Genomic DNA, 72,089 nt, shown 5'->3' on the forward strand with positions numbered 1-72,089 from the left:
TTAACTGCTTTAGTTAATAGTTCATGTAAGTGCTCCTTACTCTGGTGGGAGTTTCATCATACTTTTCTATAGTTTTATCATTAAACTAGACAATGGCTCTAGCTTTAAATAAATAGAAATAGAAAAATGATTGAAACACAAAATAGGTATTTCACAGAAGGAGAAACAAAAATGACTCAGGAATAGATGAAAAGATATTCAACCTTATCTAGAGCATTAGCCTGCCCTTTAAATGCTAAAATCCAGGTTTTGTCCCTGGTCCACCATTTTTCTCACCAGCTGCTCTTTGGGCCACTGCCCCATTGCCCAGCAAAGACTGACGGCCCCTCAGTCTAGGGTTCTAGGACTGACCTTTCCCCAGGGCGTCCAATTTGTATCTTCAGCAGGCTCCTAGACATCTTCATTGTCTGAAAGCACCTCAAGCTCAGCATGTTCAACACTAAACCAACATCTCAACCACCAAACCTCTACCTTATTTAGTGAGTTGCCTGGTCATCTGCCCATTCCTCCAGGTAAAGCCTCCTCATCCTGTGTGCTCAATGAATCAAGTCTTGCCATATATTTACCCTCTAAATATTTGCCTTAATTTGCTTTCTCCAACCCTCCAACCCTCCACCCTTTGTCTTGGTTCAGACCACCATATCCTCCCCTACATGGATTGCTGCAATGGCCTCCTAAATTGATTTTCCTTTTCCATTGCTGACCCATTTAGAATCAGCTTCCAGAATGATTGCTATCAAGGTGTATTTCTTTTTTTTTTTTTTTTTTTTGAGACGGAGTCTCGCTCTGTCGCCCAGGCTGGAGTGCAGTGGCCAGATCTCAACTCACTGCAAGCTCCGCCTCCCGGGTTTAGGCCATTCTCCTGCCTCAGCCTCCGGAGTAGCTGGGACTACAGGCGCCCGCCACCTCGCCCGGCTAGTTTTTTGTATTTTTTAGTAGAGACGGGGTTTCACAGTGTTAGCCAGGATGGTCTCGATCTCCTGACCTCGTGATCCGCCCGCCTCGGCCTCCCAAAGTGCTGGGATTACAGCAAGGTGTATTTCTAAAACCCAAATTCAATCACATCACTTTCCTTCTGAAAACCCCTAAGTGGCTCCTCACTGCCACAGGGATGGAGTCCAAGTCTCTGCCAGAGTCTACATAGCTCCTGTGACCTGGTCCCACCAGCCTTCCTTGTTTCCTGGGCAGCCCATCTTGGATATCATGCTCCAGGGATACTAAAGCCAGGTAGTAATACCACACTGGTCATGTTAACCACCAGCCAGCCTCTTGGTCCAGGCTGCCTGCATCTTCCCTCAATGCATGCTGCTTGTCATTTACCACATTTGCCTTTCTTTAAATTAAATTAAATTAAATTAAATTAAATTAAATTTTTGAGACAGAGTCTCACTCTGTCACCCAGGCTGGAGTGCAATGGCGCAATCTTGGCTCACTGCAACCTCTGCCTCACAGGTTCAAGTGATTCTCCTGCCTCAGCCTCCCAGTAGCTGTGATTATAGGCATCCACCATCATACCCATCTAATTTCTGTATTTTTAGTAGAGACAGGGTTTCACCATGTTAGTCAGGCTGGTCTTGAACTCCTGACCTCAGGTAATTCACCCACCTCGGCCTCCCAAAGTGCTGGGATTACAGGTGTGAGCCACTGCACCTGGACCGCTTTCTAATTTAATATAGAGTTGAGGTCTTACTATGTTGCCCAGGCTGGTCAATAACTCCTGAGCTCAAGCAATCCTTCTGCCTTGGTCTCCCAAAGCACTAGGATTACAGGTATGAGCCACCACACCTGACCACTTAGCACATTTTGATTTGAGGTTTTTATATGTTTTATGCACATGGTTAAAAAAAGTCAAACTATCAAAAGATTGATAATGGATAAAATCCAACCCAGGTCCCTCTCTCCCATCCCAGGTCCACTCCCTAGAGGCAACCACTTTTGACTCTTCAGCTGTTTCTTTGGTATTTATTTTCATATCTCTAAATAATATATTTATACAGTTATTTCCTGATTGATCAAATGTGTATGTCATTTTTACATCTTACATAAGAGAGGAGGACTTAGTTCTGTCACGTTGCCTGTCCTATTCTATCACTATCTTTGCTTAAATCATGTTTCCATTATTGTGACTATATTAACCTTGTTGCTGCAGAATCAATTAAAGTACAAGGTTACATTTTATTTTTGTATGTAGATTTTGATTTTTTGGTTTTCCAGGGATTTCTAGTTGTTTTTATTTTACTTTTTTTCATGAGCTCCTTTAAACACTCCTCTATGCTTTCTTGAGAAGCTCTGGCACCTAGGAACTTTATCAAGCCTCTGCCTTTTCAGGGCACTCCTTGCCATGAGCCCTCTGTCCTCAGCTCCCTGTGCTCCCTGCACGGCTATCAGCCTGGGACTTCTCCCAACTGCACTGCAGAATGGAGCCATCGTCTCTAGACTTTTCAGTCTGGCTTTCTTGGCTTACTTTTTTATTTTGCTGGAACACATGATTAATAACTTCCATAAATAGGGTGCTGAGTCCTGACATATCTGAAAAGTATCTTTATTCTACCCTCATGCTTGATGATACTTTATCTGAGTGCTGAATTCTGGATTGAAATTACTTTCTCTCTGAGTTTTGAAGGCCAGGTTGCCCTGCATTCTAGGGCCTAATGTTGCCATTAAGAATTCTCTGGCAGGGGATGGTGGTACATGCCTGTAGTCTCAGCTACTTGGGAGGCTGAGGTGGAAGGATTGCTTGAGCCCAGAGTTCAAGTCTGCAGCAAGCTATAATCTCGCCACTGCACTCCAGCCTGGGCAACAGAGTGAGACCCGATCTTAAAAACAAAACAAAACAGAATTCTCATGCCACTGTAACATTTATTGGGGATTTTATATTTTCTTTGTGGAAGTTTCTTGGTTATTCTCTTTGTCTCTGATACTCTGAAATTTTAGGTTGACATGCATTGCTGTGGATCTATTTTCATTCTTTCTGCTGGGTGGACTCAGTGGACCCTTTAAGGCTTCTAAACTTCAGGGTTGAGAATTTTCCAGTATTATGTATTTGATAACTTCCTCCCTTCAATTTTCTGTTCTTCCTGGAACTCCTATAGGCCAGTATAAACTTATCAATTTGATTCTTTTTTTCATTTTTATGATCTTTTCCTTTTGTCTTGTTACTCTGCTTTCTGGGAGATTTCTTCAACTGCATTTTCCAATTCTGCTGAAATTTTATCTTCTACTTCCTGGGGGGTTTCCTTAACTTTATCGCTAATTCTACTGGATATTTTATTTGGGCAGCAGTCATTTTTAAAGTATCTTAATTTCCAAGAGCACTTTCTTGTCCTCTGAGGTTTCCTTTTCAGTATTGCGGACATTAATTCAAGGTTTGCTTTGTTTTGTTTTCAGTTATTTTCTGTTTCTTATGTTATTTCCATTTCCTCATGGGTTTTCTCTTTGTTTTCCTCGGTCTCAATCACAATGGACTTTCCTTGGGGGTGGATTAGCTTTGGTTATATATTTATACATTTAAGAATAAGACATTGATCATGTGGGAGCTGTGTGTTTGGGAGTGGGGTTTTCTTAGGAGCTGAGTGTGGCTTTTGGGTTTTCAGTGGGAGCTGGCTCAGTGTCATCCTCACATGCCTGTTCTCTGAGACAACTCAGTCATCCTGAGAAGAGACTTCCAATGTTCTGGCTGAGGGGTAGGGCTCTACCTGTAAATACTGCATTTGGTGTAGGGGCTGAGATAGGGCTTTGCCTGTAAATACTGCATTTGGTGTAGGGGCTGGCTGCTTTATAAGTGGACTTTCAAATAATCCCCTTATTCTGGTACCAGCTCTCTCTCTCTTGCTTTCTGCCATACCTGGCCCTTAGGGAACCCCCTCCTAGGAGTTCTCCAGGGGCAAATAAGCTCCTTCTTTCCCAAACCCCCTTCTCTGAGTGCTCTAAGCTAATGCTTCCTCCTCTCTATTACACTGCTATCCCACACCTCTGCTCCACCTGCTCTTCTAGAACTTGGTAGAATCTTCATCTGCTGATGGCCTCTCTTCCTCATTGCGTGTTAATGATTTCTTTTAAATCTCCTTCCTATAAGTCTAGAGGATGTCTTTGGAGAAAAGGGAGATGAATATGTGTTTAATTCTCCATTTTATGGGACTGTTTCACTGCTGGCTCAGCTCCCAGGGACAACAGCTGCTTCTAAATCATCTTTGTGTCCACAGAGCTGAGCACAGTGAATGGCATAGGTCAGTCAACAGCCTGTAAAATAAACATTGAACGGAATTGAACCTACTGGTCTCACCATAGTAGAGTGCCTGGATTAGCCAGGATAACAAGGAGGCACAAGAATGTCACATACAGAATGGTGAATTCTGTCTGGAGAAGAGAAGACATTAGTGGGGAGGCACGGGGTAAAGGGTCACTGATATGGTTTGGATCTGTGTCCCCACCCAAATGTCACATTCAATTGTAATCCCCCATGTTGGAGGTAGGGCCTGGTGGAAGGTGATTGGATTGTGGGGGTGCATCCTTCACGAATGGTTTAGCACCATCCCTTTGGTGCTATTCTCATGATAGAGTTCTCAGGAGATCTGGTTGTTTAAAAGTGTGTGGCACCTCCCCTCTCTCTCTCCTCATGCTACAGCCACATAAGATGTGCCTGCTGCCCACTTCACTTTCCTCCATGTAAGTTTCCTGAGGCATCCCTAGAAGCTGAGCAGATGCTGCCACGCTTCTCGTACAGTCTGCAGAACCATGAGCCGATTAAACCTCTTTTCTTTATAAATTACCCAGTCTCAGGTATTTTATAGTAATGAAAAAATGGACTAATACACTCATCTACAAGTATCAAGGATATCTCACGTAGAAGAGCTGACATGTTCTATGTAGCCTTGAAAGGTGTGACCAGGACCAGTCAGAGGTGGGAGATGCTCAATGACAGGTTCAGCTCCTTGTGTGCAATCACTTTCTAACAGCCAGCTCCCTATTGATGGGACAGATGACCTGGAGAGGTGATGAGTTCCCTGCCCTGAGGATGTTCAAGCAGAGCTGGACAACCAGTTATTAGAGCTGCTGTAGAGAGAATTCAACTCACTGAGTGAGAGATCGTAATGAGATCTTTTTTTAACCGCCAGAATAAAAACATCCTCTTTTATAGGAAATATTTGATAATATCCTCTTATTATCCTGAAATAAAATAACAGAGTAAAACCCCACTTTTAAAAAACTGACATTTTTTTTATGGCCGGGCGCGGTGGCTCAAGCCTGTAATCCCAGCACTTTGGGAGGCCGAGACGGGCGGATCACGAGGTCAGGAGATCGAGACCATCCTGGCTAACACTGTGAAACCCCGTCTCTACTAAAAAATACAAAAAACTAGCTGGGCGAGGTGGCGGGCGCCTGTAGTCCCAGCTACTCAGGAGGCTGAGGCAGGAGAATGGCGTAAACCCGGGAGGCGGAGCTTGCAGTGAGCTGAGATCCGGCCACTGCACTCCAGCCCCGGCGACAGAGCGAGACTCAGTCTCAAAAAAAAAAAAAAAAAAAACGGACATATTTTAAAAAATCAATACAATTCCCTGATATATAAAACTAAAATGACATAATTTACAAGAATATGCTTTTCAACATGTAAATGTTCAGACATGATTATGCATAACAGAATGAAATAATGACATGCTTGCGCCTATATGTAGACTCATCATGAATGCATGTGGTGCAAATGTAGACTGATACAGGGGTGTTGTTTTAATCACTCAATTACTGTTGGGAGCTTTGCCTTCAGAGATGTGATTTTCCAAAATGACACACAACTCTTAGTAAAGTTTTGACATACAATCTCTACACTTTTCTGGGACCAACATTATGACAATTTTTTTTTTGTTGTTAGAGATGGGGTCTTGCTATGTTCCCCAGGCTGGATTCAAATTCCTGGGCTCAAGCAAATCCTCTCACCTCAGCCTTGAAAGTAGCTGGGACTACAGGCACACCACCATGCTCAGTACTCCTTTATTTATATACAGAAACATTCCCAGGAAATTAAACTGTTTTTCTGTTAACCATAGTTCATAGAGAGTCTGAACAAGTTTTTACTGCTTGGCAAGGCATTCAGAAGCCATGGGAGGATAGGCACAGTAGCTCACGCCTGTAATCCCAGCGCTTTGGGAGGCAGAGGTGGGGAGACTGCTTGAGGCCAGGAGTTTGAGACCAGCCTGGGCAGCATAGAAAGACCTCATCTCTATTAAAAAAAAAAATTAGCTGGGTATGGTGGCACCTGCCTATAGTTCCAGCTACCCAGGAGGTTGAGACAGGAAGATGGCTTGAGCCTAGGATTTTGAGGTTATAGTGAGCTATGATGGTGCCACTGCACTTCAGCCTGAGTGACAGAGCCAGACCCTGTCTCTCAATAAATAAATAATGAAGTAAATAAAGCCATGGGAGTAAGGGACAGAATTTACTGTGCAGGATTGAATTGTGCATTGCACAAGGCCAGGCGTACCTGGCCTATACCTACTAAATATGGATAGCATTCTTCTAACTGTTGTGCCATTTTAGACATATCCCCACATATGTCCAAAATGCCTGTAGGGGTCACCACTGCCTGAGAACCACTGGACTAGTTGATTGCTAAGGTCCTTTCCAACCCCGGGATCCCCAGATTCCTTCAGGAGCTGGAGAGTCAACCCTGGGGCAGATGAGCCTGCTGGTCTCCATTCTCTACAGCCATCTGGGCTGGAGGACACAGAGCAGAAGCTGCCTCTGGGGACATCTGTGGGGCTTCCTCCTTCCAAACAGAACCAGCCCAGCTAAGGGACCAGCAGCCCATTAGCCATCATCCCCCAGGAAGAAGGTTCATTGAGTTGGGGTGACTGCCCCTGCATTTGACCTTCCTGAGACAAAGGGCAGGGAAATTTGACCCTGAAGATGGTGGCACCAATGGTGCTCTCACAGCACCCTTGTCCTTCCTTTCTTGCCCTTCAGCTTGCCTAATCCCCAGACTTGAGGGAAACCACCCACCTTCATTCTGCTCACCTCCTGAGTCTCTGGCTGGAAAAAATACAATGCCATGCAGGCTGCTGGGGCCACTGCAGACAGGGGCCCCGCCTCCCACCTCTGTCTTACTCCCCAGAGGCCCAGCCACTGACTCAGGCCACCCAGCCCAGCATTTCCTCCCAGCTGTCAGCAGATGCCTTTGTGCCTTGTCAGAGAACACTGATGGGAACAATGTCCATCTCTGCTTTCCAAGATTCATTCCTCTCTCTGTGCTCTGAATCCCATCTTCTTCTAGCATCTGGAGAGGCAGCTCTGTAGTTACTTTCTCTCCCTCTGCATCTTTAACCACTTAACTTTTCCTCTCAGCTCAGAAACTGGCTAATGGCCTCATTATTAAACCCTATTGCTAGTCCCCATCTCCTGCTTACATTCTCTGCAGCACTTTACTCCACAGTCATGCTCTTTCTCCTGAATGTGTTTTTGTTTTCAGGAGTTCTGTTTCATCTTCTGATCCATCCTTTCAAGTTTGTCTTCGTTGGCTCCTTCCCACTCTCCAACCTCCCTCCCCGCTTCTCCTTTTCCTCTTCCTCCGATCCCCCTTTGAATAATGCGGTCCCAGTGCCCGTTCTCCTCTCCCTTTCCTGCCCTAAGTTACCCCACTCACTCCTATGGCTTCAGCAGCCCCCTGGATGCTGCTGACACCCTGATCTACTTCCAATCTCAGCTTCTCAGCTCCAGTCCTGAATTCATAATTTCCTGCTCCACCTGTCCAGGCTCACTCTGCCTCCAGAGTTCTTTTTTTTTTTTTTTAGATGGAGTCTCGCTCTGTTGCCTAGGCTGGAGTGCAGTGGCGTGATCTCAGCTCACTGCAACCTCTGCCTCCCGGGTTCAAGCGATTCTCCTGCCTCAGCCTCCTGAGTTACTGGGATTACAGGCATGCACCACCACACCCAGCTAATTTTTGTATTTTTAGTAGAGACAGGGTTTCACCATGTTGGCCAGGCTGGTCTTGAACTCCTAACCTCGTGATCCGCTCACCTTGGCCTCCCAAAGTGCTGGGATTATAAGCATGAGCCATCGTGCCCAGCGCTCCAGGGTTCTTTACTTCACTGAATGGTGCCACCTCCATGAAGTTGCCTGAACTGCACATCTGGGAGTCATGGTCATCCTCACTCCTTCTCACCCTGTATGCAATCTGCCTAAATCCTGTGGGCCTACATCCTCTCTCAGAACCATCTCCTGAACCTGGCCCTCCTCTCCACCCCCTCTGCCATCCTCCTTATCAAGAGGCCTCTGGATTTTTTTTTTTGTTTCATTTATTTTTAATTTTTTTTTTTTTTTTTTTTTGGAGAAATGGAGTCACACTGTGTTTCTCAGGCTGGTCTTGAACTCTTTCCCTCAAGCAATCCTCCCTGCTAGGCCTCCCAAAGCACTGAGATTACAGGTGTGAGCCACCACACCCAACCAGCCTCTGGATTCTTTCTGAGTCCCAACTACTGGTGTCGATGACAACCAGGTTCTCTCTTTTCCAGTTCTTCTACTTTCTCTTCTAGAGTTCTCTAGCACAAAGGCCAGTCTGACTCATAACATTCTTCTCTTTCTTACCTAAAGCCACCGGAGGCGCCTCAATGTCCACAGCAAATGCCAAGGCTCCTCTGAAGGACATGGGCACCCTTCATCATCCTGCACTGCCCACCTCCCCTGCAGCTGTCCTGAGCATCTGTTACCCCTGAACATCCCAGGCCCTGCGAGACCATTCCTTTGCTCCCCACGCAGCAAAGGGCACATTCCTGTGCTCTCTCACACAGTGTGCTCTGCAAGCTTCCATAGGTGCTGGTATTACCCTTGTGTTATAACCAAGAGCTGTATGCCTGCCTCACCCCCGGTTTTGCTCCTCTTTGAATACGCAGCACCCGGTGCGTGCTAGCACAGAGCATGTACTCAGTGATTATCAGTAAAATGACTGCATAAATGAATGAGCAGAGGGATTGACTTGAAAATTACACCCTTATCTGCCTCATCATCATATCATTCCCTAGGCCACATTTTAATAGGTATACAAATCACCTGGGAATCTTGTTAAAATGCAGATTCTAGACCAGCCTGGCCAACACGGTGAAACCCCGTCTCTATTAAAAATATAAAAATTAGCTGGGCATGGTGGTGCATGTCTGTAATCCCAGCTACTTGGGAGGCTGAGGCAGGAGAATCTCTTGAACCTGGGAGGTGGTGTTGTAGTGAGCTGAGATCATGCCATTGCACTCCAGCCTGGGTGACAAGAACGAAACTCCATCTCGGAAAAAAAAAAAAGAAAGAAAGAAAGAAAGAGAGAGGGAGGGAGGGAGGGAGGGAGGGAGGGAGGGAGGAAGGAAGGAAGGAGGAAGGAAGGAAGGAAGGAAGGAAGGAAGGAAAGAAAGAAAGGAAGGAAGGAAGGAAGGAAGGAAGGAAGGAAGGAAGGAAGGAAGGAAGGATAGATAGATGCAGGTTCTGATTCAGTGGGTCCAGGGTGCAGCCTGAGATTCTGCATTTCTAAAAAGCTCTCAGGGGACACTGATGCTGCTGGTCTGCTGACGATACTCAGAGGAGCAAGGCCCTATCCTATGCCAGTGGTTTTCAAATTTTGCTGAACATTAGAATCATCTGAAGAACTTTTAAAAAATCTTATTTATTTATTTGAGATGGAGTCTCACTCTGTCACCCAGGCTGGAATGTAGAGGTGTGATCTTGACTCACTGCAACCTCCACCTCCCGGGTTCAAATGATTTTCCTGCCTCAGCCTCCCAAGTAGCCGGGATTACAAGTACCGGCCACCACGTTCAGCTACTTTTTGTATTTTTAGTATAGATGGGGTTTCACCATGTTGGCCAGGCTGGTCTCAACCTCCTGATCTCAAGTGATCTGCCTACCTCGGCCTCCCACAGTCCTGGGATTACAGGCATGAGCCACTGTGCCCGGCCTTAATTTTTTTTTTTTTAGAGACAGTTTCACTCTATCGCCCAGACTGGATGTGGAATGCAGTGCAGTCGTGCCATCATAGCTCACTGCATCCTAGAACTCTCGGGTTCAAGAGATCCTCCTTCCTTAGTCTCCCCAGTAGCTAAGAATACAGGTGCATGCCACCATGCCTGGCTAATTTTTAATTTTTTAAAAATAGAGATGGGGATGCAGGGGATGTTACCCTGGCTGGTCTCGAACTCCTGGCCTCAAGTGATCCTCCCACCTCAGCCTTCCAAAGTGCTGGGAGCTCTTTGGAAACGTGGGGCTCGAGCCACCACGTCCAGCCAAAAGCCTGATTTTTATACTAATCAAATCAGAATGTCTGGGGGAGGGAGACAGCTGTCAGTATTTTTAAAGATCCCCCATGATTCCAGTGTGCAGTAAGGTCTGGGAGCCCCTGGCCTATGCCATCTCTCACTTCCTCAGTGATGACCCTTAGCCCTGTGTGCTCCTTAGAATCACCTGGGAGCCTTCACTCCCCACTGGTGCCAGGTAGCACCCAGATGAACTAAATCAGAATCTCTGCAGGTTGAACCTGAGCGTTTGTAAACCTCCGTAAGTGATTCTCATATGCAGCCAGGGTGACAGCCTTTATTTTCAGACTCTACCTGTAAGGAATGGCCACAGATATGAGAGATCACTGACTCCAGAAGGAAGAGTAAGTGTGAAGTCAGGCCTGAGGCTCTTTAGCTATGCACTGTGTTGTTGGGAACAATTCCCCAAAATCCAGTCATAAACTGGCCCCAAGACTGGCCATAAAATCTCTGCAGCACTGTGGTGTGTCCATAATGGCCCTAACACCTAAGCTGGAAGGTTGTGGGTTTACAGGAATGAGGGCAAGGAATACCTGGCCCACCTAGGGTGGAAAACCGATTAAAGGCATTCTTAAGCCACAAACAAAAGCCTGAGTGATCTGTGTCTTTAAGGGTGTGTTCCTGCTGCAGTTAACTAGCCCAATCTATTCATCTAATTTGGCCCATCCCTTCATTTCCCATAAGGGATACTTTTTAGCTAATTTAATATCTATAGAAACAATGTTAATGACTGGTTTGCTGTTAATAAATATGTGGGTAAATCTCTGTTTGGGGCTCTCAGCTCTGATGGCTGTGCAATCCCTGATTTCCCACTTCACACCTCTATATTTCTGTGTCTGTGTGCGTCTTTAATTCCTCTAGTGCTGCTGGGTTAGGGTCTCCCCGACTGAGCTGGTCTTGGCACTGTGTCATCTCGGAGAAGTTAATTTAGCCTCATCTCCAAAATGAGATTTAAAATACACACTCCCACTTCCTGACCCCAATTTTAGTGGAGATGTCTGGAAGTCATCAAACCTCAAATGGAATTTGGACGAGTGCCCACACAGGAGCCTGTCTTCACCTCCCCAAAATATGGGGGACATCACTGCATTCCAACCCATCAGGTTGGCTTCAAACGCCAAACGCTGGCAGGAAAAGTTTCTATCATGCATGAACTCCCAGCTGCAAGCCCAGCTAGGGAGCAGATGGTTCAGTAACAGCCTGGGCCACCAAAGGGAAAGTCACAAGGACTTGCATTCATTGGCAGACTGAGAGGTGGAATCAAACACAACCCCTGCAAAGCAATCTGGCCTGCAGCCTGAATGCTGCATGGTGGGCTGGTTGGCCCTGCACAGGGACAGGGCCCACCCGCTACTCTCAGCACACACTGCAGTGCTGCCACCTGACCTATGGCAATGAGCCTGCAGGTTTGCACCAGATGCCTCTCTTGTGAGCTGACTCTGTAAATCTACCCTGGTGCTGAAGAACAAGCACAAAATGAACACAAATCTCAGGTTCAAATCTAGCCCACTCCTGGTGATATGAGCTTGGAGCTCAGCTTTCTTAGCTGCTGTTATTATTTTCTGTTTTATCAGCATCATACACACATATACCAAGTCACTGGGCCAAGCTGGCACACTCCTCTCCCTGGAGGCAGAAGAAACCCTGGGCCTCAAAGTGCAAGAGGGTGAGGATAGAGGAGACAGATTCCAGTATGGACAGGTTCTGGGTCCTAGGAATGGGGAATCTTGAGACATATTTATATTAAAACTTGTTTGACACTGGGTGCAGTGGCTCACACCTGTAATCCTAGCACATCCTAGCACTTTGGGAGACCAGCCTGGGCAACATGGCAAGACACTGTCTCTACATTTTTTTTTTTTAATTAGCTGGGCATGGTGGTGCACTTGTAGTCCCAGCTACTCAGGAGGCTGAGGCAGGAGGATCACTTGAGCCCAGGAGTTTGTGGCTGCAATGAGCTATGATTGCACCACTGCACTCCAGCCTGGGCAACAGAGCAAGACCTTGTATCTAAAAAATAATAATTGTATTTATCTGAAATTAAAATTTCACCGAGTATTTATTTGCTAAATCCAGCAACCCTACAGGAGGGGAAGGAAGAAATTAAAAGATGTAGCAAATGCCCACGCCCGAAGAGATGGGTCTGGAGGCAAGGGTCTGCCGGGCTGAGCTGGGTTTGGGCTGACAACTTCAGGACTCCAGGGCTCTAAAAACCAGATGGCAACATTTCACAGAATTTTCTGTCCTCAGAGCATTTTCTGGAAATAGGCCTTGGCCAGCAAAGTATAGTGAATTTCTTGAGGCAGGTGAGGCTGGGCTGGGCTGGGGGCTGGGGAAAGATTCAGACTTACACTCCTACCATCTTACCATCTATTCATCCCAAAAGACGAAGTCAACATGACTCTTCCCGACTCCACAGGAACAAAAATGTCCTCCCACCACTTGCCTTCTAATCCTCTGCCTGCATGGATAGGACCTTTTATTCCACAGGTAAAGACTCTGAGGATTCACCGCCCAGTGAAACTGAAAGGCTGCCTGGGCCTGATGGCTCACACCTGTAATCGCCACACTTTAGGAGGCTGAGGTGGGAAGATGCTTGAAGCCAGGAGTTCGAGGCTGCAGTGACCTATGTTCGCACTACTGCATTCTGGCCTAAGCAACAGAGCAAGATCCCATCTCAAAACAAAACTGAAGGCGCCTTCAAGCCCATCTAGTCCCCTCTGGTTACTGCTGAGAAGTCTGAGTCCAGTGGAGGGAAGGTTGCCTGAAGCCACACAGCGAGGGAGGGGCTGGGCTAGGCTGGAATCCAGGTCTCCCCACCTATCTGGTCAGCTCAAGTCCACACTCGTAAGCCTTGACTTTCAGAATAGAAATATCATTGATTTAATATGCAAATCCATTTACCAGTTCCACAATCTGCAATCAGTAGGCACCAAAGAGGGTCTGAGGTTCTGTTCAATTACATCCCAACTAGAAACAAAGCTGCAGAGAATCCTGTTCTGAAAAGGGCAGAGAACTTCCAGGGCATCTGGAGACAGTGCCACTCACTGTGCCTGCTTTGGGAAGTGGTTGCAGCTTACAGGTGTCTTCTCTTATGGACACAGACAGCATGTACTGTGGAGTCTGGAGACCTGGGCACAAAGCCTGACCTGGGTGGCCTTGGTTCATACCCTGCCTCAGTTTCCTCATCTGTGAAATGTAACTCACAGGGATGTTGCAAAGGTTAGTGAGATTGGGCACAGGGCCTGAAGCATTTTATTATAAGGCCTACAGTTCAAGGGCTGTCTTGACATCTTTGAGTCCCAAAGGCCCAACCACGAATTCCCCAGCTCTCTCCAGACATGCTCGTTCCCACCCAGGGAAAAAAGCTCCCCACCTGGCTAGTTTCCTGTTGGCCAGGATAGCCGCATTGCACCTGGTCTTCAGCCTAATGGGTTTCACTACCCAGCCAGCCCACGAATTTATTCAAACAAGCCAATCACAACCTCCTGCAGGAACCGGGGATACCATATCCTTTTTCACTATAAAGCTGCCTCCCACAGCCCCTGCTGTTGGCTCAGCTCCTGGTACCACTCCCAGCTGCAACCCTCATATGCCCTGCATGGCGTGCTGCATCCTCCTCCCCCAGGCTGTGAAGGCAGGTGGCGAATAAACTGCTGCCAATCTCATCTGCCATTGTCCAGTGTTGTATGTTCAGCCATCTCATACTATTTAGGGCAGGGAATCCCTTGTTTACCAACAGGGCGGATAGGAGGTGGCCAGAACTGGTCACTTAACAAAGCTGTGGACTCTGATGTTAACACACACCCTAAATCCCTCCCTCCTGGGGAGGGGACCTCCTTGTATTCTTGAATGGCAGTGCCTGGACTTCCATTCGCAGGGAGAGGCTGAGACCCTGGCAGCAGGAAAGCTTGCCAGCAAGGAATAGCATTTGGGGTCTTCTCAGGGCCAAAAGTACCTGCCCACTCCCTTGACACACTTGTCTTCACTGTATCTCATCAACTCTAACTATAGTCCCATGAAGGGCCATGGCCGGTGCTTCATATATGTTCATGCTGTGAGAAGAAATGTTGAATCCAAGGTCACACAGCCAGGAGAGACAGGGCTAGGTTAATCCCGCCCCCTCCCCACTGTCAGCACCGACCCTGCACCTTGCAGCCTCTGGGGAAGCAGAGCCACTGCCCACGGGGTGCTCTTCTATGCTGAGGGGATGCCCTCCCAGTCTCACGGACGTCACCCTCAATAAAATGGCTCAAGGGCACTCACACTGAGTATTCCTGTGACGGGCTGCACAATCCAAACAGCGGCCTTGGGCATGAGATCTAGGTATCCTGGCAAGCTCCACTTGGGGACAAGCACACAGTTAGTTACCTATGCCAGCTCTCTCAGACCTTGGCTCAGCCCCCACTGTGCCCAGGGCTCCAGCTGCCAGACAGTGAGGTGATCAGGAGGCCTCCACATGATTTCTTGTAGGAGGGAAGACCCTGAGCTTCTTGTCCCCGAGAGTAAACTTTAGAACTCTTTCCATTTTGCCATAGATCCTCCTGTCTTTGTTTCGGGGCATAGGAGCTGCCAGCTGGAGTCCTGATTGGGGGTCAGGGTGGGGTGATTTTGGCCAGCCTGGAGCTGTTCTCCATACATGCTTCCCCTGGGCACAGTGGGTCCCCAGTTTCTGAACAGTGGGACGTGGGCTTCCATCTACAGGGAGAGGCCGAGACCCTGGCAGGAAGAGAACTTGGCCAGGAGGTGATAAAGTTACCACTGAACCTGAATCAGCCTTTCCCATACCCGAAGGCACCCTGAGCCTCTCAGGAACCCAGACATTTTAGTGAACAAAGGAGCCAGCTCTCCTGACAAGCTCTGACTTCAGATGCTAATAAAATGTTGTTCAGACACACTCAGGACAAGCCTGTGGGTACCTTCTCTGCTTCAGCTAATCCCCATTATGCAGATGGAGAAACTGAGCTCATCATAAGGACTTACTTAAGCAAACAGCATGGGGCTGAAGGGAGAATTTGGCCCTCTCTGTTGGGCATGGTGCTGCATCAGTCCAGCTCCCTGCTGAGCACCTGAGTCAGGGCACTTAAGAGACCAGAAGCTCCTCTGGCCCATGATATCTGCAATTAGACAAGGACAACTGCAGAGGCTCGGGCTCTCTCCCCGATGCCCAGTGCTGGCTTCCTGCAGGGTGGGGCCCTGCACCTTCCCTGGCTTTTGTTTCCAAGGTCCCTGCTGTGCAAAACCAGAGAAACCATGCTCATATCCACAAGCAAACTTCCCTGTACCTGCCCGACCTTGGCCAGCCTTCCCCTGAGGCTGCAGCCAGATGTTACCCAGCTGAGCACAGAGGAAGGTCATGGAGCCAGGGCAGCCTGGAAAGTGGCCAGGCATGGGGCTAGGCAGACAGTGGCAGCTTTGCACTCCCAGGGGACTGAATTTGGGCTGAAAGACCCTGGGGAGGACACTGACCTTTCGTGGAAGGCTCATCCCCTTACTCTCTGTGTGTTTTGTCTACACTGCCATCTCCTTCACTGAGTCACACGCAGTTCTTTTTGTCTGAAAAGTAATTCACTTGAGAGAACAGCCATTTTCAGTCTTCCGTTGAGACCTGTGGACACTCCGAGAATGTCACAGGAGCTGGGCTTAGGCTTCTACCCTGTCAGAAGGAAGTGCCACTGGACTGGGGTGGCTGCCTCTCCTTCCCTTGTCCCCAGCCTGGGGGGATTTTTCTCTCCTCACTGTGGTAGCTCAGCAGCAGGCAGAACAATGGCTGCTTCAGAGAAAAGGCCATTTCCTGCTGACAGTGTGCATGCCTCACCCCAGGTCCCAGAGCTTCTGCAAAGAGGCACCCTCCTCCCCAAGTCCAGATCTCTCCTGCCCTTTGCCTCAGTAGAACAAAGACAACACATGGATCTGCCCTGGGCCAGATCCGACAAGGCTGGCCTAGTCTCTGCTGCCTGAGAGAGAAGAATGTGGAGATAGGAAGAGTTGCCTGATTCCCTAGTAGGAGAAGGGCTCCCCATCTCCAGCTTACCAAAGTTCTCAGAAGCAGGGTAGGGCAGGATGGGGAGGGGGGACTTCTCCTTGACTTTCTTCACCCATCCCTGAATCAGTTAAGGCATCACATCGACCCTTTCTGCTCTTCCTGGAGGGTTTGGGATGACACGAAGGAGATACCTTTCTCTCTCACTAAGGAGAAGCGTCTAGGACCATATTCCAGCAACATATCTGGTGTTTGCCAGCTAAAGGAGTGGGGAGAGCCACAGGTAGAGTTGCTGTATCCCCACCCCACTTGGGGTGGGAGCTACCTCAGAGGTCTCTGGGTGACCACATCCCAGTGAAAGCAGTCTGCACGGAGCCCTGGCCCCACAAAAGTCACCTCTAGAGGCATCTTGGGGTGCCCAGGGCACATCTCTGGTGAGGATCTGCACATACATCATCCCATCCAGTGCCCCCAAAGCCATGACATCATTTGAACCCTCTCTGCTGCTGGAAATGGAGAGATGGTTGGGGTTCATTCCATCCCCTTCCACAGGAGGAGGCCTGGATTTAGAAAAAGAAAGGAAGTTGGGACTGTGAGAATGTCTGGAAGGGGGTCCCAGGGGCCACCAGTTGCGTTTGTAGAATCCAGAAAATCCTAGATCCAGCAGTGCCTTCTGAAGTCTGGCTAGCCTTTTGGGGGAAGGAATCTGGCTTTATTCACTTATTTTAATGAACTGAGGTGGGAAAGGGGAGCCTGTGGCAGGGCTGTAGCAGTCTCTCTTCAGTCACTGCCCTTTGGAGAAAGACGGGCTGCGATGTGGTGACGCCTGCTAGTCAGTTTCAGAGATTTCCCAGGCAGGTTCTGGTCCTGGGAGCTCCTGCCCACCCGACAGAGGTACGGGATGGGAAGGCAGGTTGTGTGTTTGTGTTGGGGGCAGGGAGGAGGGTCTAGGATAGGGTTCTGGAGCTAGCTGGAAGCTATGAAGGCCAGGGCGGGGGCGTTCTAGGCCGGGGCAAGGAAAGAGGATCCTCAGGGCCGGGTGTGGAGCTGTCCGGACCCTGGTGCTGAAAACCGAGAGCGGCGATCAAGGGTGCGGAGAGCACCCAGCTGAGCTTGCGCTTCCGCCCTAGATGAGGGGGTCGCAGGGGATGGAAACGGATTCCTCCATCCCCTCTTCTCCTCACTCTCCAAGGAGGGAAGGGCACAACGAGTTGGGGATATAAGGCAGGTTGAGCACTAAGAAGTGTGCAGCCGCCAGAAGCTGCTGCTGTGGGGAAAGTGGGCCGCGATCCGGCTGAGTAGGGTGCAATCTGGGCCAGCTGCAGGGATGAGCAGCGAAGAGACCCTGGAGCAGGGCCGCTCCCTCGCTGGCCTCCTACTCTCCGGGCAAGTACCAAGGTGCACGAGGTGTTCCCACGCCTATGGCACAGACACGCATGCACAGAGGACTTCCGTGGGCGCATACACACCCCGTGGACACACAGGGTACGCTCCCAGAAGTGACACACACCAAGCACACGCAGGCAGCCCCGTACACGCACCCTGCAGTGGGCACCAGCTCCCACCAGGCTGCCGAGGCTCCCGCCCCAGCCTGAGTCCTCTGGCCTGGACGCCCCTCCAGCTTTGCTTCCGACCTCAGATGGCGCCGCTGAGGGAGGCGCAGCCGGTGGGAAGCCCCAGTTCTAGCCCAAGACGAGGAAGGTGCGGGAGAGAAGCAGCCAGCCCGCTCCTACGCCCAGAAAGAGCGGGGCGACACTGGCGGAGGGGTAGGTCTCAGACACCCATTCTTCTTTCCCAGACTCCCAGTCATGGAGCCAGGACACGAGAGGAGTGTGGACGGGAGCGACTGTGCGTGTCTCCCTCCCAAACTGGGGACACCCCGAGGACCAGCGCGTACCTGTGCGTGGGAGGCCCCGCGTGGAGCCCCCTCAGCGAGTCCCGACCTGCTGGCTCCTCTGGCTGCCCCTGGATAAAGGTGGGGTGGGAGTGGGGGTTACCCGTCCTGCCCTCCACAAGCCTCCCGGATGTCCGTGGGCTACGGAGAAACTCCTGCCACGGCGGCGGGAAGTTGCCTGGGTTCGGGCGCTAGGAGGGGGCGCCCTCCAGTCCCCGGGCTTGGCCGGGGCCCCCGCGCCCCCGCGCCCGCCGCCCTCGCCACCTCGCCGGCGCCCTCCCGCCCGCAGACTGCGCCGAGCCCGAAAGCCGGGAGCCCGCCCGCCCTCCCGGAGAGTCTGCTGCTGACCTGCATTGACGTCATTGCGTCATTAGGTTTCCCCTGGAAACACTGGCTCGCCCGAAATAGTAACACATTAATTCAGGCCGGGGGAGCAGGGAGAGACTGTTTGTAACCCTGCAGCTAACTCGGCTCGCGCGAGCGAGCGCGGGGCCCCCACCCCTCGCCAGGGCAGCGCCGGCCGCGCTCGCCTACTATTTTGAGAACAAAGAAAGGCAAAATATAGAACCCGGCAGAGAGGGTGCGGGGAACGCCAAGACCCTCTTGCCTCGCTCGCACGCACACCCACAGACACACGCGTGCGTGCACACCACGCCTAGGTCTGTCTACCCTCGGGCGGACTCTCGGGAACCTCTTGGGGGAGGGGGTACCCAGATCCCCGGCGCGCAAGGACAGGTCCGAGTCGGGGTTTCCTACCCAGCTGAGGTGGACAGACAAGGTCCCTCCCCCCACCCTCTTCCCAGCACGGAGGCGGACACGGCCCCTCCCCACCCACACCTGCGGGCCCGAGCGGGAGGAGCTGCTCTCCCGGACGGACGGCGCGCCCCTGCCCTTTCTCCCTCGGCCGCTCGGGCTCCCGAGAGTGGGGGAAGCCCTGCAGGGGTCCAGCCGGCCGCCTGCTGTCCCTACAAGCTCCTCGCCTGGGGTGGGCCTAGCCCGCCTGCCCCGCCCCCGCACCTCCTCAGGCGAGGAGGATTGGGAGACCAGTTGCTCTCGCGGGCTCCACAATCTTTTGGGCCGGGGAGTGACCGAATTTTCTGAGCGTCCTCTCTCTGCGGCTCTCCGCAGGCCAGGCGGGCAGAGGTCCTTTACTAGCTGTCGCTTCTTTCCAGCCTGGGCCCTTGACCCAGTCTCTCTGCGAAGGTGAGAAGAATGCGCCTCCAGATCGAAATAGTAAGCGCAGAGCCTCGGACTGTCGGCGGAGGCGGGGAGGCGGCGCGCGGAGCCGCGGAACTCCGAGGGCGGTCGAGGGCGCGCCGGCTGGGCAGAGCGGACTCCGCGGGCTCCCTCGCACACCTGAGTAGGTGCGGGAAGCAGGGAAGAGCATTTGAGAGGGCATTAGCCTTCCCCGTCCTCCCAGAAGCCGCTGCTGGGCATTGACCTTCCTCTTCCAGAGGAAGCGGGTGAAGGGCGCAGAGAGGTCCCTGTTGGTTCATTTCACCCTGGGCTTGTCTCGCCGCTTCTTTTTCTGGCGGGGGTGTGGCGGGGGATTAGAGGGTGTAAGGTTGTGCCTGGGATTTAGGGAAAGGTCCTCCAAGGTTTCTGTGCACGCACAGAGCCTACTGGTGTCTTGCACAGCACGCCGTTCCCCCAGCCCCCCGACCCCAGGTATTCTCCTGTTGGCCTTTGTTCCTTGCTGACCACAGAGATGATGGACAGGCAACCACATACTGACCTTCGTGGACAAACAAACCCAGCTGCCCCCTCAAGTAGGAGCCCACCAAAGAACAAGTTCTGCAGAGGACAGACCTGGCCTGGCCCTCTTGGGAGCTGCCTGGCCCTCCTTCTGCATGTGCCCTGCTGGTCTCGCTGGGAGCTGCAGGGCCCTCGACTGCAAAACTGGGTCATGGAGCCCACCCCACAGGCGGTTGTGAAGATGACGAGCAATAGTACCTAGAATGTGCTGAAGAAATGAGATGCCCTCTTCCTGCCCCCGCCCCGCCCTTGTGCACGGTTCTCTCGGCAATGAGTGAACCAACACTTGCCACCATATGCATATTCCCTGGCGACATATTTGGGGAAAACCTGAGCAAGGGACACTTGGGGAATAGTGACATTGAGAGGCTGGCCCCCAAAAAGATGGCATCTGTGGTCGTTCCCTCCGTATCATCAGCCTCTGCTCCAGACTTCAGAAAGCAGCTCTCCAGTGCCTTCAGATTCAGGTTCAATCAAGTGGAGATGGGGAGGGTCAGGTTATGGCTCCACCTCCCTCTCTCGGTGCTTGTTTCCCAGCAAGACATTCACCAAGGCTGCTTTGCTGGGCTGCACCGCTGCTGCCCTTCCCTCACCTGCAGATCCTGTCCCACTCTGAGCTGCAGCCATCATCTGCCTGTTTGGCCCTCTCTCATGGCAGGGATCACATGGCACTCACCTCTGTTCCCCCAGCTACTTCTGGCACAGTCCTGGGCACAACTGACATTAATGTTGTGTCAACAAAGATTGAAAGTCCCTTTTTTGGAAAGGGACTTTCCAAAAAAAGTCCCTTTCCCATCTACCACTGCTCCCATCTACCTCTGCATGTTGAAGTCCATGCAGCCGCCAAAACCCAGGTCAAATGCTGACTCCTCTGTGCAGGCCTCTGTGATCCCCAGAGCTATGAGTTCACCCACCATTAGTGTCTGGATCATGGGGAATGGCTCTCAAGGTTTTGATCACATTGCAGCCTGAATGTGGCATGATTAGTTCTCTAAGCTGCACATCTCCCTGCCAGGTTGTAACTTCTTAGAGCTGGATGTTGGTCTCACTCATCTCCATGTGCTCCATGTGGCTCAGCTGTGCCACTCAGGCACACAGTAGGTGCCTAGGAAGTGTAGGCATACAATAGGTGCCTAGGAAGCTCTGCAGGTCTGCTCACTGTCTCTCAGCCGAGGGCCTGTCCTGACATGCAGAGTGGTGCTGATGTTGATATCTCTGAAGACCTGGGCTAGGAGAGGCCTGGCTATTTCGGCAGGAGATGCTAGAGTCCACCCAGCTCCAAGGAGAGAGGCCCTGGATCTGCGCAATGAGCTGTTTGGCAGGAAAGCTAGTGCCTTACAATTGCAAGACAGACAGACCCCAGTCTCATCTGGGCCCACAGAAACTTCTGTTATTCAGTGAATAACAATAAACTGGAGACTCACAGTGACCAAAGGGCTCTGACCCAGCCAGCAAGGATGTGGCAACTGCCTGCCCAGCACATACATGCAGGCTTGTGACTTGTTCTCTGTGGCCCAGCCCTATCTTGGCCACAGTGCTGCCCCAGGTTGTCTCAGCCTTGCATCCCAGGCCTGTCAGCACATTGATGGCAGCCTGTGAGTCCCAGGGGCCTGCCGGGTCTCATGTAACACTCCCTATCCTCTAAGGTGGGAGTGAAGGAGTTCTCTGTGTGGGAGGGATAGCTGCACCCCACTTTGCCTCTGAGATGCGCTTCCCCAGTAGTGTCTGTGCTGCCACTGAGGGGACCTTTGGTAACAGGCTGCTTCAGGTAACCAGGCTCATTGTGAGGAGGCACAAGGGTAGGAGGGAATTAGGAGTCTAGGTATGTTCAGACTTGGCTGTCACTGGAACGCAGAGGGGTGGGGCCAGGGGAGAGGGGCTAGAGACTTGGAATGCTGTTTGGCATTGGGGGCTTTATTGACTCCCTGGGCTATCTTATAGCTCGGAGGCAGCAGGAGCTACAAGACGCCAGGTTGGAGTGCTGCACCGAAGGTTGCTCATGACTCATTTGTCCCTGCCTCCTTCTGGTTTTCTTGCCACATCTCCAGTTCAAATTACTGTGAAGGGGAGAATCAGAATGACTCAGGTGGGCACCAGGTTAATGAGAGCCTCTGATTCAGGCCACTTCTAGGCTCCTGGGATGTCCAGAGATCACAGCCCTTGGGTCAGACATTCCCCACAGGCCCAGTCACCTGGGCTGGAGTAGAATTGAGGGGCGAGCGTTGTTGCCTGAACTGAAGTTGTCATGGCTCCCCCATGGCAGACCTGCAGGAATGGCCCCATTCGTGGAAAGACTCCTTTGATGTGTTGAGCACTTTGGCTGTCCTGTCCAATCCAATCATGCTCTGGAATAGGTCTTAACCTCTCCCTCTACCCACAGCCTGCTGAGATCAGGATGTTGTTGATCACATGGGCCACAGGTTTCATTGCTGAGCTGATCTCTTCACACCAGGCCTCCCATGGGGCTTGGAGGCAGCTGATCTCACTATATGATGCTGATGGCAATGGGGCCAGAAGGGCCAATGGCCTAGGGAGGACCCACAAGACTGTCTCCCCAGAGGCTGCTCTATGTCCTACATCAGCCCCCACGTAGTCTGCAAAAATAGACTCAGCCAGAGAAGACCCGGGACCTCCTGTTGAACATGGGCCAGGAAGAGAGCCCCCCAGTCCCCAACCAGAGGCCTTGTTCTGAGCCCCACAGTGGCAAAGTGATTAACTTGGTCAGCAGAGTCAAGAAGAAAGAGCCTGGGCAGGGAATTAAGAGAGCTGGCTTCTGATCCCAGGACTGCCATTAGGTCATGGTGTAACTCAAGAGAAGTGATGCTCCCTCCCTGTGATTCCTTTCACCACCTCCTTCATACACTGGAGGAAAGGGATCATCAGACAGAGTTATCAGCACAGACATGGAGACCTGGCAACGACCTCGACTGCAGTGGAAATTGGCCCAACCAAGGAGCCAATGGCCCTCAAATCCAGGGGCTACAGGTGAGCAGGTGGCAGAGTGAGATGCCCTCTTGGGATTTGGCTTCTGGCTGACTGGGCCTCTGGTGACCACAGATCCTCTCCTTTCCAACAGACCCTCCATCCAACCCCTTCTTAGCCTCTCTTGTCTGGCAGTGAAGGTGCTGCAGCCCCCTAAATTCTTCCTAACAATACAACTGAAGAACCATTCATTCAGTCACTCAGCAACCTCAATTGGCCCAATGTCACTCATGCCAAAATTGTTCCTCTCTCAATTCCTCTTCCTTGACCAACAAATTCTAACCCAGGCCCTGCCCAGGCTTTTCTCTCAAAATTTCCCAGCACATGGGTACAAACAGTCCCTAGAGGCACCATCATTCCATCGTCATCCTGCCACTTTCCAAGCTTGCATCTGAGAGGCATGCAGGGCCCTCTCCACACTCCTCCACCATGCTGCTGCCCCTGCCCCTCAATCACAGTCTGTTTCCCCACATGTTTCTGGTTTCCAATCCCTAGGAAAGGAGCGCTGAGCCAAAAATACCACTTGGCAGAACCCTGAGTTCAAGTCTTGCTTTCAGACAGAGGCATGATTATGCTTGTCACTCTTTTTGGGGCAGAGGTGGAGGTAGCTGAGAAGCAAGTGACTAAATATGGAAAACCTACCAGGGATCCAGGGGCATAAAATCAAGAGCTAAATTCCAACCGAGGGGCAGAATAGGCGTCAGCTCAGCTAGGGTGGACAAGTTTTGCAACTGGCATTCAGAGAATGGAGCACTCTGGCAGGCTGGAGAAAGCAGGCCAGGTCCACACAGGAGATAACACAGACTGAATCCCAAAGGCCAATAGGATGTGGGGTGGAGAGAGGGAACTAGAGGAAGACAGATAGATAGGAGCAACTGGATAAAGAAGTGTTCTCAGCCCCAGCTACACGTTCGAATCACTTAGGGGCAAGGCTGGGCTGACCCTAAAGCTAATGCAAAGACACTCGGGCCCCACTCCTCAGAAATTCAGATGCCATTGGTTTGGGGTGAGACCTACATAGTTATATTTTTGAAATTTTCACTCGTATTTTGTGATTTATTGTCAATTATGTGGTATGCTATCAGAAATAATTATTTTTTAACTTGTAATATAGTTCAAGAGACTACACAGTAGTGGTTTAGAGGGAAATCTTGTCTCTTGAAATCCTGGCTTCCCACTCACTGGCCATCTGACCAGGAACCATGTCCTAAGCTTCCTAAGTTTCTTGTTTCCTCCTCTGTAGAATGGTGACAGTAATAGTACTACATCTCACAGGGTAGTTTTGTGGCTCACACGAGAGAATGCCTTCCAGCATTGAGTGCTAACACACAGGGCACCATCTTGAATGGCTCTGCAGCTCATTCTAATGTGCCGCCAGGGTGGAGACCCTCTAGCATGAAGCAAAGGCAAAGACATTGAACAAAATGGGCTGTGTTGGGGGCTCTCTTGGATGTTGGGGAAAGCGTGTATCAGAGGGAAGAGAAACAGAAAAGTTGGGTTAGGACTGTATTATGGAATGGTTTAATGATGTGGCAAGATGTTGGGACTCCATCCTATTAAGCGCGATAGCAACCCACATTTGAGGGGTTTAAGGTAATGCCTGAGGATGAATGGAATACCTCAGGAATCTAGGGGGTTGGCAGCCTTGACTGGACAGAGGGGGATGGAATCCAGAGAATATTGTGGGACCAGAAGGGCCATGGACATTGAAAAGCAGGGATGAGAGTGAGGTGAAGCATAAAGGAAGAATCAACAGGATTAGGGCCTTGGTGGACATAAGTGCTTAGAGAGATTGAAGGAAGACAAATAAATTTAAGTTTTCAAGTCTAGGGGGACTAAGGAAATAACCCTGTGTTGGTTAGGATTATATTTAACTGTGAGTGTCAGACAACTCACATCAACAGTGGATTAAACAAAATAGAAGTCTATATCCCTATCAGTTAAAATTTCAGAAGTGTGCAGTTCAAAGCTGGCAAGGCAGTTCTGTCCCACAAAGTCCCTGGAGACACAGGGCCCTGTCAGGTCGCTCATCTCCCATCCCTAGGGTGTGGTCTCTATTCTCATGGTACAAGATGGTGGCACTTGGGTTCTGGCATCCACATGGAGAAAGAAAAGAAGAACTGGCAAAAAGCAAAAGCCAGGATATCTTGAGTGAGTTTCCTCATATTTACTTATCACATTCACTTACATCCCATTGTCCAGAAATGAATCTGACAGCTACACCTGCTTGCAAGGGAAGCTAAGAGTGGCCTTGTACTCAGCCAAAAATTCTACAGCCTTCCCTATGGTAGAGTAGATGCTGTGTCTCAAAAAGAAGAGGAATTCAGATACTGAGGGATTGCTGTCTCTGCCATGGCCTCATTTCCTTAAACGGATGAACTTGAAACATGGAGTCAATTTGGGAACATTTTAAAAAAATATTTTGAGTTTGAAAAACGAGGCAATAGGGCATAGACTCATGGGCTCTATGGTAAGCAGAATTCTAAGATGGTCCCAAGAGTCCTGGCTCCTGGTGTGCACACCTGTATAACCCTTCCCCCTGGATGGGACTTGGAAATATGATGGGAACTTTCAAGGGAACATTTAGAGTGACCTGATGGGGATGCAAGTCAAATGTAGGGAGTTCCTGAGGAAGCGGCTAATGAGAAAGGAGGCAGTCACCACCATGGAGAAGCCTTAGCACAGTACACAAAATCCGTCCTGAGCTGGCTGCTGTCTCTCTCTCCCTGCTTTTCTTCTGCCAGCATCTTCCTTCCACATCGACCCAAATGCTCTGAAGCTGCAGGCCTCCCCACTGTGCTACCTGGAATGCCCTTTGCCTATTCTCTTTGGTGTGATTAACTCCTACACAACCTCTCAAACTCAGCTCAGACATTGCCTTATCGGGAAATCTTCCCTGACCCACAGGGCAGTTAGGTGTCTCCCCAGAGCACTCCCATCATGCCCCAATCCTTGCTTCACCCCTGAATTTATCACATTTTTAGAATTTTACAGTTGATTATGTATTTATCACCCTTCTGAGCTCCCGGAAGGCAAGCACAGAGCTGATTGTCTTTGTAGCCAGAAAATGTAGCACAACTCCTGGGGTGCAGTCAACTCTCAAATACGTGGGCAGCAGGTAAATAGAGAGCCCTCAAAAGCTGGGGTTAAAGGAACCTAGGACAAGGGACTTTCATTCCGGAACTGGTAGAATGAGAGGACAAATGTGGAGTGAGATGCTTTAAAGGAGGACTCTTTACAATCACATTCCACTATCACAAACTAGTAAGGATGTTTCTTGGCATTCTTAATCGTCAACCTCAACGAGGGTTAGTTTAGGGAGTTAGAAACGTGATCTTGCTAAGAAGGTGGGATGGGATGGTGCAGGTGAGGCAAGGAAATCTATATCCAAAGCAAAAAGAAAACCTGAACAAGATAAAAACAAAAACAAAGAGGCAATGATAAAGCCAACATTCAATTCATGAATTGACTACCAATCTCAACAGGAAGAAGGGGCTGTCAAATTCTGAGTAGAACCTCAGGGCTCTTTTTTCCTAGGCACCCCTTCCCCAACCCCAGTTCAATTCAATTCAGTGTAATTCAGCAACTATTACTTGATTACTTACTGTGTGCCTGAGTATTCTCTGCTGCCATAGGCCAGGCATCAGGATGTAGCTATGAAGAAAACAGACACAGACTCTATGCTCATGAATAAAGGAAGACAAGCATTAAGCAGGTCTAGTAATTGCAAGTGCAGTGAGATAGTTGTGGGAGTTGTTTCTTTGTTTCTTTGGCTCCTCGTCTTGGATTCCCTTGACCCACTTTTTTTTTTCTTTTTTCTTTTTCTTCTTTTTTTTTTTTTTTTTTTTGAGGCAGAGTCTTCCTGTCTCCCAGGCTGGAGTGCAGTGGCATGATCTCGGCTCACTACAACCTCTGCCTCCCATGTTCAAGTGATTCTCCTGCCTCAGCCTCCCGAGTAGCTGGGATTACAGGCATGCGCCACCGTGCCCAGCTAATTTTTGTATTTTTAGTAGAGACAGGGTGTCACCATCTTGGCCAGGCTGGTCTTGAACTCCTGGCCTCAAGTGATCCACTGCCTTGGCCTCCCAAAGTGCTGGGATTACAGGCAAAAGCCACCGTGCCCGGCCATTGACCCATCTCTGATTTCAGCCATGGCTGTGGTGGACAGTCCAGCATGAGCCCAAACTCATCCCTTGCCGTAAGTCGCCCTTGAAGCTTGTGCACTGACAGGTTTTCATTTTCTGCCCCAGGTTCTTTCCCAGCATTGTGTGAGTCTTCCTGGAAATGACAGGAGAGAGTCCTGGAGTAGTCATCAGCCTCCTTGTAAACCCAGCAACCTTAGTAACACCCCTTTCCCTTCCATGGGTTTCTCCTCCTCCATCTGTCCCCATTCTGTACTCTTGATTTCTGCGCTTGTATCTCCAATACACGACCTGTTCCCAAGTCTTTAACCCATACTTTGTTTTGGGGGGACCTAACTTTAGACAATAAAATTACATGGTGCTACAAGAGGGTATGACAAGGGAATTGAACCTGGTTGGACTTCCTAAGGCCTCCTTAGTAAGGTCTTCTTAAGAGGTGATCTAAACTGAAGAGACCTGAAGAATAGCTAGGAGTTCTCCAGAGGAGGAGATGGAGGATGGATGTGCACAGAGCCCGGATGTGCAAAGGCCCAGAGTCCACACTGGGCATAGCATCTTTGAGGGGCTAAACAAAGACCATGGGGGCTGGAACGATCCCTCAGGAGGAAGAGTGAAAGGAGGTGAGACCTGGGTACAGAGCAGGCCTATCCTGGGGAGCCTTGCACTGTTGAGAACTTTTGATCTCATCCTAAGACAATGGGTAGCAACTGGAGGGTTTTAAACAGGCATGAAACAGATTGATACATTTTTTAAAGATCACGTTGGCTGCAGTGTGCAGAGTGGATGGGAGCAGGGGAGAAATGAGACAATTTGAATAGTTCAAAAGCTGATCAAATAATCCAGGGACAAAAATCATGGTGGAGGGAATGGAGGGAGGGGCAGACTCAAGGAGGAAGAATTTGGAGCACTCAGTGTTGGGTTAGACGTGGCAGTGAGGGGGAGGGATGAGTCAAGGAGACTCTGGAGCTTTCAATTTGAGAAACTGGATGGCCACGGTGGAAAATACTGGCAAAAGCATGGATCTGAGAAAGAAGACAAACAGTTCTATTTTGATTTAGTTTGAGGTGTCCCTGAGAATACTAAGTGGAGAGAGCCCTGAAACAGTTGGAACACTCCGAGGGAATGGTAAGAGACAACTCCTGCTGGCCTCAGAGGATCACTTCCCCACTTCTTATAAATCAGCCGTTTGCTGTTCAGCCCAGTGCTGAGCTTGGAGATGCTGCTTTCTAGCACGGCCACTTCCTTGACCAGGGAGCTTCCACTGTCACAGGGCTGCACAGATGTTTCTGCCCACCCCACCCCCAGCTCTATAAATAGGTACAGTAAGAGAAGAGTCCCTCCCAACCAAATGGTTCCAAGTCTCATCTTTAGACGTCTCCATCAATATCTGTGAAACAGAGTCTAGGAAAAACACTAAAAAAGCTATCTTTATTTAGCCTGGAGAAGAGAAGGAGGGAGAGCTGTGATTCTGCTAGGAATAAACTGCTGCTCTTATCTTTTCCTCCTAAGGTGGCCCGAGGAGGTGGATTTGGGATACAGTTAGAGAACTGATTCTCAAGGGTGGAAGATTTTTGCTCCCATCCACTCCCACCCCGGGACATTGGACACCGTCTGGAGGCATTTTTTGGTTATCAGAACTGATGGTGGGTGGGTGTGGGATGCTACTGGGACCTGGTGGGTAGAGGCCAGGTATGTCTGGGCATCCCGCAATTAATAGGACTGTTCCCATGACAAATAATTATCTGGCCCCAAATGTCCATAGTGCCCAGGCTGAGATACCCTGAGTTGGAGGAATCTTAGTTCCTTAATTTCTTTTGAAACAAACAGCAAGCGGTCACTCCATCCACCTTAAGGGAAAGGGTATTTTATTTGCATGTTTGTTTAGGGTTACATGTGGTTGGGAGCTGGGATTAAGACACGACAGCCGTCAGGGACCCAGGTCCCTCAGCCATAATGTCCTTGTTTCTGTTCTGTCTTCTCACTGCTGGTTGACTAAACCTTTAAAAATTCTAAAGAATGCAACCTGATAGGCTCAGCCAAAATTCTAAAGAATGCAACCTGATAGGCTCAGCCAATCCTCACTGCTGCCTTCAGAGACACCACCATAGGCCACCTTCTTTCGCTCTGTCCAACCGGTGGATAGAAGAATGCCTTTTGGTCAGCAGTCCACCTCTCTATCCAATTAGAGGCCACTCTTCTGCAAGGAACAGTCTAGACACCTTCCCTGGATGGGAGACTGTGAGCAGGGCAGTGTAAGTCACAAGAAAATGTTGGAACCAAACACACCAGAGCAGGCGTTTACATTGGTCTTCCTGGCACACAGCTATCTTTTTCTTGCCATAGCAAAGATAGGGCTGAATACAAAGCTATGATTTTCCTTCTTACTCCAAAGCTGCAGTGTCCTATATGGTAGCCACTAGCCGCATGTGGCTATTTATCTTATTATTATTATTTTTTGAAACAGGATCTCACTCTGTTGCCCAGGATGGAGTGCAGTGGCATGACCATGGCTCGCTGCAGCCTTGACCTCCTGGGCTCAAGAGATCCTCCCCTCTCAGCCTGCCAAGTAACTGGGACTACAGGCATGCACCACTATACCTGGCTGATTGTCTTGACTTTTAGTAGAGACGAGGTCTCACTATGTTTCCCAGGCTGGTCTCAAACTCCTGAGTACAAACAATCCTATCACCTCAGCCTCCCAAAGTACTGGGATTACAGGCGTAAATCACCACGTCTGGCCACATGTGGCTATTTAAATTTTAATTATTTAAAATTAAATAAAATGGGCTGGGCACGGTGGCTCAAGCCTGTAATCCCAGCACTTTGGGAGGCCAAGACGGGCGGATCACGAGGTCAGGAGATCGAGACCATCCTGGCTAACACGGTGAAACCACGTCTCTACTAAAAATACAAAAAATTAGCTGGGCATGGTGATGGGTGCCTGTAGTCCCAGCTACTCGTGAGGCTGAGGCAGGAGAATGGCGTGACCCTGGGAGGTGGAGGTTGCAGTGAGCCAGGATCGCGCCACTGCACTCCAGCCTGAGTGACAGAGCGAGACTCCGTCTCAAAAAATAAGTAAATAAATAAAAATAAATAAATAAATAAATAAATAAAATGAAAAATGCAGTGCCTCAGTGGTATTAGCCACATTTCAAGTGTTCAGTAGTCCCATGTGACTAGGAGCTACCACATTAGGTGGTGCAGACAGAGAACATTGCAACTATTGCAGAAGTTTCTGTTAGACAGCACTGATGCAGACAAAGATACTGACCCAACTGGACATGAATTGAAAAGAGGTCTTAGGGTTAGCCCTGAAGAACATTGGAGTCATCTTTGACTCATTCACAGTCCTGAAAGCTACCTATGTGTGAAATGCTCTGTGCAACTGTGTTTGTTACAGAGTTCATGCCTCGGCTTGGTATGTCCCCAGCAATTATATGCCTCTGCTCACTGAAGCAAGAGCTTGGAGGATAATTTTACCTGAAGAGGACTGCGGTAACTTACCTATTTAGAAGGGAGCTATACATGTTTAAGAGCAAAGAGTAGTTGAAGAGCTGTGAATAGTGCATAATCAGCTTTTCAAATACCATGACAGTAGATGACACACAGGAATTTACAGCTCAACTGAACAAGAGCACATGACCAGATTGTTAGCCACAGTGACACAGGACTTGTGGTGGGTGGGTGTGGAAGCACCTACAAGATCTTACTTTCCCAGCTCCCATCTTTCTCGCCCTCTCCTCTCCTACCCTAGTCTTGTTTTGCCTCTAAAGGGAACGCATTTTCTTCCTCCTATGTAGTTGTCATTACTGCCTTTCAAATACTCCCAGCCCTCTGCTCCCTGCCTTCCAGGCACAAGACAGGATTGCATGGCCTGTCCCTTGTGATTGGGGCTGAGCCCACATCACTGGTTCGGCTGGTAAGTGGGAATGCCCCCTGCACTCCTCCAGCTGCTGATATGAGACCACCCAGAGGTCTCTTTCCAGCACGGCAACCAGCAACATTCAAGATGCAGCTGTTCCACCGTCCTAAATCCCTGAGTGACCACCGTATCCGATGCCCCTGTCAGCCCCTGATGGAGGTGTAATGACAGCATGAAACAAACCTGGGTTGTTTTCAGACACTGAGATTTGGCTATTGTTTTGTTTTGCAGCATAATCCAGCCAATCTGGCCTGTTGACTGAGCCTTTCACATAGTCACACCCCAGCCTTACCGTGTGTCTGTTGCTATCTGTTGTGTTTATTAGCTGAGGCTGTTTCCTGTTACTTAGAAAAATAGGTGAGTTGAAACTTTCTATATTTGTGACAATCACTAAACTTGGATGTTGACATGACTAGTCTTTTTTTTTAATATATAGATTGGGGCTTTTTATACTAGAACAAGGGGGCCCCCTCACCTGCTGAGAAGGGGAAACCTTTCTTCCTTACACTGGTTAAGTCACAGCTGTCTCCTTGGTTCCTTGCATAATGATCTTAAGGCTGACAACACCTTTGGAAAAGGAACTCCTGGTGGTTAATAACAGCAGTGGATGCAAGAGGAGAGTAAAACACTGAGGAGGAATTGATGGGAATTTTTTTTTTTTCTTTTTTTTGAGACAGAGTCCAGCTCTGTTGCCTAGGCTGGAGTGCAGTGGCATGATCACAGCTCACTGCAGACAACCTTGACTCCTGGGCACAAATGATCCTCTCACCTCAGCCTCCCAAGTAGCTGGGACCACAGGTGCATGCTACCATGCCCAGTTATTCTTTGTATATTTTGTAGAGACAAGGTTTCACCATGTTGCCCAAGCTGGTCTCGAACTCCTGGACTCAAGCAATCTGTACACCTCTGCCTCCCAAAGTATTGGGATTGCAGATGTGAACCACCATATCCAGGCAGAATTGATGGAAATTATGTCAATCTAAGATACAGAAGTCTCCCTTCTAGGGAAACAGATACACGACTCCTAGGCTAAGAAAGGCCCCATTCATTCATTCCTCAGCAAATATTCATTGAGCATTTAATAAATGTTCTGCCAAGATAGAGCTTATGTCCTGGTGAGGGTGTCAGGCAATAAGCACGAGGACAAAAGTGCAATGAAGGAAATAAACAGGGACTGAGACAGAATGGCTGAGGGGAGGAGTGGACAGGGAAGGCCCTTCTGAATAGGTGAGGACGATCCACTTAAACCAAAACCTGGAGAGAATGATGCCTTTCTTAGCCTGGGAGTTGTGTGTCTCTTTCCCTAGAAGGGAGACTTGTGTATCGTGGATGGACATAATTTCCCACAAGCACTCCAGCCAGAGAGGCAGAGGCTCAGAGGCCTGAGAGGGAAACGGCCTTCTATATAAAATCAGTAGCGAGAGAAGGTGACCCAAAGCACGAGTGTAGTGCAGTGATGCAGGGGAGAGGCGGGAGATGAGTCAGAGGGGCACAGGCCTTTAGGCCAAAGTAAGGACTTTGGGTTTCCCTGTAACAGGAACAGGAGGCCCCTGGAGGAGACTGAGAGGGGCATGCTGTCAGCAGACATTTTCTATAAAGGCCCTGACAGTAAACACTTTAGGTTTTGTAGGCCACAGCATCTCTGTTGCAACTGTTCCACTCTGTGGAAGCAGACACAGATGCTATACACATAAGTAAGCATGGCTGGCCAGGCATGGTAGCTCATATAAGCCTGTAATCCCAGCACTTTGGGAGGCCACGGCTGGAGGATGGCTTGAGCTCAGGAGTTCAAGACTAGCCTAGGCAAAGTAGGAAGACCCCATTTCTGCAAAAAAAAAAAAAAAAGCTGGGGTGTGGTGGTGCACCCCCATAGTCCCAGCTACTTGGGAGGCTGAGGTGGGAGGACTGCTTGAGCCTCGGAGGTTGAGGCTGCAGTGAGCTGTGATTGTGCCACTGCACTCCAGCCTGGGTGACAGAGCGAGATCCCACCTCAGAAAATAAAATAGAAAATAAGTGTGACTGTATTCCAATAAAACTTTACTTACAGAAAATAAAATTGGAATTTCATGCTTTCTGTGGCACAAAATATTATTATTCTGATTTTTTCAACCATTTAATAACATAAAAATAATTTTTAGCTCATGGACCATACAAAGCCAGCTGGCAGCCTGGATTTGGCCTGCAGGGTGTAGTTGGTGGAGCTCTGATTTGGATCACTCAGGCAGAATGACAGTTGGAGCAGAGAAACTGTTTAGGAGGCTTTTGCAAAAGAAACCATCAGAAGGGCATGAAGGCTTGACTTGGGTAGTTGTGGTGAAGGTGATGAGAGGATTTGAGATGTGCTTTGGGGCTAGGGCACAGGACACACTGATGTACAAGGCACGGGGGTGAGAGACAGCGGAGTCCAGGATAATTCAATGATGGTGCCATTTACTGCAAAGGACTGCTGCAAAGGAGTAGGAGTGAAGGAAGCAGGAGCTGCCACTGGACCATTTCGAGTTGGTTCCGGTTTGCATCTTGATGGACTTAACCAGGTTTGATTTGGAGTCCAGGGAGTGAGATGTCTCCACACCTGGATGTTTCCAGAGCCTGTTACTTACAAGCTGTGTGACCTCAGGCAAATCACTTCTGTTCAATCTTTTTTGTCCTCTCAATGATGGGGATTTTATTTCTTTCTCATCTCTTTCTAGATAGTGGTGAGGATCAAGTGAGATTTTACTTGAACCTGATCCGGAATTCCCACCAGACCTGGCACTTCAGCACCCACCCCCCGCTTACAATGAAATCCAACTCCAAATGGATTGATGGCTGAGTCTAGATTTTGTGGGGGAATTATGGAGGCACATCACTCATTGCACAGCAAAACTGGAAATCCTCTTTCAACTTCTCTGTTCTTTCTGGGAAGTCTCTTTCTCTGCTCCAGGTGCCTCAATGGTCTTGCCTCATTTTCCCCACCCTCTTCTTAGTCTTCATTGTGTTGTACTAAAATTATAGATTAAATTGAGAAGAGCTGACACCTTTATAATAGTATCTTAGTGACTAATAAGAGTCACTCACTCCAAAATCCCGATTGGGGTTGGAGGAGGGGGAAGGGGCGTATCCTGGTGATGGTAGAACTGTCCTGTATCTTAACTGTGGTGGTGGATACAAGAACCTACACATGTGACAAAGTGCTGTGGCCCCAAACACGTGTGCACGGTGATAATGTGCTGTGGACCCAAACACATGTGCACGGTGATAATGTGCTGTGGACCCAAACACGCGTGCACGGTGGTAACGTGCTGTGGACCTAAACACGCGTGCACGGTGGTAACGTGCTGTGGACCTAAACACGCGTGCACGGTGATAACGTGCTGTGGACCTAAACACGCGTGCACGGTGATAACGTGCTGTGGACCCAAACACATGTGCACGGTGATAACATGCTGTGGACCTAAACACGCGTGCATGGTGATAACGTGCTGTGGACCCAAACACATGTGCACGGTGATAATGTGCTGTGGACCCAAACACGCGTGCACGGTGGTAAAGTGCTGTGGACCTAAACACGCGTGCATGGTGATAATGTGCTGTGGACCCAAACACGCGTGCACGGTGGTAAAGTGCTGTGGACCTAAACACGCGTGCACGGTGGTAACGTGCTGTGGACCTAAACACACGCCACCTCACGTGCTGTGGACCTAAACACATGTGCACGGTGATAACATGCTGTGGACCTAAACATGCGTGCATGGTGATAACGTGCTGTGGACCCAAACACGCGTGCACGGTGATAACGTGCTGTGGACCCAAACACGCGTGCACGGTGATAATGTGCTGTGGACCCAAACACGCGTGCACGGTGGTAAAGTGCTGTGGACCTAAACATGCGTGCACGGTGGTAACGTGCTGTGGACCTAAACACACACCACCTCACGTGCTGTGGACCTAAACACGCGTGCACGGTGATAACATGCTGTGGACCTAAACATGCGTGCATGGTGATAACGTGCTGTGGACCCAAACACGCGTGCACGGTGATAACGTGCTGTGGACCTAAACACGCGTGCACGGTGGTAAAGTGCTGTGGACCTAAGCACGCGTGCACACACAGGAACACAGGGAGTACAAGTGAAACTGGAAAGTGGAGTAAGATTGGTAGATTGTTTCAATGTAGCTGGCCTAGTTGTGATCTTGTATCTGTGGTTTTGCAAGATGTGACCGTTGGGGGAAGTGGATAAAGGGCATGTGAAATCTCTCTGTATCATTTCTTACAAACGCCTGTGACTCTACAATGATCTCAAAATAAAAATTTTCATTGAATTAAAAAACACAGCCCAAAAACTCTGGCTGGTAAGCCCCACTCAGGAAGTTAGAAGCTAGCCTAACCTTGAGAGCAAAACCCCCTCACTGGGTTCATTAAACAATTTTCTCTGCTTTTATCTATGTCTAAAATTGTTTATTAAATGAAAGTTAATAAGTATATACCCTTACTGGCAAAACACAATCACCCGTTTGTCAAACCTGAGGAGCTTTAATTTACCCCACCCTTGAACTAAGAAAATACTTTTAAATATTTAAAAGTGAGAGTACCAGGTGAAGAATTGTGTTAATGGTTAAACCAGCATATACTGAGCACTAACTTTGTAACAGACCCCATGTTCGGGATTTGGGGGAGAGTGCAGGAGAACCCAGGTCTCCGGGCTCTTAGACAAGTGAGGAGGGGGAGGTAGACATGGAGGTGGAGGAGATGTGAGTTGAAAAAGTTCTCTAGGTGGCTAAAACATGAGACCCCTGTTCTTCCTATCCCCATGATTAAGAATGAAATCGGGTGCTTTGGAATTGGGGCACGCTCCCACACTTAGCCCAAGGCTTGAGATAACAAAGAATGGTGAAAAAAATTGTTGGAATTGAATCATATAACTTATTTACCTAGAACTCCGATTTCCACGACAGCGTTCCTGAGACTCTAGTTCTACAGGAGACTTACAGGTGTTCTTTGAACAAGAGCCCCATAGTCAGGAAGTTTTAGGGAACTGTGGACAGTTCTCCTGTTACATTTCTCCTTGGAAATTCACAAGGTGCACAGAAGTGAGAGGTTCAGACAATTGCTGCAATAAATCTGTTTAAATTTGTTTAAATCAGCAATGTTCCAGCTTGTTAGATACCTATGCATATATTGCTTATCCAAGATTTGTAGGAGGGCACTTTTGCTGTAATGTAATGGGCACTTACAATGCACCAGGCATTGTACTATCCTGGTTCCTTTTGCTTCAGGAGTGAGAGTTCAGACGGCCTTCTCTTTGTCTCCCTTTACTGCCCTGGAAGGGTTGTAGGCTTAAACCTTCCCAGAAAGGGAAATGAGTTTTAGGCTGATTCATTCCCTGGGGTTAATGAGCTCTCAAGTATTATTATGAAATAAATGAGGAGGGAGAAGGGATTTCCTGAGAAGGCAATTTCCTAAGAGGAAGGGCCCAGCCTGAAAAGAGATCAGAGGGTAGACCTGGCAAAGACCACTAAAGAAGGATTATGTGAAGCCCAGCCCCTGATGAAAGCAGAGTTGTCACCTGGGAGGGCCTCCCCTCCATTCTAACAGTTATTGCTACCACCTATTATATCCAGGTCCACTCACTGCCCATTCTGCCAGATTCCCCTCAGCTAGATGACCACCAGCAGGGGTGATGCTTGGTGCAACCCACCATGTGGTTTTCCACATAGCCCTTCCATGTCCCCTAACCTTTCTATACCCCCTCAAACCCCAGAAAAGCAGGGGATGAAATTCTAAACTCTTAATGGGGTTGGGGCTGGGTCAGTGATTACTAGCACCTCTGCAAGGTAAGTGATATTATCCCCATTACACAGATGAGAAAACTGAGGCTCTAGCAGTTTAAATGATGTTTCAGAAATTTATATAGCTACTTAGAGGCAAAGTAAGAATTTGAACCCAAGTGGATCCTACTCAAAAAGCCTGGATTTTTTTTTTTTTTTTTTGAGACAGAGTCTTGTTGTATTGCCCCGGCTGGAGGCTGAAGTGCAGTGGCACGACCACAACTCACTGCAACCTCCGCCTCCCAGGTTCAAGCAATTCTCCTGCCTCAGGCTCCCAAGTAGCTGGTATTACAGGCATGAGCCACCATGCCTGGCTAATTTTTTTGTATTTTTAGTAGAGACGGGGTTTCACCATGTTGGCTAAACTGGTCTGGAACTCCTGACCTCAAGTGATCCACTCGCCTTGGCCTCCCAAAGCGCTGGGATTACAGGCGTGAGCCACCGCACCCAGCCAGCCGTAAAGTCTGGGTTCTTGACAGCAGTCAAGCCCATTACCACCCCACCCAGGAGCCGCCTCCATCCCCATGCTCACCACACCCACCACCTCCTCCCCACCACTGTCTTCTGTAAGTCTTCACTGTAAGACTTCTCCAAAGCAGCTATTGCCACGTCTCTATCTCCACTTACTTTTTCAAATCAGCAAATATTTACTGGGGACTCTCATTATAAGGTGCGGTTCAGTCCACAGGACAGTTTATGTGTAAGATCTTAATTGATCTTCATAACCTCTATGAATAGCAAACGGTTAAGGTTTTAAGTTAAATTAATACAAAAAACTACAAAGATAAAGATGCCATTATCTGTACTCTCCTGCCCAAGAAGTTTCCTCTGTGTAATATTTTGGCATTTTTACTCCTCTGCCTTGTATTTTATGTTTATACTTTTAAAAAATACATAAATAAGAATACAATATCCCTTAACAAAAAATTTTAGTCATAATGAATAAAGCTGACCTCCACCACCTCCACTCATCTCCCCTGACCTCCACCACCTTCCCATCCTACTCCCTTCCTGCCACCGGAGAAACACTTGTGAATTTGATGAGTTCTTTCCAGTCTTAAAAACTGCGTTTCAGGTACATAATTGTGTCCTCAGAAAATATGCAACTTTGTTCTGTGGTTTTTATTTACATAAACCAGTGTCATGCTGTACCTATCATTCAGCACCATGCTTTTTTCACTCATTATTATTTGTTGAGATCTACTCATGTTCTATATATTTTTCTAATTCATTTCCTATAACTGCTAGGTAAGGTGAGAGGCTAAACGCTGGGAATCTGCCCAGTTTCAAGGGTTGAAGAGAGGAATTTGGACTTGGCTAAGTTTCCTTTCAAGGCTTCTTGATGGTGCAAATGCACAGAACTGGCTCATCCCCACACTCCATACCTGCCTCTACCCCTACCCCAGTGGGATAGGAAGGGAGTACCTGCCTTTCACAGCATCCTGTAAGGAGTGAGGATGCCATGTGGTTAGAAGATTAAAGGATTCTGGGCTCACCATTTGGAGGTGGCTGCGTCTACTCCCAACATCCAGACCCAGCATTCGAGCCTGGGGGTTTATAATCATTTGCTGCACCTTAGAAACAGACACTTTCCTGTTCTACTCCCTGTGCCATGTGTCTAGTCAAGATTCTGAGGCATCAGTCTGGCAAAGACCAAAGGCAGGTACCATCGGATGCCAACCCAAGGATGTACCTAGTCTGCTTACCCGTTCTTCTTTGGTGGGACATTGAGATTGCTGCTGCACTGAATGTCCATTCATGGGGCTCCCTAAACATAGGTATTGATTGATTGATTGATTGATTGATTGTAGAGATGGGGTCTCACTTTACCACCTAGGCTGGTTTTAAACTCCTGGCCTCACATGATCCACCTGCCTCAGCCTCCCAAAGTGCTGGGATTACAAGCTTGAGCCACTGTGCCGGGCCTGCACATGGGTTTGACCAGCAGTGGAGTCACCTCTGAATTGCCAGCAAAGCCAGTGAACCAATTTATACCCAGACCAGCACTGGCAAAGGTGCTATTTCCCCACACCAATGACAACACTTGAAATTATCACTTTAAAACTGTTTACTTAGCCTCCCCTATCCACATAGTTGTTCAAGACAAAAACGAAACACAAACCCACATCCACGGGGCCAAATTTAAAATCCATCCTCCCTCCCTGTCTCTCCACCACCTCTCCCACCCGTCCCACTGCAAAAACCACCACCGTGTCTCCCTTTCTTCACATCCATTCTCCATCAGCTACAGAATGCTTTCTTTAAATGAAACATTTCAAAACTTGAGACAAGTAAAGAGAATAAGATATTAGAATGCCCATGTGCCCACTTATCAAATATTCAGCTTTTATCAATTTTTAACATGTTGTTGTATTTACTTCCCATCCAGATTTTTATACATTTCCTACACATTTATATAGTAACTATAACCATAAACAATATATAGAATTGTTTTGCATATTTTTGCATATTTTGAAACTTTTTATAAATGGCATGATACAGTATGCATTCTTCTGCCTTGCTTGATTTAGATCCTGTGGGTTTAGAGGCATCCACATTGATATATGTAGCTCTTGTTCATTTACTCTAACTGCTGCACTGTACTCTGTTATATGGCTACATCACAATTTATCCATTCTCCTGTGATTCTAGTTTTCATTATTACAAAGAGTGCTGGGGGAGTATGGGCATTCCTGTACACAGTCTCTTTATGAATACGTACAATAACTTCCCTTGGGAATATGCCTACAGTGGAATTGCTGGGTGTAGGGCTATACCCCTCAGCTCTGCTAGATTTTGCTGAGTTGCTCTCGAAAGTAGTTATACCAGTTTACCCTCTTAAGAGTACAAACGTTAAAATAATATTAAATGTTTAATATCTGACAATACTATCTTGATGTGTATTTAATGTACAATTTCCCGATTACTATTGAGGTCAAGCAGTTTTTCAGGTGCTTATTGACCATTTGGGCTTCCACTTCTTTGAAATGTCTGTTTGCATCATTTGTGATGCAAATTGTTTTAAAAAAAAAAGATTTCTAAGACTTTTTAATATATACTAGATGCTAACTTGTTGCTTATTTGCATTGCAAAATTTTCTCCAATCTGTGTCTTGCCTTTATGTTCATAGTATCTTTTATTGTGCAAAAGTTCTAAATTTTAATGAAGTCAAATGTATCAATCATTTTTTTTGAATTAAGAGCTTCTAGCTGGGCACGGTGGCCCATGACTGTAATCCTAGCACTTTGGGAGGCCAAGGTGGGTGGATCACTTGAGGTTAGGAGTTTAGACCAACCTGGCCAACGTGGTGAAACCCTGTCTCTGCTAAAAATATGAAAATTAGTCAGGCGTGGTGATATATGCCTGTAATCCCAGTTACTCAGGAGGCTGAGGCAGGAGAATCGCTTGAACCCGGGGAGGTTGGGGGACAGAGGATGCAGTGAGCTGAGATCATGGCAATGCACTCCAGCCTGGGCGATACAGTGAGACTCTGTCTCAAAAAAAAAATAAAAAGAACTTCTGTGTCTTGTTTAAAAAATCCAAGCCAGGCACAGTGACTCACCCCTGTAATCCCAGCACTTTGGGAGGCCAAGGTGGGCAGATCGCTTGAGCCCAGGAGTTTGACACCAGCCTGGGAAACATAGTGAAACCCCATTTCTACAAAAATTACAAACATTAGCTGGGCATTGTGGTGCATGCCTGTAGTCCCAGCTATTAGGGAGGCTGAGATGGGAGGATCGCTTGAGCCCAGGAGGTCGAGTTTGCAGTGAGCTGTTAGCGTGTCACTACGTTCCAGCCTGGACAATGGAGTGAGACTGTCTCTCAAAAAAAAATAAAATAAAATAATTCCTTCCCCTTCCAACTTGAGGTCACAAAGATATGCTACTATATTTTCTTCCAAGAATTATAAAGTTTTGCTTTTCACATTAAAGCCCTTAATCCACACAGAGTTTTTATATCACATCTATGGAGATTTATTATCCTATAAAGATAACAATTTCTCCCAGCATTATTTATTAAACAGTCCTTCTTTCCCCCACTAATGTAATGCAGTCTCTGTCATATATCAAGTTTCCAAATATGACTAGGTTTATTTTCTGGACTCTATTTTAATCCATAGAGCTACTTTTCTGTCCCTGTGCTGAAACCACACTGTCGGAGTTAGTATAACTTTATAATAAATCTTCATATTTTGTATGGAAAGTCCCCTTCCCACACACTTCACAATTATATTAGCACTTCTTTTCCTTTTGTTCTTCCACATTAGTATTAGAATCAGCTTGCCAAGTTCCACAAAAAATTCAACAGAAATTTTCATTTGTGTTGTATTAAAATTATAGATTAAATTGAGAAGAGCTGACACCTTTATGATAGTATCTTTCAACCCACGTGTATTACCCAGGAGCATTCAAAAATTTCCATTTATTCATATCTTCTTTTATGTCCTTTGATAATATTTTTGTGATATTTCTTCTTAAAGCTCTTGTTTATCTTTTGCTAGATTTATTCCTAAGTATCTTAAAGAGTATTATCATTATAAAGATTTTTAAAAAAAATATTTTCTAACTGGCTGTTACTTGTGTTTAGAGATAATATGAATTTTTTTATGTTGACCTCTTTCAGTAAACTTGCTGAATTCTCTTACTAGCTCTGTTTGTTTATCTGGGTGTTTTCATGGTAAAAAAAAAAAATTCCTGGGACTTCCATTTCTGCAAGTAACAGCCTAGGTACCCTGACAAGTCTTGTCATGATCATGTTGGAAACAGGATTCTTCATGCACAACTGGGATTGCAGGAAATAAGTGAAATCTCCAAGGTACCAAGTGAGCTGAAACTAAGGGGAAAACCAACCATACAGAGGAAATGAGGTTGCCCTGAGTGCAGACGTCCACGCATGTAAGTGCAGCAAGATAAACTTTGCAAGACTAAACTTTGGGCCAGCAGCAAGAAGCAGCTAAACCAGGACCCAGGCCGTAAGCTGGGACCCGGGAAGATGCTAAAGTGAGCAGGTTGGCGCCTTGGCACCCAGAAAAAGTAAATGTAAATCTTATCTGGAGAAAGTCATCCTCAATTAAGGCCCAAAGATTCTCACAGATTAATATCTACCAGTGTGAACTCACAATTGACAATCACCAAAGGCCAGCTGTGGTGGCTCAAGCCTGTAATCCCAACGCTTTGGGAGGCCAAGGCAGGAGGATCACTTGAGGCCAGGAGATTGAGACCAGCCTGGGCAACATAGTGAGACTTCGTCTCTACAAAAAAAAAAAAAATTGTTTAATTAGCCAGGTATGGTGGCATGTGCCTGTAGTTCCTGCTACTCAGGAGGCTGATGCAGGAGAATCACTTGAACCCAGGATGTTGAGGCTGCAGTGAGTCACGGTTGCACCACTGCACTCCAGTCTAGGTGACAGAGCGAGACCTGTCTCTTAAAAAAATTTGTTTAAATCACCAAAATCACAAGGAAACAAACTTCCATGAGTGAGAGTCAGGAGAAACAATGTTCTCTCTGTGTGTTTTCTTTTTGTTTTTTGTCTTGTTTTGTTCTGTTTTTTAGACAGGGCCTCACTCTGTCATGCAGGCTGGAGTGTGGTGTGATCTTTGCTCACTTCAGCCTCGACCTCCTGGGCTCAGGTGATCCTCCCACTTCAGCATCCAGAGTAGTCGGGACTACAGGCACCGCCACACCCAGCTAATTTTTTGTATTTATTGTAGAGATGGGATTTTGCCATGTTGCCCAGGCTTGTGTAGAACTCTGATAAGTAAAAAATATAATTTTAAAGTAACAAGGCCAGGCTGGGTGCAGTGGCTCACACCTGTAATCCCATTACTCTGGTAGGCTGAGGCAGGTGGATCGCCTGAGCCCAAGAGTTTGAGACCAGCCTGGGCAACATAGTGAGACCTAATCTCTACAAACAACATTTTTTTTTTTTTTTGAGGTGGAGTCTTGCTCTGTCGCCCGGACTGGAGTGCAGTGGCCAGATCTCAGCTCACTGCAAGCTCCGCCTCCCGGGTTTACACCATTCTCCTGCCTCAGCCTCCCGAGTAGCTGGGACTACAGGCGCCCGCCACCTCGCCCGGCTAGTTTTTGTATTTTTAGTAGAGATGGGGTTTCACCGTGTTAGCCAGGATGGTCTTGATCTCCTGACCTCGTGATCCTCCCGTCTCGGCCTCCCAAAGTGCTGGGATTACAGGCTTGAGCCACCGCGCCCGGCCTACAAACAAAAATTTTAAAAATTAGCTGGGTGTGGTGGCACACACCTGTGGTCATAGCTACTGGTGAGGCTGAGGCAGGAGAATAGACCTGGGAGGCCGAGGCTGATGTGAGATGTATTTGCACCACTGCATTCCAGCCTGATTGACAGAGTGAGACCCTGTCTCAAAAAAAAAAAAAAAAAGCCAGAATGTAGTGAATAGTATTTTAGAACCAACTGAAGACTTAGTTGAGGAGAGAATTAGTGAACTGGAAGATAAATATGAAGATACTACCAGTAGTAGTTCAGTACAAATAGATTAAGATATAGAAATTATGAAAGAGGTTAAAATATGTAAAATAATCTGATAGATGTCTAACAAGAGTTCCAGGGGAGAAAATAAGGGAGCATTAAAGAGACAGTGATTGAGAATTTTCTAAAATTGATAAAAAGATCAATCTTCATTTATCCCAAGCAGCATACCTTTTTAAAAAAAATCCACTCTGAGTGTGATGTATAGAATATCCACTAATTATCTGACATTTCTCCCTCCAAAAGGTGGAGCTTAATTCCCCTCCCCTTGAATATAGCTTGGTTTAATGACTTCCATGTCTTTTAGTTTTTGTTTTCTATCTTTTGTCCTTTCCTTCTTCCTTCTTGAGGATTTCCTTATTTGACACTCCAATTCATTCCTTAGCCTATAATTATCCTATTATGTTGTTTATTTTAACTATGATATTTTCCATGTCTAATACTGTATTTCAGCTACTATATTTTTCAAACCTAATGCTGTGCTTCTGCTAGGTTCTTTTTTATGTTTTCTTATTTTGCTTTATATTGCTTATATCTTTATCTTTCTATGTTTATAAAGCAGATTAGAAGATTTTTAGCCATCTGTTTTAATATTTAGTCTTCTGTTAGAATCTAAAATACAATATGTTGTTTTTCTTTCGAAATATCTGTGCTTCTCAGTGCTGATTTTTCCCTATGGCACTGGCTATTCTGTGAGGCAATGCTGAAGGCCAGGCCTCTGTGCTTGTTGATTGCAATTACCTCTGTGGGCATGAGGGTGGAGCAGATGAGATTTAGGGTGAAAAGCTCCAGTTATCGGAAACATCTCAGTCCTCACCCACAAAACAACTTCTTGTGTCAAGGCATCATTCTTCATACCCTTGTTCCTCTCTCTTGAGAAAAAGCAGTATTAGGAGGTGAAACTTAGATTACAATTTACCAGCCTTAGAAGGCTGTAGAATAAGGGAGAAGAAAGATACCACCCAAGGATGGTTATTCCCTATATATTTTTCTTGGCTCCTCACAAGTATGGGGCTTCTAATTTTACTCTCAATGATCCCTGGACCAAAGGTCTGAGTCACAGTAGCTGTGCACAGAGCGGGTAACAGCAGCTCCCAAAGTAACAGCAGAGTAGAAGCAAGAGAACAACTCCAACCATTCTCAGGGGTTCCTTAGAGCTTTCTTGGTTTCTCTAGCATTGATTTCTAGAGAAGGAGCCAGAAGCTGTGCTAGTTCAGCTTCCTGGTAAGAAACAGACTGCATCCTGTTCTCATTTCATCCATGTAAAATGTCTCTTTTACCTTTGAAGGTATGTATGATAGCTCTTTTTATTTTTTAAAGCTTTCTTTTCTTTTATTGTCTGTTTCTGCCAGCTTACTCTTTATTGGCCCCTATTTTTCATGTTAGAGGCTTTCTTCAGATGTTTATAATCCTTGGTTGTCTGCTTATGACCAAGAGCGAGAAGCCACAATGCTATTTGAAAGCTCGGAGCCAATGGGAGGGGTGGGAGGTGGGGTGGGAATGTCAACTCTGAGCTTCTTTGAGGAGCCATCTGGATGGATGTTTTGGTGGAGCCCAGTGTCAGTACTTTTAGGTCTTTCTTTTTGGAAACCTAATAGCAAAGAACGCCAGACAGTTTCAGCATTCGTGAAGCATATATTAACAATTCCCTCTTTCTTGGATACAGTCACCATACCTGGATTTCTCAGTCCAGAAAAATAATCCCCCCAGTTTCTGCCAGGGTGGGAGAGGGCATTGCTTTGCAGTGTAAAACTAGGGGAGGGCTGAGATCCTGGGTCTAACTGCTTTCAACCAATTATCCCTATTTATCCCCATCCATCAGATCCCATCCCAGCAGTGGCAGAGGCTGTGAGGATGTCGCTGGGTAGGTCAGGTGGTGTCCTACTTAACCACTGTCAGCTTGGGATATGGTGTTCTTGGACCTGCTAAGTCAGCAACTTCTTTCCCATCTGCTTCCCAGTTTCTAAAATGTTATTGCTGGTAACTTCTCTCCTGTTTTTCTTGTCCTTGTAGAGTTATGTCTATATTTTAAAATCCCTTTGCTGTAATTTTAGTGGAATATCAGGAGGAAAAAAATTAGATTCATGCATTCAGTTCATCGTCTTTGCCTGAAAGCGTATGTTTTTTATGTAGAAAATCATTACATCTGCAACTAAGAACAGTGTTTTCTCTTTCTATTCTTACATCTTTTCTTGCTCTTTTTCTTTTTTGTCATTTTGCATAGGATCTCACATGCAATTCTGAGTAAATGTGCTAGCAGGAATTTTTGTCTTGGTTCTGATTTCTATAGGAATGATTCCAAAGGGCCTCCTATGCTGCGTTTGCCACAAGTTTTTTTGATAGATCCTTTTTGCCAGTTTCATTACACAAGTTTATGTTTTGATTATAAGTAACAGAAAATAGCACAAAAGAGCAGTTTAAACAAGTTAGAAGTTTATTTATTTATAGATATGGGGTCTTGCCATGCTGCCTAGACTGGGATGCACTAGCTATTTGTAGGCACAATCACTGCATACTACAGCCTTGAACTCCTGGTCTCAAGTGATCCTCTTGCCTCAGCCTCAGCTGCTGAGTAGCTGGGACTACAGGTGTGCAACCACCACACTGGGCTCAAGTTTATTTTTATCAGCAGTCCCAAGCTGGAGTGCAAGTTCCTAAATCCTTAGGGACTTGGACCCTCTCCATTGTTTCTCCTCCATCTTCAATATGAGGCTCACATCTCATGGTCCAAAATGGCTGCTCTAACATTAGCCAGCAAGTCTGCATTCCAGGACACAGGAATGAGAAAAAGGAAAGGGAAGGGCATCCCTCCGCCATTCCCCTAAGGACTTTATAGAAGTTTTACGCATCATTTCTATTTACATCCCACTGGCCAGAACCGATTCATGGGACCCCTGCCTAACTGCAAGGGAGTCTGGGGAAAGTAGTTTTTAATTTTAGACTGTTATATACTTGGCTAATCTGATGAGTTTTTAGTTTTACCTTTATCTGTAGTAATACTAATACTCCTCTTCATTCTTAATATAACTTATAACTTTTATTCCTCAACCTGATTTTATGGTGTTAATCTTTTCTATTATTTGTTTTCTATTTCACTAATCTCTACGTCTTTGTTATTTCCTTCCATTTTTTTAATTGTTGGTTTTTTCCAGCTCTTTGAAGTGAATGCTTAGCTCAATTATTATTATTTTGTTTTGTTCCTTAGTAAACTTAAGATGATAAATTTATCATTATGCACTGCTTTAACTGCATTCCATAAGTTTTGATATGTAGAACTCTCATTGTTATTCAGTTATAAATACTTTGTACATTTCATTGGATTTCTTCTTCAAACTGTAAATTACTTTAAGGTTCTCAAAATGTGAAAGTTATATTTGTATTAGTCTGTTCCCATGTTGCTATAAAGATACTACCTGAGACTGGGTAATTTATAAAGAAAGGAGGTTTAATTGACTCACAGTTCCACATTGCTGAGGATGCCTCAGGAAACTTATAATCATGAGAGTAGGCAAAGGAGAAGCAAGTACCTTCTTCAGAAGGTGGTAGGAGAGAGGGAGAAGGGAAAGGAAAGAGGGAGGGAGGGAGAGGGGGAGGTAGGGAGGGAGAGAAAGAAAGACAAGAGGGGGAACTGCCAAACACTTTTAAAGCATCAGATCTTGTGTGCACTCACTATCAAGATAACAGCATGTGGGAAACTGCCCCCATGATCCAGTCACCTCCCACCAGGTTGCTCCCTCCACACTTGGGGATTACAAGTCAAGATGAGATTTAAGTGGGGACACAGAGCCAAACCGTATCAGTATTTGTTTGTTTGGTTTATTTTTACTACATTTAAAATTATTTAAAAATGTAATTGGCTCGGTCAGTGGCTCACACCTGTTATCTCAACACTTTGGGAGGCTGAAGCAGGCAGGTGGCTTGAGTTTAGGAGTTCAACATGGTGAACTGGGCAACACGGTGAGACTCTGTCTCTACAGAAACATTCTTTTTAAATTAGCCATTGTGGTGGCGCACACCTGTAGTCCTAGCTATTCAGGAGGCTGAGGTGGGAGGATTGCTTGAGCCTGGGAGGCCAAAGCTGCAGTGAGCCATGATCATGCCATTGTACTCCAACATGGGCGACAGAAAGAGACCCCGTCTCAAAAACAATAACAACAACAACAAAAAACTCAACTTTGTCTGATATCAGTATTGCTATATTAACTTCCTTTTTTTTGTATTTTTTATGATATATCTTTTCCATGTCTTTAGTTTCAATTATATTTCATGACTGTTTTAAGCATGTTACCTATAAACAGTATATAGATGGTTTTAAAAAAAAATTCAGTCTAGTGAATTTTATCAGTTTTTATTTAATTTGATTACTGATTATTTGGACTGATTTCTACCAGCTTATTTTGTCATATATGTTTACATCCTTTTTCTTTGCTTCTTTTTTCTTCTTTCTCGCCTTCTGTTGGATTGATCAAGCTTTCTGCATTTCTTCTGCTGATTTGAAAGGATTGTATTTCTTTTCCTTTAACAATTACTTTTACATTTTTAATATGCATGCTTCACTATAAACTATTCTGACACTGTCAAAAAATTAGTATTTCTATTCTCCTCCCAAATACAAGTCCATTCATTTACTTTAATCACCAACAGAACACCACCCCTCCCTATGCTTATATTGAATTTTCATTTTACCTTTTTTAAGTCACAAAAGCTTTCTTTTCAAAGTTGGAAATTAGTTAAATTTACTAACATTTTATTAATGTCTGTGCTTACCATTGTTTATTACATCCCACGTCCTCTCTCTGGGTTCATTTCTCTTCTTGCTGAATTACTTCTTCTTGTAGTGAACCTCTGTGGGAGGTAGATCCTCTTAGTCTTTGTATGTCTGAAAATATCTCTATTTCGCCTTTGTTCCTGAATGATAATTTAGCTGCACATAAACTCAGGGCTTTAAAGATATTATTCCATTGCTTATGAGGAGTAGGCCGACAGTCTAATAGACATACCTTTAGGTGGATTTTATCTTTTCTTGTTGATATCTTCCACTATTGTCTTGTTATCCTTTATGTTCTGCAGTTGCAGACAATGTGCTTAGGTGTAGACTTATTTTTATTTACCTTGCTTGGCACCTTAAGTGCACTTATAATCAAATAATTCATATCCTTTTCAATCCAGGAAATTCTTAGCTTTATTGTTCCAAATATTATTTCTCCATTCTCTTCTTCCGAGATTCCTATTTTCATACATCAGAGTCTATTTTAATCAATCATTCATGTGTCTTAATTTGTTCTTATTTTAGTCTCTTCATCAGACTGTGCTGCATTCTAAGCTAATTCTTTTTTTACCATCTTCAAGTTTACTAATATACTCTTTGGTTCTATTTTGGAATTCATCCTATAACTTTTTTTTCAACAGCCAATACTTATTTTATTTCTAAGATATCCACTTCCTGGTTCATTTCTGCCTATTTGAATGTCTTGTTATTTTTTTTTATTTAATAGAAGTTGTTCCTTCAGTCATTTCCTTGAGCTCCTCAAACACATTTATTTACAATATTTGTCAAACTATTCTATAAAATTAATGTCATCTGCAGTGAATTCATCTTCTGATTGTAGATTTTGTCTTTCTTAGCATTAGAATTCCTCATGTATTTTATAATTTTCAGTGGGAGGTTTCAATCGTTTGTTTAGGCTTTTTTCTCTTTCTTTCTATGTCCATCTCTCTCTTTGGCATTTTTTGCTGTTATCGTCTACAGCTGGTACTTCCAGGACCCCTAATCTAGAACTAGATTTTTAAATAAATCATTGTCCCTGCCTTTGTGGGGTTTAAATATTAATGGGGAAGGATAAACAATAAATAAATCAATTTGGCAGGTGGTAATACGTGCTATGGAAAAAATAAAGCAGAATAAGGAGACAAGGTTTGCAGGGGTAGGGGTTCATTTGAGCAGAGACTGGAAGGAAGTGATAGAGCCATGCAGCTATCTGGGGAAGAGCACGAAACGCAGAAAGAAAGGTGAGTCAGGAATTCCTGCAACTGTGTAGCATTTGGCATGTGCCAGGGACCTATTAGTTGACCAATAAGTTTGCAAGAACCCAGAGGAGGGGCCTCTAAGCGCAGGGTTCTGTGTGATGTTTACTCATGGCTGACGTTTATGGGCCACGGCACGTGCAACTCTCCAACTCTCTATGAGGCAATGAAGGCCGCTCAAAGGGCTGGTGCCCACCTCTTATGCAAACAGAAAACTGGCAGCCGCCATTGTTACCAGCTGAGAGCGTATCCCTCTAGCTGAGCCTCCACTAGACGGGCCAGGTAAGGCCAATTCTTACATGGTTCAGGGGAGCCCCGTGTCCCAGGCCGATGTCCCAGGCCCAGCTGCCTCCTTTTCCAGACAGAATTCTCCCTTTCCAGCTGCCTCGAGCCGCTCATTTAACCCTCATAACGATTCCTGTGACAGGTGCCTTAGTTAGTCCCGTGACTCCGTATAACTGGTGAGAAAGGGGGCCCTGGAGAGTTCCCTCAGGTGGTTAACAGGAATTTGAACCTGGGGTTGTCACTGTCATCACCACAGAGGAGGGGGGCTGGTTAAGGAGAAGGGGGTCCTAACCAGCTCCCCCTGGAGCTGGAGAAGGGGGTCCTAAAGTCGTGGTGCGGCAGGGCGTACATAGCTCATGCATTCAGTCCGCTAAAACTTGATAAGGGCCTGCTGTGCTTCAGAGGCAAAGCCCACCCCTCCTACGGCTGACTTCCGCAGTGGCGCCTCCTAGAAGCACAAGCAGCCAGAGCAGTGTCTGAGCAAGGAGGGTGGGATGTGCGCTGCGGGAGGAGGGTCCCTGTCCCGGCGCCGTCTCACGTTTTCTCTGGCCAAGTCGTGCTCCTTAGCCCGGAACTCGGGGACGGGAGGTAGGAGTGGAAACGGGCACAGGGTAGGACGTTCTCTGGGGTCTGGGGCCATCCTAGCTGAGCCTCGGGCCAGAATCGGAAGCTAGGGCCGGAGGACCCGCTTCCTCCCCACCGCACCATGCCCCTTCTGTCATTTTTACCCAAATAGATGGCCTAAAGCCACCCGCGTGCGTCGCCCTCTTCCTCCGGGCTTCTTTTAATATGTCAGTGTCAGAGGGCCTGCGGGGGCGTAACTTGGGAAACCTCTAACATCTCGGTGCGGCAGGGTGTACACAACTCATGCATTCAGTCCGTGAAAACTTAGGGGCCTGCTGTGCTTCAGAGGCAAAGCCCACCCCTCCTATGTCTGCGGTTTGCTGGGAACCCACGGGACAGGGAACGCGGGCGCCCCCAAGGTCCGCCCCGCGGCTCTTTGTGCCCGCAGCCTCCGGCTCCCGCCGCGGCGCAGCCGCCGCCGAGCTAGCGCGCCCCCTCGTGGGAGCTCCGGGCACTGCGCGGCGCCGCCCTAGCGGGAAGCAAGCGGAGACTCCCGCTAGCTCCCGGGGAGCAGGCGGGGTCCTGGCCAAGCCTTCCACCCGGCTCGGTCCTTTGGACCCCTTCCCACGCTCTAGAAGCCTCGCCCCTTCATCCTTCTTTTGACCTAGACCCCCAGCTCGTCCCTTCCGCGCTCCCGCCGCTGTTTCCAGGTCCCTGGGAACTCCTCCGGGGCTCCAGGCGGTGCAGGCGGGAGATGGAAACGGGGGTGGGGTGCACCCAGACCCCGCATTCCAGGGAAACCTTTCACAGCCTGCTCCTGGCTTGAGGAGGTCCCAGGGGGAGCTTTTGTGGCTGCTGAAGACGGGCTTTTCCAAATATAACCCTAAAGTGAGGCTTCTGCTTTCAAGGTCTCATTCATATTATCTCCCCTCTCCCCTCTCCTAGGAGGATCAGCGCCGGCGTGATTTCCCAGGAGAGGGAAAAGGGCCATCACCTGGCCTTTAAAGACTCACCTCGTGGATAACAGTGATGAGGGCGAAGCTCTAGGTAGGAGGATTTTCACCACGGTGTTTCATCAAACGAGAATGATCTAGATAAACCAGGAGTGTAGTCAACTCCAAAGAAAAAGATGATTTGAAAATCAAAAGTGTGTGTGTCTGTGTGTAGAGAGAGAGAGAGAGAGACTCTAATATCCTTAGATTCAGAAAATTGTATACCCACAAAACAAGAACAGAATGCTTTTGAAAGGGGCACAAGAATTTAGAAAATTAGAAAGGTGCCTGTCAAAATAACAGGCTCTGAAATTCACGTAGACAATCCATCCAGCTCTTCCACCCCTTGATCCCTGGCCTCTTCTCCAGTGATTTCCACCCCCGCGCCGTAGCCACTCCACTGTCATATCGCAGACGTTGTCCTTAATTCCCACATCCCTCCAAAGTTTACATTTCAACCATCCCACTCGACCACCACCACCTCCTTATTTTCATCAAGCTCCCTCTGGTGTTCTGACCCATATGTTTCTAATCATTCCCTTGCATACATCCTTCACTGTCGGTGTCCCGCCCTTTCATTGTATTTTCCTAACCAAACTCCATCTTTGATTAAATCCAGAGCTTCGCGTCTTCCACACCCTCCTAAGCCACTGAAGAGAGCTGTCAGCACTTCTTTTTTTTTTTTTTTTTTTGAGACGGAGTTTCGCTCTTGTCACCTGGGTGGAGTGCAATGGCCCGATCTCAGCTCACTGCAACCTCTACTTCCTGGGTTCAAGCGATTCTCCTGCCTCAGCCTCCTGAGTAGTTGGGATTACAGACGCCCACCACCACGCCTGGCTAATTTTTGTACTTTTAGTAGAGACCGGGTTTCGCCTTGTTGGCCAGGCTGGTCTCAAACTCCTGATCTCAGGTAATCCGCTCGCCTCGGCCTCCAAAAGTGCTGGGATTACAGGCATGAGGCGCCCTGCCTGGCACTCCTTTAATTTCATGAAGGCAGCCCTCCAAAGGGGCCGGCTGATTTCTGGCATTGCTTCTGCGTTCAGTTCACTCTCCACATCTTCCTCCTTGAGCATTTCTCATCTTCTCTCCTCTCCTAAAATCTCTGGCACTCCCTCACTCTTCACTGACAGATGCCCTTGCTCCTGTCTCTCTCTTTTTTTTTTAATGATAAAATATAGACCTGGAATGCCCTTCCTTCCTTTTTCACTGAGGAACCTCATTGGTTGGAAGAGAATTTCCTCACTCTCACAGCCGCCTCGACAGAGCCGCTAGCAGAGACAGGTGGCACCTCCATTTTTTTACCCATACCCCATGCTCTCTTGCCAACTAAGGACTTCCACCTGCTATTATTCCCTCTCTTTCATTGTGCATACTTATTTTCTCTGTCCTGGATTCTCCTTATTAGCATACTCATCTGCCTCAATAACAACCGTTTTAAAAGAAAAAAAAACTCCCTTGTCTCCATATTCCATTCACCTCCAGGCATGATCCCAGTTCTCTGATGTTTTCTGCAGCAAAACTCCTCAAAAGAGCTGTCTACGGTGGCTGTCTCAACTTACTCTTTCTGCATTTATTTTTATTACAATTTTTTTTTTTTTTTTTTTTTTTTTTTTTTTGAGACAGAGTCTTGCTCTGTCTCCCAGGCTGGAGTGCAATGGCATGCTCTTGGCTCACTGCAACCTCCGTCTCCTAGGCTTAAGTGATTCTCCTGCCTCAGCCTCCTGAGTAGGTGGGACTACAGGCACCCACCGCCACGCCTGGCTAGTGTGTGTGTGTGCCTGTGTGTGTGTGTGTCTGTGTGTATTTTTACTATAGATGGGGTTTCACCATGTTGGTCAGGCTGGTCTCGAACTCCTGACCTCAGGTGATCTGCCCTCCTCGGCCTCCCAAAGTGCTGGGATTACAGGTGTGAGCCACTGTGCCTGGCCTATTATGAAAACCTTTATTATGAAAAATATTCATCAAAATGAGAGACTATAATAACCCCCACACACCTGTTATAGGTTAAACCGTAGCCCCTAAAATTCATGTTGAAGTCCTTACCCTCAGAACCTAAGAATGTGACTTTATTTGGAGACAGGGCGTTCAAAGAGGTAATTAAGGTAAAATGAGGTCATATGAGTGGGCCCAATTCAATAGGACTAGTGTCCTTAGAAAAAGAGATTAGGACCACAGACAATACAGACTGAGGGATGACTGTAAGGTCCCAGCCAGGAGGCTGTCCTGAAGTGGACACACCTCAGGAGAAAACAAATCTGCTGGCACCTTGATCCTGGACTTCCAATCTGCACACTGAGAAATTTTAAAGTCACTCCAACAGCCTGAGCTGACTAACACAACACTTATAATCCGGATTCAATAATTATTAAAGGTCTTTCTCTATTTGTTGTGTCTCTCCCTTTTCTGTCAAGTATTTTAAAGCCAATGCCAGACCTCATGTCCTTTTATTCCCACGTGCTTCAATATGAATCTGAAAAATACCCCCACGTGTTTTTACATAATCATAATGGCTTTTTCACACTTAGAATTTAGCAAGAATAACTTGGTATTATCTCATAGCCAGTTCATATTCAGATTTCCCTGATTATCTTTAAAATGTCTTTCCAGGGCTGGTTTGTTGGAATAGGGATGTATGCTTGTATGAATCTTGTTAGTCTACATCAGCCCCTCCCCATCCATCCTGCCTTTTTATTTCTCATCTCACTGGCATTTGAAGAAACCCAGCCAACCCGATTCCTGGAATTGTCTCTGGGCTTCCTCATCCATCTTTTTTTGTGTATTTGTTTTTTTGTTTTATTCTTTTCATTTTAAAATATTTTAAACTTGAAAAGGTGCAAGAACAGTATTAAAAACGTTCTTTTCCTTGTACTATTTGAGAATAGGTTGCTGACATGTTGCCCTATCACTTGAGAATACTTTAATGCACATTTGCTACAAATAAGGACATTCTCCTACAATACACTAGCAAACTGAGGAAATTAACATAGCTACATCTCTGCCACCTAATTTGCACTGCCAATCAAGTTTCACCAATTTTCTCAATAATGTCTTTGCTACCAAAAGGACCCAATCCAAGATCATAATGTTTTGCTTAGTTTTCACATCACGTTTCCTTCGGTCTAGAACAGTCCCTCAGTTTTTCCTTGAATTTCATGATCTTGATATTTTTCAAGATTACAGGCCAGGTATTTTGTAGAGTGAACCCAATTCAGGCGATGCGTCTCTGGCAGGAGTATCACAGAAGTGATGCTGGTGTTCCTCATTGAGTCCTGGCAGGTGTACGTGATTTCAATTTGTCCAGTAGTGACGTTGTTAGCCTTGATTAGTTGATTGAGGTATCGATTGCCAGGTTTCACCACTGAAAGCCTCTCTCCCTGTGGTAATCAATAAGTATTTTGAAGCTCTGTAATATCCTGTTATTCTTCAAATTTCCACTTACTAGTTTTAGAATCCATTGATGTTTCTTGGCTGAGTAAGTTATTACTATGAGGGCTGCCAACTTTTCTAATTTCATTGTTTCTTCTATATTTATTAGTTGGCATTCTATTATAAGAAAAAGCTTTGTCATTGTGTGTCTCTCTTTCTCTGTCTCTCTCTCCCTGCCCCTGCTTCTCTCAGTATAGGCTCATGGATTCCACTTTATTTACTGGGTTATAATCTGTTATTGTTATTTAATTTGATGCTAAAATATTCCCACATTTGGCATGTGAGAGCCCTATGAGAGCCCATTCAGGCGCTCTGGCTCTCTATGTCCCTGAACCCTTCCCTACTTTCTGGTACAAGATATTCCAGACTTATCTTGTACTGTTTCTGGTTTAGCCTCGGAATCAGCCATTTCTCCAGGAACCTGGTTCCTTTTAAGGGGCAGTGGTGTTTAGGGGCCAAGATCTGAGTGTTCAGCATGCTCCTTGCATTGGATGGTGCTGCTCCCAGGCCCTCTGAGTGGACAGTGAGAAAATTTCTCTCTCTCCACAGATTTTCATCTCGATTTCTCTATCTATCTATCATCTATCTATCTATCTATCTATCTATCTATCAATCATCTCTCCGTGTGTGTGTATGTGTGTGTGTGTGTCTGTGTCTGTGTGTGTGTAGCCATTAGTTTATACTGCCGGGTCCAATTCCAGTTGAACATCATAGGATTCTTTCTAATTTTCCACTTTTGGTATTTATAACTCTTTTTTTCTCACCAGTGAGAAGCACAAACCCCACTATCCTCACTATACTAGCTTTTTTGACCAATCTCCATCTGTGACCAATCTACTGATGCTACCAGCACACACAAACACACGGATGCCCTCTTTACCCACTCACACTCCAACATCCAGTACCAGGCTGCCCCACCCAACTCCTAGCCATAGGTACCCACCTGAACCAGCCCTACCCAATGGCTTTTGGACTGAATAATTCAGGGAGAAAAGGGGGAAGGAGGGAAGGGAAGGGGAGGGGAGGGGAGGGGAGGCAGAAGGGGAAGGTTCATTTTTTTCTTGAATCCTCTCAAATCAGGAAACAATACAAGTTCACCAACCACTTTCCCACAGCCCCTTCTCCCGGTCCTGCCTCTTTGTCCTGCAGCAGCCCTGGGTGCAGCTGTCTACCCTCCGCTGCTGTGTCTACTCTGCTGGCTGTTGCTTTTAAGTCTTCTGTGCTGGATCCTCCTCATCTTCATAACTTCGAGGTGCTGAAAGGCTCCAGGACTCACGCTCAGACTTCTTCTCCTCTCTGTCCTCCCTCACTTTCTAAGTGATCTCTTCCAGTCCGGAGACTTTAAATATCATATGCTGAGGACTTCTAAATTATCTCCAGCCCTAATCTCCACCCTGCCTCCAGACTCCAACATCCAGTTGCCTTCTCTAACTGCATGTCTAATAGGAAACCCAAAGTTAACATATCCAAAACCAAACTCCACTTTTTCTCTCAAAGCTCCTACTTCCTCAATGCTTCCCATTAAAGAAAATGACAGCTTCTTCCATCTAGTGTCCCAATTGCTTGATTTCTCTCTCTAAACCTTATATCTAATTCAATGGCATAGTCTTGCAGTCACACCTTCGAAACACATCCCTAAATCGCTACTTCTCACAATATTCATCATTACCCTCCAGTCCAAGCCACCAAGTTTTCTTAGGGCATCTGTAAGAGTCTCCTACCCGGCCTCCTTGGTTCCTCTCTTGCTCCCAAATGCTCCATTCGCCACACAGCAGCCAGAATGATCCTGTTAAAATGTAAATTCCACTTCCAGTTCCCATAATAGAAATGACAAGAATCATTTCAGAACTTAAGACTCAAGGGCAAAAGAATGCAAAGGAGAACAGACACCCTTAAATGAGAAAATAAAACAAATAAAGTGGTTTTTTAAACTAGAGAGAAAATGACAGATGTATAAGATAGGCAAACATTGCATCGTTGCATAATTATAATCCCCAGAGGAGAAAACCAAAACAATGAAACTGAAAAAGATATTTAAAATATAATTGAAAAAAATTTCCTGAAATAAGAGAAGACTTGAATCTAGATATTGAAAGGGCAAGTTGAGTCAACACAGTTAGAAACATATCCTGGGATGTTTCCCAGTACCAGAAGGAACTTCAGGACCAGAGGAGGTGGATTCTGGAGGGAAAGACCCAGAGACCCCTGACTGGAGATTGGTTGAAGCTGCCAGAATGCGAGTGCACACACGTGCACACACACATGCACTGCACTTTGGGTCAGACAGGAAAAATTTGGGTATTTGTCTCAGGGAGATGCATTAGTCCATTTTCTTTTTTTTTTTTTTTTTTTTTATATACTTTAAGTTCTAGGTACATGTGCATAACGTGCAGGTTTGTTACATATGTATATTTGTGCCTTGTTGGTGTGCTGCACCCATCAACTCGTCAGCACCCATCAATTCATCATTTATATCATGTAAACTCCCCAATGCAATCCCTCCCTCCTCCCCCCTCCCCATGATAGGCCCCAGTGTGTGATGTTCCCCTTCCCGAGTCCAAGTGATCTCATTGTTCAGTTCCCAGCTATGAGTGAGAACATGCGGTGTTTGGTTTTCTGTTCTTGTGATAGTTTGCTAAGAATGATGGTTTCCAGCTGCATCCATGTTCCTACAAAGGATGCAAACTCATCCTTTTTTATGGCTGCATAGTATTCCATGGTGTATATGTGCCACATTTTCTTAATGCAGTCTGTCACAGATGGACATTTGGGTTGATTCCAAGTCTTTGCTATTGTGAATAGTGCCGCAATAAACATACGTGTGCATGTGTCTTTGTAGTAGAATAATTTATAATCCTTTGGGTATATACCCAGTAGTGGGATGGCTGAGTCATATGGTACATCTAGTTCTAGATCCTTGAGGAATTGCCATACTGTTTTCCATAATGGTTGAACTAGTTTACAATCCCACCAACAGTGTAAAAGTGTTCCTATTTCTCCACATCCTCTCCAGCACCTGTTGTTTCCTGACTTCTTAATGATTGCCATTCTAACTGGTGTGAGATGGTATCTCATTGTGGTTTTGATTTGCATTTCTCTGATGGCGAGTGATGATGAGCATTTTTTCATGTGTCTGTTGGCTGTATGAATGTCTTCTTTTGAGAAATGTCTGTTCATATCCTTTCCCCACTTTTTGATGGGGTTGTTTGTTTTTTTCTTGTACATTTGTTTGAGTTCTTTGTAGATTCTGGATATTAGCCCTTTGTCAGATGAGTAGGTTGCAAAAATTTTCTCCCATTCTATAGGTTGCCTGTTCACTCTGATGGTAGTTTCTTTTGCTGTGCAAAAGCTCTTTAGTTTAATGAGATCCCATTTGTCAATTTTGGCTTTTGCTGCCGTTGCTTTTGGTGTTTTAGACATGAAGTCCTTGCCCATGCCTATGTCCTGAATGGTACTACCTAGATTTTCTTCTAGGGTTTTTATGGTATTAGGTCTAACATTTAAGTCTCTAATCCATCTTGAATTATCTTCGTATAAGGGGTAAGGAAAGGATCCAGTTTCAGCTTTCTACTTATGGCTAGCCAATTTTCCCAGCACCATTTATTAAATAGGGAATCCTTTCCCCATTTCTTGTTTCTCTCAGGTTTGTCAAAGATCAGATGGCTGTAGATGTGTGGTATTATTTCTGAGGACTCTGTTCTGTTCCATTGGTCTATATCTCTGTTGTGGTACCAGTACCATGCTGTTTTGGTTACTGTAGCCTTGTAGTATAGTTTGAAGTCAGGTAGCGTGATGCCTCCAGCTTTGTCCTTTTGACTTAGGATTGTCTTGGCAATGCGAGCTCTTTTTTGGTTCCATATGAACTTTAAAGCAGTTTTTTCCAATTCTGTGAAGAAAGTCATTGGTAGCTTGATGGGGATGGCATTGAATCTATAAATACCTTGGGCAGTATGGCCATTTTCACGATATTGATTCTTCCTATCCATGAGCATGGTATGTTCTTCCATTTGTTTGTGTTCTCTTTGATTTCACTGAGCAGTGGTTTGTAGTTCTCCTTGAAGAGGTCCTTTACATCCCTTGTAAGCTGGATTCCTAGGTATTTTATTCTCTTTGAAGCAATTGTGAATGGAAGTTCATTCCTGATTTGGCTCTCTGCTTGTCTGTTACTGGTGTATGAGAATGCTTGTGATTTTTGCACATTAATTTTGTATCCTGAGACTTTGCTGAAGTTGCTTATCAGCTTAAGGAGATTTTGGGCTGAGACGATGGGATTTTCTAAATATACAATCATGTCATCTGCAAACAGGGACAATTTGACTTCTTCTTTTCCTAACTGGATACCCTTGATTTCTTTCTCTTGCCTGATTGCCCTGGCCAGAACTTCCAACACTATGTTGAATAGGAGTGGTGAGAGAGGGCATCCCTGTCTTGTGCCAGTTTTCAAAGGAATTTTTCCAGTTTTTGCCCATTCAGTATGATATTAGCTGTGGGTTTGTCATAAATAGCTCTTATTATTTTGAGGTACGTTCCATCAATACCGAATTTATTGAGCGTTTTTAGCATAAAGGGCTGTTGAATTTTGTCAAAAGCCTTTTCTGCATCTATTGAGATAATCATGTGGTTCTTGTCTTTGGTTCTGTTTATATGCTGGATTACGTTTATTGATTTGCGAATGTTGAACCAGCCTTGCATCCCAGGGATGAAGCCCACTTGATCATGGTGGATAAGCTTTTTGATGTGCTGCTGAATCTGGTTTGCCAGTATTTTATTGAGAATTTTTGCATCGATGTTCAACAGGGATATTGGTCTAAAATTCTCTTTTTTTGTTGTGTCTCTGCCAGGCTTTGTTATCAGGATGATGTTGGCCTCATAAAATAAGTTAGGGAGGATTCCCTCTTTTTCTATTGATTGGAATAGTTTCAGAAGGAATGGTACCAGCTCCTCCTTGTACCTCTGGTAGAATTCAGCTGTGAATCCTTCTGGTCCTGGCCTTTTTTTGGTGGGTAGGCTATTAATTGTTGCCTCGATTTCAGAGCCTGCTATTGGTCTATTCAGGGATTCAACTTCTTCCTGGTTTAGTCTTGGAAGAGTGTAAGTGTCCAGGAAATTATCCATTTCTTCTAGATTTTCTAGTTGATTTGCGTAGAGGCATTTATAGTATTCTCTGATGGTTGTTTGTATTTCTGTGGGGTCAGTGGTGATATCCCCTTTATCATTTTTTATTGCGTCTATTTGATTCCTCTCTCTTTTCTTCTTTATTAGTCTTGCTAGTGGTCTGTCAATTTTGTTGATCTTTTCAAAAAACCAACTCCTGGATTCATTGATTTTTTGGAGAGTTTTTTGTGTCTCTATCTCCTTCAGTTCTGCTCTGACCTTAGTTATTTCTTGCCTTCTGCTAGCTTTTGAATGTGTTTGCTCTTGCCTCTCTAGTTCTTTTAATTGTGATGTTAGAGTGTCAATTTTAGATCTTTCCTGCTTTCTCTTGTGGGCATTTAGTGCTATAAATTTCCCTCTACACACTGCTTTAAAAGTGTCCCAGAGGTTCTGGTATGTTGTATCTTTGTTCTCATTGGTTTCAAAGAACATCTTTATTTCTGCTTTCATTTCGTTATGTACCCAGTAGTCATTCAGGAGCAGGTTGTTCAGTTTCCATGTAGTTGAGCGGTTTTGATTGAGTTTCTTAGTCCTGAGTTCTAGTTTGATTGCACTGTGGTCTGAGAGACAGTTTGTTATAATTTCTGTTCTTGACATTTGCTGAGGAGTGCTTACTTCCAATTATGTGGTCAATTTTGGAATAAGTGCGATGTGGTGCTGAGAAGAATGTATATTCTGTTGATTTGGGGTGGAGAGTTCTATAGATGTCTATTAGGTCCGCTTGGTGCAGAGATGGTTTCAATTCCTGGATATCCTTGTTAACTTTCTGTCTCGTTGATCTGTCTAATGTTGACAGTGGAGTGTTGAAGTCTCCCATTATTATTGTATGGGAGTCTAAGTCTCTTTGTAGGTCTCTAAGGACTTGCTTTATGAATCTGGATGCTCCTGTATTGGGTGCATATATATTTAGGAGAGTTAGCTCTTCCTGTTGAATTGATCCCTTTACCATTATGTAATGGCCTTCTTTGTCTCTTTTGATCTTTGATGGTTTAAAGTCTGTTTTATCAGAGACTACGATTGCAACCCCTGCTTTTTTTTGTTCTCCATTCCTTGGTAGATCTTCCTCCATCCCTTTATTTTGAGCCTATGTATGTCTCTGCATGTGAGATGGGTCTCCTGAATACAGCAGACTGATGGTCTTGACTCTTTATCCAGTTTGCCAGTCTGTGTCTTTTAATTGGAGCATTTAGTCCATTTACATTTAAGGTTAATATTGTTATGTGTGAACTTGATCCTGTCATTATGATATTAACTGGTTATTTTGCTCGTTAGTTGATGCAGTTTCTTCCTAGCCTCGATGGTCTTTACATTTTGGCATGTTTTTGCAATGGCTGGTACTGGTTGTTCCTTTCCATGTTTAGTGCTTCCTTCAGGGTCTCTTGTAAGGCAGGCCTGGTGGTGACAAAATCTCTAAGCATTTGCTTATCTGTAAAGGATTTTATTTCTCCTTCACTGATGAAACTTAGTTTGGCTGGATATGAAATTCTGAGTTTAAAATTCTTTTCTTTAAGAATGTTGAATATTGGCCCCCACTCTCTTCTGGCTTGTAGAGTTTCTGCCGAGAGATCTGCTGTTAGTCTGATGGGCTTCCCTTTGTGGGTAACGCGACCTTTCTCTCTGGCTGCCCTTAAGATTTTTTCCTTCATTTCAACTTTGGTGAATCTGGCAATTATGTGTCTTGGAGTTGCTCTTCTGGAGGAGTATCTTTGTGACGTTCTCTGTATTTCCTGAATTTGAATGTTGACCTGCCCTACTAGGTTGGGGAAGTTCTCCTGGATGATATCCTGAAGAGTGTTTTCCAACTTGGTTCCATTTTCCCCCTCACTTTCAGGCACCCCAATCAGACGTAGATTTGGTCTTTTTACATAATCCCATACTTCTTGCAGGCTTTGTTCATTTCTTTTTCTTCTTTTTTCTTTTGGTTCTCTTCTCGCTTCATTTCATTCATTTGATCCTCAATCGCTGATACTCTTTCTTCCAGTTGATCGAGTCGGTTACTGAAGCTTGTGCATTTGTCACGTATTTCTTGTGTCATGGTTTTCATCTCTGTCATTTCGTTTATGATCTTCTCTGCATTAATTAGTCTAGCTGTCAATTCTTCCACTCTTTTTTCAAGATTTTTAGTTTCTTTGCGCTGGGTACGTAATTCCTCCTTTAGCTCTGAGAAGTTTGATGGACTGAAGCCTTCTTCTCTCATCTCGTCAAAGTCATTCTCTGACCAGCTTTGATCCGTTGCTGGCGATGGGTTGCGCTCCTTTGCAGGGGGAGATGCGCTCTTATTTTTTGAATTTCCAGCTTTTCTGCCCTGCTTCTTCCCCATCTTTGTGGTTTTATCTGTCTCTGGTCTTTGATGATGGTGACGTACTGATGGAGTTTTGGTATAGGTGTCCTTCCTGTTTGATAGTTTTCCGTCTGACAGTCAGAAGGACTGTCTGTTGGTCTGTTGGAGATTGCTTGAGGTCCACTCCAGACCCTGTTTGCCTGGGTATCAGCAGCAGAGGTTGCTGAAGATAGAATATTGCTGAACAGCGAGTGTACCTGTCTGATTCTTCCTTTGGAAGTTCCTCTCAGGGGTGACTCCACCCTGTGAGGTGTGGGGTGTCAGACTGCCCCTAGTGGGGGATGTCTGCCAGCTAGGCTACTCAGGGCTCAGGGACCCACCTGAGCAGGCAGTCTGTCCGTTCTCAGATCTCAACCTCCACGTTGGGAGATCCACTGCTCTCCCCAAAGCTGTCAGACAGAGTCGTTTGCGTCTGCACTGGCCCCCGCTGCTTCCCCTATTGGACTTCAGCTGTGCGCTCTCCCCAGAGGTGGAGTCTACAGAGACAGGCAGGCTTCCTTGAGCTGCTGTGAGCTCCACCCAGTTCGAGCTTCCCAGCAGCTTTGTTTACCTATTTAAGCCTCAGCAATGGCGGGCGCCCCTCCCCCAGCCTCGCTGCTGCCTTGCGGATAGATCGGGGCAGACTGCTGTGTTAGCAGTGAGGGAGGCTCCGTGGGCGTGGGACCCTCCCGGCCAGGTGTGGGATATATTCTCCTGGTGTGCCTGTTTCCTTAAAGCGCAGTATTGGGGTGGGAGTTACCTGATTTTCCAGGTGTTGTGTGTCTCAGTTCCCCTGGCTAGGAAAACGGATTTCCTTCCCCCTTGCGCTTCCAGGTGAGGCGATGCCTCGCCCTGCTTCAGCTCTCGCTGGTCAGGCTGCAGCAGCTGACCAGCACCGATTGTCCGGCACTCCCTAGTGAGATGACCCCAGTACCTCAGTTGAAAATGCAGAAATCACCGGTCTTCTGTGTCGCTCGCGCTGGGAGTTGGAGACTGGAGCTGTTCCTATTCGGCCATCTTGCTCCGCCCCCCGCATTAGTCCATTTTCACACTGGTATAAAGAACTTCCCTGAGACTGAGTAATTCATAAAGGGAAGAGGTTTAATTGACTCACAGTTCCATATGGCTCAGGAGACCTCAGGAAACTTACAATCATGGCGGAAGGCGAAGGGGAAGCAAGCACCTTCTTCACAAGGTGGCAGGAGACAGCAAAGGAGGAAGAGCCTCTTATAAAACCACCAGATCTCGTGGGAACTCACTCGCTCTTATGAGAACAGCTTGGAGGGAACTGCCCCCATGATCCAATCACCAGATCCTCCCACCAGGACCCTTCCTCAACACTTGGGGATTACAATTCGAGATAAGGTTTGGGTGGGGACACAAAGCCAAACCATATCAGGAGATAATGCATATGAGAGCTTAGGTAGAAAACAGGTCCATTCCACAGCCCTACAAGTTGAGAGGAACAGGGGACCTACAAAAACATAAGTGAGATGGATACAATTAGATCTATTGGAAAGAAAGCCAGAATTAGCAATGTTAATATCAACCAAAATGGATTTCAAGATGGCAAGAATTACAACCTCTAAATAACTTTTGTTAAGAAACAGGCAAAAATGAAAATTATAAATGATTTATAACTGAATAAAAATGAGAGCACTACATAACTTGTAGAAGGTAGCCAAAATTGTACTCAGAGAAAAAATTATAGTCTTAATACATTTATTAGAAAATCAGAAAGACTAAAAAGAAATAAACTGTGCTTTTAAGCTAGAGAAAGAACAACGTAATGAAAAAAGTAGAAAGAATAATGATAAAAGCAAGATGTAAGGAAAGAAAAACAGTAGAAGAGTTGCTGAACAAAAGTAAAACATGGTTCTTTAAAACATTATCAATATAGACAAACCTTGGATAAGTATAACAAAGGGAAAAATGAGAAGGCTGAACAAACAGCATCAGGAATCAAAAATGAGTATATCCACAGACAGAAGTGACTAGTAAAATATAAAAAATACACAATTTCCTACTAATAAATGTGAAAACCTACACAAAAATAAATTTAAAAATAGAATCAAGAAGAAGTAAAATACCTGAATAGGCTAAGAAACATGGAAAAATCCAAACTTGTGGTCAGCGACCAAATTCAAAAACTACCTGCAATAGACAGAACGCTTGTGTCTCTCCGAAAATTCATATGTTGAAATCTGAACCCCCAACATGATGGTATTAAGAGGGGGGCCTGGGCTGGGTGTGGTGGCTCACACATATAATCCCAGCACTTTGGGAGGCCGAGGCAGGTAGATCACCTGAGGTCGGGAGTTCGAGACTAGCCTGACCAACATGGAGAAACCCCATCTCTACTAAAAATACAAAATTAGCTGGGCATGGTGGCAGATGCCTGTAATTCCAGCTACGCAGGAGGCTGAGGCAGGAGAATCACTTGAACCTGGGAGGCGGAGGTTGCGGTGAGCTGAGATCATACCATTGCACTCCAGCCTGGCAACAAGAGTGAAACTCCATCTCAAAAAAAAAAAAAAGAAGGGGGCCTTTGGGAGGTAATTAAGTCACAGGAGTGGAGCTCTCATGAATGGCATTAGATATCCCAGAGAGCTAGCTTGCTCCATCTACCATGTGAGAAGCTAGCTTGCTTCTATTCCAACTCATCAAAGGTGCTATTTATGAGGAAGCAGACCCTCACCAGATACTAAATCTACTGGTGCCTCGATCTTGGACTTCCCAGCCTCTAGAACTATGAGAAATAAATTTCTGTTGTTTATAAGCTGCCCAGTTTGTGGCATTTTATAATAGCTGCCTAACTAAGACAGTACCAGACCAGAGGGTATATTGAGGTGAGTTCGATGAAGCTTTTTATTGATTTATTCACTTATTTTAGATTAAAAAAAATTTTTTTTTAGAGATGGGTTCTTGTTTTGTTGTTCTCTGGTTCTTGTTCAATCCCAGAGTGGGATTGAACTCCTGGGCTCCAATGAGTCTCCTGCCTCAGCCTCCCAAATTCCTGGGATTACAGGTGTGAGCCACCACACCTGGCCTATTTATTTATTTTAGAGGCAGAGTCTTGCTATGTTGCCCAGGCTGGTCTTGAACTCCTGGCTCCTCAAGCAGTCCTCCTGCCTTGGTCTCTCAAAGTGTTGCAATGATAGGTGTGAGCCACTATGCCTGGCCCAAACTTTTAAATTATTACATAATACTAATTTTGGATAAACTTTCAGTTTATACAGAAAAGAGATGAGAAAGTCTTAATCTAATTTTCTGATAATAGTATCACTGTGATCCTAAAAGTCGGCATGGACAGCACAAGAGGGAAAACTACAGCCACTTCCACTTATACACACAAATACAAAATTACTAATCAATCAATAACCAGGTAGGGTTGTTCCAAAAGAATATTCAAGAAAAGAGTTGAATAAATGTAAACTAAACCATGTTCATAGATGGGAAGACTCCATTATAGGTATTGTACATTTTTTATTAGGTTTGTTTTAGAGTTTACATTGCTGTTAAGATGCTGTGCCCAGTATATATTGGGTCCAAGAAGATAAAAGCCAAATACTGACAAAAGTAGAGAAAAAAGAAAGAAGCTCAGTTACTTGTGGACACCGTGGTGTCTTTGTGTTAGCTCTGGTCTGCATCCCTTTAGATTTACCTGTTATACAAAATTTAAAATCCTATTATATTAAGTGTCTGTTTGCCTTTGTTACTAAAAGCTGATACAAATCCCAATAAAACTTTCAGTAAGATTTTTCATGACACTTGACACACAAATTCTGAAATTCTTACTGAAGAATAACACACCCACATTCCAGGAAGTGAAAGACGGAAATCAGGAAAGGCAGGGCAGGGCCTATAGCAGAAAAACTTTCCCAGAAATTCCCCCCACAGACGTCTTCCTTTTTCTAGGCCAGAGCTAGGTCACATGGGAGTCCCTAGCTTCAAAGGAGACTAGGAAATGTAGTTATTTCTGAGACACTATTGCCACACAAGTATACTCCAGATGAATTAAAGACCTAAATGTAACAAAGAAGCGCTTTAAAATTATTAGAATAAATTAAGAAGACCAGCTTTTTTCACTTTGGGGTAGAGAGGGCTTATTTATTTATTTATTTACTTACTTACTTATTGACTTTGCGATGGAGTCTCACTTTGTCACCCAGACTAGAGTGTGGTGGCGTGATGTTGGCTTATTACAACCTCTGCCTCCCAGGTTCAAGCAATTCTCCTGCCTGAGCCTCATGAGTAGCTAGGATTATAGGAATGTTCCACCACGCCAAGCTAATTTTTGCATTTTTAGTAGGTTTCACCATGTTGGTCAGGCTGGTCTTGAACTCCTGACCTCAGGTGATCCGCCTGCCTCGCCCTCCCAAAGTGCTGGGAATACAGGAGTGAGCCACTGTGCCCAGCCAAGAGAGGCTTATTTAAACAAGACACAAAGTCTAAAAATCATAAAGAAAATTTTACAAATCAAAATTAAAAATTTGTACAGGGTACAAAATACTATAAACACATTTAAAAGACAATCAACATTGCCTTTTAACTGGTGACTGGTGACAAACATTTTAAGTGTACAGAAAAGGAACTGAAATTCATCATTTGTAGAGCATTTACAAATCAATAGGGAAAAAAAATGACCCAAGAGAAAAGAAATGAGCAATGGATATTAATGTGTAATTCACAAAAGAGAAAATATAAATGGCCAATAAACACATGAAAAGATGCTCAAATCCAAGAGTGATCAAGAAAATGCAAATCAAAACTCCTGGGAGATACTATTTTTAATCATCAGCTTGACAAAAAATAAATTCTTTATTAACATCAAGTGGTACTGAGGCGTATGGAAATGAGCATGCTCATATAACTGCTGGGGGCAGGGTGTGAATTGGTGCAGCCACTCTTGAGAGTGATTTGATCGTATCTACTCAAAACAGAAAATGTGCATTTCCTATAACCTAGTGATTAAGCTTCTGTGTGTCAGCACTAAACAAATACTCACACACGTGTATGGGGAACCATGCCCAGGAATGATCACTGAAGTATTTTTGAAATAGCAAAATTGTGGAATGGATAAGCAAAATGTGATATATTTTTAGGACAGAAGACTCTGCTGCAGCTCATTCCAAAAGGAATGGACCTGGTTTAAATCTATCTAAGATCTTTTAATCTAAGATGTAAAAAAAAAAAAATCATTAAGTTAAAAAACAGTTGCAGAATATGCATACCATTTATATTATTTTAAAAACACATACCCCAAACAATACTATCTATTTTCTGCGGGTATATCTAATGAATTTCAAAATTTCTTTTTAATCTTTTGGATCCACACCAAAATCATAATAGTGGTCTACCTCTGGAGGCAGGAGAGGGACAAAACTGTTGGGTTAATGGAGACTTTAGATTTATTTTTGATAATTTTAAACGTGAATAGATTCATGTATTGATATATTAACTTGTAATTGAAATGAATTCAAACTTAAAATCATAAAAAAAATTTATATCAGGCTAATTTATATATTGTCCATAGTTTGTTGTGAATAATTGTGTTTAGTTCATAGCAAACCATATAGAGGTCTCATTCCTGTAGTTTTCAATGAATCCTTTTGCTGTCTTCAAAAAAGCCTCCTTCCAGGTCTCCCATGGAAAGTCTGGATCTTTCTGATCCCAGAGTAGGCAGAGCTATGAAGCGTGATCTTTAGAGATGTGTGATGTGATAAGGCCTGTCCTAAGAGGCTGCACAGACTGGGCATGGTGGCTCATGCTTGTATTCCCAGCTCTTTGGGAGGCTAAGGTGGGAGGACCCCTTGAACCCAGGAATTTGAGGTGACAGCGTGCTATAATTGCACCAATGCACTTTAGCCTGGGTGATACAGCAAGACCTTGTCTCAATCAATCAATCAATCAACCAATCAATATTATCTGGGCATGGTGGTGCATTCCTGTAATCCCAGCTATTTGGGAAGCAGAGCCCAGGAGGTGGAGGCTGCAATGAACCCTGATGGGGCCACTGCACTCCAGCCTGGGCGACAGAACCAGAGCGAGGCTACCCAGCCACTGGGGTGACCTTCAGGAGCGCACTTTCCTAAGCTCACGTAGACCAGATGCTCTCTGTGAGAGAGAGTCAGAGACTGGAACCTGGGGCCACTATGAGTGCTGCAACTCATTCCCTGCCTCCCTGGGGTGGGCTCCATCAGGTGACCCTGGGGCTCAGCACAGGCTGACCCACCCTCTGCCAACCCTCTCACATCTGCCCCTTAAGTGGGGCCCCGAGGGGAATCAGGATCTCTGCACTCTCCCACAGCCCAGCCCTGGGCCTCCTACCCCTCTGTAAGCCCATCCTTGGCAGTCTTAATTAACTTCCAGAGACACAGAGACACGCAGTAGCCTTGGGTGACAGGAGCTATAAAATTGCATAGTCTGATTAAAAATAATAATGAGAATACCTACTGCCCATTAGCCTGTGCCTGAGCCCTTTACAAGGATTAGTTAATCAGCCTGCTTGCAGCCTGAGGAGGGGCAAAAGTTATTGGTGCTCTTTTAGAAGAGGGGCCAGGGGTTAGTGACGAGGGGCTGGTGCTGCAAGAAAGGGCTTTCCATGACCTATTCTGGCCTTTCATAGCCACTGGGTCACCAGAAGAGAGAAATCAGCCCTCTAACCTGGCCATCGCTGTCTGTGTGACTTCGAGAGGTAGCTCCCCTTTCCTGGCCTCAGTTTCCTCATCAGTAAAATGCAGAGATTGGGATGACTGTTCTCCAGGGCTTCTTCCAGCCCCAATGTTGGGGACAGCCCAGGTGACCAGAGAGCCACATCTACTGCATCTACTGCCACCTCCTTAGGGAGTAGGGCAGGTCCGGGTCTTCTTCAAGAAAAGGAGGGTCAGCCCCTGACCCTGACCCTGGCCCTGCCCCCGACTGAGACCCTGTGTGGGTAAACACGCCAGGCCACCTCTGCCCCTTGATGGCCTTGTTTGTTTGTCTCTTAAATTGTGGTAAAAGATACATAATGTAAAATGTGCCATCTCAACCACTTCCAAGCATGCAGTTCAGTGGCATTAAGTAATTCATGTTGTTGTGCAACCATCACAACCCTCCACCTCCAGAACTATTTTTCATCTTGCAAAACTGAAACTCTATACCCGTTAAACACTACGTCCTCATTCCTCTCCTGACCCCGGCCCCTGGCAAGCACAATTCTACTTTCCTTGTCTGTGAATTTCACTAATCTAAGCACCTCATCTGAGTGGAATCCCACAGTATTTGTTCTTTTGTGACCAGCTTATTTTACTTAGCACACGGTCTTCAAGGTTCACCCACATTGTTGTAACACTGGGATTTTCCTGCCTTCTAGGAGTCCAGCCTGGGGGCTGGGGAGGCGGGTGGGGCGGGGTGCGGGGTAGAAGTGCAGCAGACCCTGTGGTTCATTTTCACCCAGGGGCCTCATGCCAGGGCATGAGGAGGATCCAGGATAAAGGGGCACAGCCTCTAGGCATGTTGGTTTTACTCATTGGTAAATAGTGTCGAACATTACACATTAAAATCAACATGAATACATTACCGAGCAGAAGGCAACGTGCACATAAATTTAAAAACTGGGACTTGAAAGAATTCTGTGCTTGTGGCGAATTTTCTTCTTTGAACCCTGGGGGAATTGGATGGGAAGCTGAAGGAAGCACAGCCCATGAGCCCCAGCCTGGCCTGGAATCTGGTTTCCTTTGGCCTGAAGCGTGCAGGGCACCCTAGGAGAGATGGGGCAGCCAGGGCAGCTGGGACTCCCACCTCCCCCAACTATAACTTAGGCCTTAGAAGCCCAAGGGGTCACGATCATTGTGAACCTAGTGGGTGCTCTAAGCCCTATGGCTGCCAATCAGGGTTGCACCTCCTTAAGCCAAGGGGCCCGGAGCTAGGGATTGCCAGTCGTGTGGTCATGCCCCATGGCACCGGTGGCTTCATGGTAGAAGCAGGAAGCGTGGAGAGGCGGAGGTGGGCACGGCCAGCTTAAGCCTCCAGCTGCCTGTGCTCCCCACTATTTCCTCCCTGAGCTAGAAGAAGTTGCCAAAGGCAGTCGCCTCCCCAGGGCCACCCCACACATCTGGGGGATCCGCCAGGAAGTGCCAGAATCCACCGCCAAAGCCCTCTCCTCTGCAGCCAGAAACACTCCACAATAATTTGGCCTGAGAGATGAGCAACAGAAAGCTGCCATTTAATTTAATTTATTCCAATTTAACTTTAATTTCACTGAGTCCACATTTGCTCCCCCAGCGATCTTTTCGCTCCTGAGGTTGTTAAATTATTGTAGCTCGTGAAGATAGGGAAGATGGAAAGTGGTTAGAGCCTTAAGGAGCCAGCCCAGCCCTGAGGCCCCCATGTGTCCTGTGTGTTCCCTTGGGGACCCTCAAGGCCAGATTTACTGGGGGAGGGGGGCTGGGGACAGCCACCTTTGATGCACCCAGAGCCCTCATCACCTACCCCAGAGTGAAAAAGGTATAATATTAACAATTAATCTAGCATCTGCTATGTGCCAAGATGCCTTACCTTGGTAGCAGGCATTATTCTTATCTCTCAGAAGAGCCACCTGAGGCTCTGAGGCCAAGGATACACAGCCTCTGATGGAAGCGGGTGTGAAACCCTATCTGGCTGCAGTAAGGAGGGTGCAGCTGGGGCTGGGCTCAGCAAGGAATCCCAAGGGCCATGGCACTTGTGTCCCAGAACCCTCTCCCAGACAGAGAGGCAGTCAGGGCTAGGGCCCTCTAGACCCTCTGCCTGAATCCAAACAACAGTTCTGGAAAGGGACCCCCATCAGAAGGGACCACAGAAGGAGCACCCTGGATTTGCACATCAGCTCAATAGATACACAGCTGACTGTATGTCTTTGGGCATAGGAATTACTGTCTCTGAACCTCAGTTCTCAAATTGCAAAATGGAATAATAATCATCGTACTTCAAAAGGGCTTCACAGGTATACTGGCCCCCCAATACTAAATAAAAGCCAAGAGGCTGTCCAAGAAAGACTGAACTTAAAATGTGGGAACATTGGAAAGATTGTTCTTTCTGGATTAAAAGCAACTTCTTCCTTGAAGGGCAGAAATCTGGATTTGTCTCTGGGACTAATTTTCCCTTTGTTCTGAAATGGGGCCCTCTGGGAAGCCATTTCGTTGTTTGGTGTGAGAGAAGGAACTTGCTGGAGTCCGGGGTAGGTGGACGCCTGCCCACCCAAGAGCCTAACCCAAAGGTGGAAGCTTGGCCTCTGCTGACTGATCCTTCCTTTGCTCATTTTGGGAAAAACTTTTCCTTGCAGAGGCAGAGATGTGTTTGTTTTTGCACAAAACTTCAGGCTCTTTGCATTGGCCACTTCCCTGCCCAGAGCATCCTTCCACATATTCCCATACAGGTGCTCTCCTGCACTGCGAGACTTCGCTTAACGTCGCCTTTTCACTGAGGCCTTCCCTGACCGCCCTGTCTCAAATTGCAGCTCAACTCCCGGCCCCACATTCTCCACCCCTTTCCCTGGTATAGTTCTCCCCGGCCCTCCCATGATACTTTGCACCTTCCAATGCAGTGGCATGTATTTATGTGGCATCTTGTCGGTCTCCCTGACTTGGTGCAGGCTGCTGTTAACAAAATACCATACACTGGGTGGCTTGTAACCAACAGAAATGTGTTTATCACAGTTCTGGAAGCTGGAAGTCTGAGATCAGGTTCCCAGCACCTTCTGGGTTGCAGACTGCTGACTTTGTGGGCCCTCCTATGGTGGAAAGAGAGCGAGCTAGCCCTCTGGCCTCTTTTTTTCTTTTTGAGGCAGAGTCTCACTCTGTTGCCCAGGGTGGAGTGCAGTGGTGTGATCTCGGTTCACTGTGACCTCTGCCTCCTGGATTCAAGTGATTCTCCTGCCCCAGCCTCCCAAGTAGCTGGGATTACAGGCGCCCGCCACCACGCCTGGCTAATTTTTGTATTTTTAGTAGAGACGGGGTTTCACTATGTTGGCCAGGCTGGTCTCAACCTCCTGACCTCAGGTGATCCACCCCCCTTGGCCTCCCAAAGTGCTGGGAT

Source organism: Trachypithecus francoisi, unplaced genomic scaffold (genome assembly GCF_009764315.1).
Source record: "Trachypithecus francoisi isolate TF-2019V2 unplaced genomic scaffold, Tfra_2.0 Lachesis_group4, whole genome shotgun sequence".
Classification (NCBI taxonomy): domain Eukaryota; kingdom Metazoa; phylum Chordata; class Mammalia; order Primates; family Cercopithecidae; genus Trachypithecus; species Trachypithecus francoisi.